This window comes from Anastrepha obliqua, chromosome 1 (genome assembly GCF_027943255.1).
Source record: "Anastrepha obliqua isolate idAnaObli1 chromosome 1, idAnaObli1_1.0, whole genome shotgun sequence".
Lineage (NCBI taxonomy): Eukaryota > Metazoa > Arthropoda > Insecta > Diptera > Tephritidae > Anastrepha > Anastrepha obliqua.
This window is the reverse complement of record NC_072892.1, coordinates 9353344-9424307: the sequence shown is the minus strand read 5'-3', so window position 1 is coordinate 9424307 and position 70964 is coordinate 9353344. Positions and strand designations below refer to the sequence as shown.

Genomic DNA, 70964 nt, shown 5'->3' with positions numbered 1-70964 from the left:
TTCCAGGCAACTGGTAGTCGATTCGAAAATTGCATGCAGCGTCGACACCAACAATATATGTTCCTAATCAACTTAGCTATGGTGACCTATCATTACAACTTTAACTTTTATAGCTGCTGCCATTCATTCCTTGATAGTCCCACAAGTCATTCAAATTATCACCCCACCCCAAATGAACGGACAATATTCAAATCGTTTCATTGATCTTCAGAATTGATCTTCCAAAAAAAAAAGCGAAAAGCAGAAATTACCAACTTAAACACAGTGTGAGGCCCATATGTCACACAATATAACTTTTAAGATAAACTCCCCCTATGCAAAAATTGCATACATTATAAGAGTTTGCTCTTATATAGACGAGTACCCTCCGCGTGAGTACTGTGTGAGCGATTGAATTGCCCCTTACATCATAAATATTCCCTTCAACGCAGTTTAGTATTGCATATCACCAGACAGACCAGCGCCCAACAAGGAAGATCACACGAGAAATGTAATATTGGAAAAAGGTTGCGATCGCTCGAGTCCCGAAACGTCGTCAGTCAATCAAACTCAGCATGACACGCGCTACTTTGGCTTGTGAGGAAGGAAAATGCGATTTCCAACCCTCTAATGGTGTGGTAAGCGCTTGTGAAGGAACGTGAAACCACTAACCAAAAGTGACGGCACGCAAGAACAGTGCAGCGTATGCGATTATGTTTGACGAATATTTATTCTCCAAGTTTGGTAGTTTCCATATTAATTACAAATAAAACAAATTGAGGGAAAGGGGTTATGCTAAATTTATATTAAATTAAATTAAAATGTATAAAACATATTACACCTATCTATGTATTAAAGTACGTTCACATATGCAGTGATTAGCAATAAATCCACAAAAACTAATCTACCCGTTCCCATATGGCAGATTAGCTGCAAAATTGACAATCAGCTGTCAAGACTGTTTTGAAAGGTTTTTCTTCATAGAAATTGGTTTGGTAGAATATTTTAGTGTTTTTAGTTTCTTTAGTTATTATTAAGACACATTTCTGGTCTAGAGAGGAGAAAATTGAAGGCTTTGAAAATTGAAGAAAAACCATCGGTATCAATTGAAAATCGTTTTTATTCATTAGATCAATTCTTTATTTACAAAAAAAAAAAATATTTTTTTCAATGACAATAATAAAAAAAAATTGTTCCCCTGACGTAACACATGCCACTGGCGTAACTGATTGGGCTGCTCAGGTACGTCTGAAAAAAAAATTCGGTCGATTATTCATCAGGAGATGTGTCGCTATGGTGGGTAGCAGATTTACAAAAAAAAAAAATTTCTAGATATTTTATCTGTTTATTGGAAAAACCAAAAAAAAAGGATTTTTTCACGTTTTCGCTCTTAAAAAAAATAGAAAAAATGATTATAAAACTATAATTCTGCTACCCGCGAAAGCCACAAGTCTACTCAATAACATATTAAAAATTCAAATCAATCGGTTTAGTACTTTTTGAGAAATTACCAACGCCAACTCGAAAAAAATAGTTTCGAGAAAAACACCGTTAACACGCTTATATAGGGTTACCTAATAAGAGGTGTTATTTTAATATTCAAAGAAAAATGCTATTCTTTAATATAAATGATTGGATGTTTATTTCATTATAAAGGAAGGAAGGAAGGTATGCCGCTAATAGTGCTACAGGGCAATATCCTTTTTATGAAATTTTCCATAACCGAATTGCAAAGTGGCTACCCTATGTCGTCGATAGCCTCACAAATTCCATCTTTGAAATCTTGAATCGACCCTGGGCTGTTGGAGTAGACCTCCTCTTTCACGTGGCCCCAAAGAAAAAAATCACAAGGTGTTAAATCACAAGATCTCGATGGCCATTGTGATCACCTCTTCGAGAGATAACACGGTGCAGAAACTTTTCCCGTAAAAGATCAATGGTTTCGTTGCTTGTGTGGCACGTACCGCCATCTTGGTGAAAATAAACGTTGTCCAGATCAATACCATCCAATTCCGGCCATAAGAAATCCTTAATCATCTGACGATAGCGTTAGATAACACTTGTTATTGGAAAACCCTTTACCTGGGCGTCGTACTCTAAACCGGTCCTGTTTTAAAGGACTATAACGTCTAAACTACAACGAATTTTAATATAAAAAATTTGCAAGTATATTTTTGAAAGTATAAATTATCATAACATGAAAAAAATCGATTTTTTCGAAATTCTAGACCAGAAAGGTGCCTTAAGGATACGTAGAAACTGCAAAGACCAGCCATAGTTAATTTAATTGCGCAATTTGCAGCTGGTAATAGGCAGTTGGAGGAAATCCGTAAACGACGTCTACTGAGGTTGCGAAAAATTATTTTATTTCTTTCTATATTTCTTTCATTCAACTCCTATTGGAGTATACGGCGTGTAAACTCGATATTACATTTTATAATAAGCAATAACAAGCTAAAGCGTCTATGGACACAGGCTGTTTTCTGTAATATAACTGCCTAATTAATAATATATAAGAAATATTTTGTTAGAATTGTGTCTACAAACCTTTTTTCTTTGGCGGCGTCCATTTTATTTAGTGTTTATTGTAGTTTGAAGTTTCTCTTTACTTTCGTAATATTATTATTATTATTATATATAAGAAAAGTAGAGGAGATCCACTACTTTGCATTTAAATGGAGCACTAGTGTAAACACCTTCGGCTAAACTTTCGTAATAATAATTACCGATAACACAGAAAACACAGGGTTGCGCAGCAAAAAATATATTAATAATCTGAAATTATTTTATAATCTTAAATTTATATTTATTTTCTATTATTTTATTATCTCGGATTTCGGGAGAGAACTTTCGTATGGGTAATCTCGCTTTTTAGTTATGAATTGGAAGTTAAGCTCGAAAAAGGAGATAATCTCGTTATATGTGAACCTATTGTTAGGGCTCTATAATTATAAAATATATAAACATAGCCAAATATGTAATGTGTGTATATTAAAAAGATAATTCGAATTAGGTGTGTTTCAGTGTATGTCCGTACGTTCGTCTGTTTATCGAGGAAAGCAATAACTCGAGTTAAGTTAAGGATGAGCTTAAGCATAGAAATGTTATTCAGACACAAGTCTGTAAGGCGATAAAATCAGTATAGCCCTCTTTAAATGCAAAATTGCAAAGGTTTAACTGATTTTTCCTCAAATAAAACCGTGGGTGAAAAGAGGTGAAAAGAGCAACGTCCATTAAACTTCGAAATGTTTAAATTTTGTAACAAAATGTCTCAGATTTTACCAATACAGAAAGGTAAATTCATATCGAATTCAGTTAATCTCTCTAAAAAGATGGTGCTATTTGAGCTTTTCAGCACCGTTTATGAAAAAAATATGCTAAAAGGTCTTTCAAAAGTGACGCCCAAAATTTCAGTAGTAAAAATAATTCCTGGACGGTACCTTTTTTATGCCATCTCTGACATTTGTCAAGTAGGCAGATGCAAAATTTTTCACGGCTGAACAACGCGCTAAATTTATTGAAACTTATAAAAATGGTCGATCTTTAACAGCACATCGTAAAATTCGTTATTTTTTTGGTGCAAATAAACGTACGGATGAGTCGGCAATTCAAAGGTTGGTGAAAAATTTCAAAAAATTGATTCTCTCGAGAATAGAAAACTGACTGCCAGACCAAAAACTGGACGTTCTGTTGAGAATATTGCTGCTGTGCTGCCGTAGCGCAAAGTGTTGCTGAACAACCTTCAACATCGATATCTCGACGTGCTCAGCAATAAGGCATTCACGAATCGACTGTTTGGCGGATTTTAACTGTAGACGTGCTCACGGTGGACATTCAAACGATGTAACTTTTTACATATAATTGTTATGAGCTTTTTTATTTAATAAAAATATTGAAACCTGATATATTAGAATCTAAATTTTTACATTTTTTGTTTTAAACAAACATCTAAACGCATCTCTTGAAGGACCCTTTAATGCTGGCTTTTATATCAAATATGTCAGTTTGGTTTATTAATTTTGTTTTTCACTGACTTTATAGTCTATAAAAACTTACTGTCAGCTAGAAATACGCTCTAAAATCAGAAGAAAGCTCTTGGCTCTAACTACTTGCATTAATTTTCTCAAAACAACAAAATTTATTTCCACCTCAACTCAACAAAACGAAATATGCAAACATAAAAAATAAACCGCTCACTTATTTCACAAACGATAACACTGTGCTTCTACAGTGACGTCAGTAAAGCACTAAAATTCCGAACTAGCACCAGAATTCTTAAAAAACATGAAGTACCAAAAAGTGGTGGTTGATTTGTATTTTTGTGCTACGTTTTTTAAATTATGAAAACTCGAAGCGAGCTCAACACGTGTCCCACAGCGGAACAACTGACGTGGGCAGTACTCATATGAGTATCTTTTTTTGCTAATGAGCTGGAAATAAATACAATGCTAGCTTAAAACACGAAGGGTCATACAATTTATGCGTCGGCTCATTATTGCAGACAGACAAACATAGATATGCAGACAGGACTTAAAACTTTCAAATTTTTACGTACATGGGAAAAAGTTGGATTGATCTAAAAGCACTTAAAGCTTAAATTGCCACTCTTTAATCAACATGCACACATACATACATGTATATACTATCATTGGGATAACAAATTGTTGGTTGACACGATTTTTGGGCAAGCAGAAGTTTGCGATGCAGTGAATATAAAATTTATTTATTTTGGCTGAATTTCCTTCTGCAGTAAAACTGTGTGTACGAGGTTCGTTTGAAAAGTTCAGCAAAGTCAAAGAGATGGTACTCTTGACGCGCATCGAGATTATGTTTGATTAGTAGCACCTCTTGGAACAACACCCACCAAGTTTCAACCAGATTGGTCTATTTCTTTGTGTTTGGCATTCGTTTGAAATGAGGAGGCGAGTGATTTTCCCTTTCCATCACGACAACGCACCAGCTCACGCCGCAGCAGTTGTGGTTGCAAAATTAATGGGAATTGCGTTCCAACTCATTTCACATCCTCGCAATTCTCCAGACTTGGCTCCCTGTAATGCCTCGAACTACAGATTGTTCCCCATTTTGAAAAAATAGGTGGTGGGAAAAAGCTGCTTGTTTTGATTCAAACGAGGAGGTGATTGCAGACACGAATGGCTATTTTTCAAACTTGGACAAATACTATTCGGAAGGAATCAACTAACTAGCACAGCGTTGGACGAAGTGTATAAGCCTAGTAGGAAACTATGTCGTTAACCCCATACGTTTAAGTAGTAGTTTTTATTTTTGCACGGACTTTTAAAACAACCCTCGCACATACAATAAATTGCATTAAATATAGGGTCATACAAGTATTATATTTACTATTATTCGTGGACTCAATATAATTTTATACCACAAACTACTATTATTTTAAAGGCCGAAGGCAATGCGATCGGTAATTCGATGCATTCCTTGCAAATTACTCAGATTTTTATTTAATTTTCCTAAAATGTTGTGGCCTGACCAAAAAAACGGTTCCTGATGTACTCGCTAGGGCGGCATCGGAAGCAAATTTTCATGATAAAGAACCATACTGTAGTATCAACTGGGTAGAAGCTATATACAGGGTAAATAAAGAGAATACTTAAAGAATTAGCAATTGGAAAGTCACACAAGAGCTCTCTCAAGCCCAAAAACGTATAAGACCTACCTGCAACAGAAAACTTCACGCGTAAAGTAGACATTAGGAAAATAGTTGTGTCACTTTTACTGAAATTACCATCTCTCAAAAATTCATATTGGGAATGAGACAGAGTGTAGACTCTGTCTGGAGGATGAAGCAACCGCAGAGCATATCTTGTGCAACTGAAATCAAGAATACTCCTGTGGCAGATATTCTGAAATTTATCCGCAAGGCGCATAAGAATTAGGCTTTCAACCAATTCTCAACCTGAGGCAAGGAACATCTATGTTAAATAGAACCTGAAGGAAAACATTTAAGGTACATAGTAGTGCCAGCCGCTAAGACTAGTATTAACTACTTAACTACTTCTAAAACATGTAGTAGTGCACAAAAGATCTTTTAGGTCGAAGTTTCGGCCATTATACACACTGCATATTCCAAATTATTCATTAAAAATTATTACGAGGGTTGCCTTTTATATTTCGGGATTTGGCAACCTTGGTGTTGCAATCAGGCAGCTGACAGGTGTATCGCAAAGTTTGACATTTTTTGGCTTTTACCTACTCAGAACGTTTTGAAATACCAGCGCTATTTGTGTTGTTTACAGTAACTTAAAAGATTCATCTCGGTCCAAAAATGGAATTAAATCGTGAACATTTTCATGCGATTATTTTTTACAACTTTCGACGTGGATTAACTCAGCAACATTGCATGGATGAACTTAATTAATTTTTTGGCGATGAAGCTCCATCAAGGACCAGTGTTTATCGATGGTATGGTGAATTCAATCGTGGTCGTAGTTCACTCCAAGACGAATTTCGTGAAGGTCGTCCAAAATCAGTTGTTGTTCCGAAAACCATTGATGCTGTGCGCGAACTGATATTGCAAGATCGTCATGTGACCTATCGTGAGATTGAGACAATCTTAGGCATTAGTGGGACCAGCATACATTCAATATTGCATAAACATTTGACTGTCATAAAAATTTGTTCGCGTTGGATCCCACACAATTTGTCAATCGCTCAAAAAAAGGCTCGTGTCGATTGGTCGAAGGAAATGCTGAAAAAATACGATCACGGGGCTTCGAAACACCTCTATGACATCGTGAGAGGTGATGAATCATGGATTTACGCGTATGAGCCCGAAAGTAAACAGCAGTCGACTGTATGGGTGTTTCAAGATGAGCCAAATCTAACAAAAGTTGTTCGCACACGAAGCACTTCCAAGCAAATGGTCGCCTGTATCGCCACTAGAACAACGCAGAACAGTAAATTCTGAGTGGTACACAATAATTTGTTTGCCAGTTGTCTTCCAAGAAATTAGGAAAACCAATCGCCAAAGACGGATCACTCTTCACCAGGACAATGCGAGCTCTCACACATCGGCTCAAACAACTGCATTTTTGAGCACCCAAAACATCGAATTAATGGGTCATCCGCCGTATAGTCCTGACTTTATTCCCGTACGTAAAAAACAAACTGAGAGGTCAACGTTTTTCGACACCTGAAGAAGCGGTTGCGGCATTCAGAATGCATGTTTTGGAGGTACCTCATTCAGAGTGGCAAAAGTGCTTCGACAATTGGTTCAAACGCATGCAAAAGTGTATAGATCTTCATGGAGAATATTTTGAAAAACAATAAAGTGATTTTCGATGATTAAAATTTGTTTTTGTTCTCTAATCCCGACATATAAAAGTCACCCTTCGTAATGCTCCTTCTGGTTACCCATCCCTGGATGCAATAGCTTAGAACTAAACACTCATCTAAACAAAACATTTTTCTCAAACTTTTTATGACAGGTTTGATAACTACTTTCCAATAATTGTAAAAAATTTAGAATTTTAAATACAAATTTATTGCTAAATAATATACCCTGACTTTTGAAAAAATGATTTTTTGTAAAGCAAGTTTTTGTTTCAATTCATTTCTTGGTAAATCAGCTGAGTTGTCTTTTTTCTTTCGCCGTGTCCATGTGGCTGTCAGCTCAGAATGAAACAAGGTGAATCCATTATTTGTTTTCTATGCAGTTTCTCAATACTCTGCCATGACAATCAAGTTAGTTTAGATTTTACTCTGTTTTTGAATGCTAGTTCCAACCGATTTTTTTCTTTGTATTTAATTGGCTCAGCAAAAATATGAACTCCTATTAAAAAAACCAGAACTTTGTTGATTTCTTGAAGAAATTTCCTGCTCTTGCATACCCTCTTTTATTAGGTTAGGTTAGGTTGAACTGATTAACTTGCAGTCACGCATAGACTGGTGCGTTTGGCCCAGTTTAACAGAGCGTGCCAGTCGTTTCTCTCTCGTGCTCTCTTCACCTAATCCACCTACTTGGCTAGCCAAATAGCCCTTGACGTATATTAGTGTTGCAAACAGCTGACCACGAAAATCAAGCCAAGGATTTTTAACTCCAACGTAAAATCAGTACTCCTATGTATATGGCTATGAAAACTGATAAGTGGGCATTGCAGCAACAAACATGTTTCAGACCTTCATAAATCGCTGCCTTAGGGGCCATCCTGCGCATATGGTGGCCCGATAACTGGGTGTCAAATGATGAGCTCCTCACCAAATGATGAGCTCCTTCCACCTCAATTTAGATTCACGGTTTTGAATGGAGATGGATTGGTCATGCTATGTGAAAACCTGTGACTAACATCAGCAGAATATCCTTAGACTGGAATCCAAAAGGCTCACGCAGTAGAGGTCGACCCAAAGGAGCTTGTACGATGAATTTACGAGAACTGACGACTCGTTGACGTGGCAGCAAATAAATCTTAAAGCCAAGAATCAATCCCAATGAAATTTATATTATTTGCTTCGGCATTTTGTACCCCGAGCCGGCGCGCTAGCAAATAAAAATAATAATGTGAATAATACACTAATAAAAAAAAAAAAATAAAAATAAAATAATAAGTGAAACTTATAAACCCGGTCCGCGATATTTAAGGAGTTAGGGGTAGTCAGAGGCCCATAATTTTTTTTTTTTTGGTAGTCAATTGCTTTATTTTACAAAAATAAAACGATAGCATTACGTCTTCATCACGTTTCGACTTGATTTTAGCAAAATTTCAAAAAAAAAAATTAATAATTGTAAAAGTTATCGCTGCTTGTGTGGATCCCGTTTCTCCAGAAGTCCCTTGCGGTGATCATCACAAGTCTTTGGAGATTCATCTAAAATCAATCGGACAAGAGGAATTTGTTTTATTAATAGATAATCTTGTGCCTGATCGAAGCTTTTTTTAGTTTTTTCAAAATTAACAATATGGCGACCCCAATAAATATTTTTCAGATTTTCGAGAAAAACACCGACAACTAAAAAAAATTCTTCTATCAGGCTCGAGTTTTTTATGTTTTTCAAAAGCAGTACAAATTTTATTGAAATCTATCAAGCGGTTTTAAAGTTACAGTGATCACCAGTTCAAAAAACATAGTTTTGAGAAAAACGTATTTAAAGTTTTGCTATCGATTTGTGTAGAGTTAAAGGAATTATTTAATTACTTACACTGTGTCATCTATTCTCGGGCCATATAATAGTGCTTCAGCCGACAAAGCAGCTTACAAAATATCCATTTGCTGTTGCCTACGTAGCATTCTACCTTCTCGAGTGTTACCGTTAGCGCGCTTATCTGCCACTTTCATACGTGCAGCATCCAGCTACTTGCTCTCGAATGCTCCGGAGTGCCCGAGCGCTCTTTGCTAATTGTTGAATAACTCGAAAAGTATTTGTCGCATTCACTTCAAATTTTCACACACTTTTAAGATGCCAAACTAGGCTGGCTGGAAAGAGCACGTTAAAATAAAACACGTGGAATTAAACCTCAAAATGCAAAAATTAAACTGGCTTATTGGAAGGAGGTCCCCTCTTTCCATACAAAACAAACTTTTAATTTATAAACAAGTATTTAAACCTGTGTGGACTTATGGTATACAGCTATGGGGCTGTGCCAAACAAACTCTTATCGAAAAAAACAACGATTTCAAAACAAGTTTCTAAAGAACGCAGTAAACGCACCATGGTATGTGAGGAACACTGATTTACATCGTGACGTCAAGATGTCATTAGTATCAGAAGTTGTCAAACATTACGCTGTAGCTCATGCCGAAAGGCTCGAAAAACATACCTACTAACCCGGAGGCTCGGCGACTTGCCAATTCAGATGACCAATGCCGGAGACTTTAACTTTTTCTTGTTCCACAAATTTTGATGACTGACAAATATATGTAAATTTCTGTCAGCTGTCTTCCAGTTATATACGTATTTCCTGTAAATACTGTCGAATTTAATAAAACAATATTACTTGATAGTTGTGAACTAGGTGTAATAGAATGAAATGTATTTAAATATGTATAACGTTTTAATAAAAAAAAACACATTTTTAAGATATTATACTTTAAGAAAATGCAAAACAAAAAACTAAAGATCCAATTTTTTGAAAATTCTGACTACCCCTAACTCCTTAAAACCTTTTCCTTTTCCCATAGTAAAACTTCTCCAGTAGCAAAGAACTAGTTTCTAACTAGAAACTACAATTTAAAAAAATATATATATACATATATGCAGGTGATACTGGCTTTTTATCGCTCATACAAACTTTATTTTTTAAGATTTGTTTTTTACAGACTTCTGAACGAAAGGCTGCAAAATCCACATGAAACCTGTTTATGTGGCCACCCTGAGCCTAATTGAAGTTTTTCTGAAAATCAGTATAAACAACAACAAATTTTTGCTTTCCGATGACAAAAAAAGTAACTATGACATCCTTTAGCAGAAAAACGTCATTCTAATTTAGCAGCAAAAGTTATTTTTGAGCACATCAAATATCAATTATTTCCACTAAACTTCAACATTTTATTCAAAACCACTGTTTTTCAGACAGTAATCTACCATACCAAGTTTACTCCATGAAAACCTTTTAATTTTTAGTGATTTTCTCACAATTTGATTAGGGGTTAAAAAAATGTAAGGAATGAAATTTAGCAAAAAGTTTTAATTTTCAAACATTTCCAACGATTTTTACTGCTACTATCGCCTTTCTACTGCTCCCACACTGCCAGTATGTTTCACACCCTACATTGAACCCTTAATCAAATTAATTCATTTGTTTCGAATGATTTTAGAACCAAAGCTAAAAGGTCGTTCGATTCATTACATCCTTTTGCACATCCCTAAATTGTTCTCACAGCCATATAAAGCCACTATCCTACATCGGGCAGCCAGTCATTCTAACCGCCTTCACTTAAAAAGTTGTTCACAATTTGAAAATTGGAGGCGCGCAAGCGCTCACGCAATCTATCTGCTGTCAAAGTGAAAAGACCGTATGTGGGATTGACACCCCTAAATAGCACACCGCATACTCATGCATCGTACATTTCGAAGTGCTTACTTGCTTTTGCGCATCTCTGTGTTTCTAAGCATTCCTACACTAATGCGCTGCTTGCAGCGGGTCGGGGGTTAGACAAAACGATACCAGACACAAGCAGTTCGCATGCCAAATCGTCGTAAGCATGCAGGAAGTTTTGAATGGTGAGAAAACAAATACAACGAGCGCATTATACACAAAATCTATGGAAAAATATATGCAAAAGCATCAACAACAGCAACAACCCTGTAGGAAATCCATGCAAGTATTGAATCACGTATTTTAATATCTACATATACATATATATATTGCGCATGCTAATTTGACAGAACTAATAAATTATAGGACTATTATTTTATGGCAAAATTTTTACAAGTCTGCAATGACTACATACATAGCTCTAAAATAAGCAATCCAAGTTTTATACATAGCAAATCTTAAGATACTTCTGGCACAGAACATGTGAGCTTTGATAGCAGTTTACTGAAATTTTAAAGTTTATACAATTTTTAAACAAAAAAAATCAAGAAAAGTTCGGCCAAGATTTTTTGCCGAGGCCGAGCCGAAACCGAACAAAACATTTCCGGCCGAACATGGCCGAATCTCGATCGCTTCAATTTCGTTTCTTCGATCGTTCTTTAGTAACAAGTGACTCGTTAGCTCAGAACTGTTCGCACTTTTCATTTTAATTTTTTTTTGGTAAGGAGCTTGATAACGAACTATCAAAAACATTGTCAAAGGTGCCGTCACACCAGTGGTATGTGGGGTATGCTCCCACTATAACATTCCTCCTCCTCCGCTGATTTCAATCTATCGATAGTCGAAAACTCTAATCCCAACAACTGCCCCCATTTTTGTAATGACTTATTCGCTCAAGTTCTGTAATTCACTTCCGAGTGAATTTCATTTAATTTTTCTAGCAACTGCAGTACTTGGCAACGCTGGCACGGAGGTGTTTTAAAGAAGCGCACAAAACTCTACGTAGAAGCGCTAAAATTATCGAGTTATAATTTTCATCAAATTAGTGCAAAATAATTGGATTAACCGCAGTTCACAGATATTTTTAAATTATAAAATTAAAATGTGTATAGGTATTTATTGGACATGTCCAAAGTATGGCAGAAGGAGTAGGCTGTGATTGCGGAACGAAAGATCACTCAGAGAAATCGATTTTTGCATTAATTTGCCAAGCAGAAAAGTATTCATTTTATTTATTTATTTATTATACAGCAATTATATTATATCCAGGGAAGAGTGGACCGGGAGCTTCACTTGAGGGCAGGGCCTCGTGAACTTGTTCGCGGATGAATCCGAAGTTGGAAGGAAAGGTTGGCGGAGGAGTTCTTTGCGAGGAGGTCCCCATCAGACTCAAATTCAAGTTACCGGACCACTGCAGTGTGTTCCAGGCAGAGGTAGCCGCAATCAAGGAGGCAGCAGATTGGCTGCTCATATGCATACTAACAGTCAAGAAAGTAAATATTTTCTCTGACAGCCAAGCGGCAACAAGGGCCCTCGGGTCATTGACGGTACATTCTAAACTGATCAAGACATGCTTGACCTCACTTCCGTCTGCGCCCGAATTCTTTGACATAAGCCTCATCTGTGTTCCTGATCACAGCAACATTGCGGGAAACTGTGAGGCGGATGAGCTGGCCAGACAAGAGGCATATGAGGTGATTTCCCCGCGAAGGAAGAGAATTGGGATCCTTTGACTACCTGCAGTCTGCTCCTGGAAAGATGGGCATCGCGCCAACTCAACGAGCGTTGGGCAAGCACACAAACTTGTAAGGTCGCGAAATTCTTCTGACCACGTGTGGACCGGACGCGCTCGGGCGAGCTTCTGAGGTTGACAAAATATCAGCTCTCGAATCTCGTGGGGTTTCTCACAGGTCACTATGTGCGAGGAATGCATGCTGTGAGACTTGGAATCACCGCGAGTCCTTTTTGCGCTGGATATATGGAGGATGAGGTGGAATCATCTCAGCACCTTCTCCAGGGCAGAGCAGGGCAGCTAGCTCTGGCGGTAGTATATGTAGATATTGAAAATCTGATGAATTTAATCAGCCGCACAATGCGGCTGACACAAACGCAGTATAGTCATCGTTCGTAATGCACATGCATGTTTCAAATCAGAAATGGGAGAATACATCCAAAGAGAATAAATATTAGAATGTAAACATTGAGTAGCTGATTTTGCTGAAGAGAACTTTTCACCTCATATGGTGAATTGAACAAGTTTTTCGCATAAAATTTTTGGCTGCGCATACTTACGTCTCCTGTCAATAAAAAAATAAGGATGATAGCTTACCAGGTTTGGCCAATCCTCTATGGTGAAAAACGAAATTTTGTGAGTAGCTTCGGCTGACACATCATTGGAGATTCTGCCCGTTCATTTCACACGCATTCACATACTCGTCCAATCAGTCGAAGCATGAGTGAAGATTGCGTTGATTTTTTTTGCGTATATAACCAACACATTCTCAGTTTTTTCGTAAGCAAACCCCATGACGGAAGCAAATCAGCTGATTCCTTCACATTCCCTGAAAGCCAGTTAACGGTCTGATATTGGCTACACCTTCTGAAACAAAATGATGTCAATTGAACTATAGCAATAAAGTAAGACACCCAAAGTTATTTGAAAATATTCGCTCGTTTATTTTGAGGTGCCTGCAAATTATTTGAGGCACGCGTTTTTTGTAATCACTTCAAAATTAAGTCTAAACGTTTTACAAGCACATCCATAATACTCACATATGTACAAGGTGGCGCGAATTTAATTCTTTTTTCTGTTTTTGAATAATTTTTTTGTGTACTGCAGCTGTCTAGTTCAAAACTGTCAAATATGATTTAAGCACGATGCCACTTGCAAAAGTTATAAATCTTCCGATGGGGTGATTGATTTTGTGCCACCTTGCATGTATTGATGTATGTATGTACAAAGAAATCATTACCTTAATGTGAGAGAATCGCATTGTATAACCTAAGGGAAATTATGTCAGCTGCATGACGATAACGTATATTTTATTACAAGAACCTCTTATAGTTTTGGTATACTTTTTTAATTTATAATTAAATATGTCGAATATTAGCATGTGGGCATGTATGTATATAAACATACACTTTTTATTCAAGTTGAATCCATTTTTCCAATAAGAACTTGTAGCTTTCATTTAACTTTACTTACTGTGCCGTAATTCATCTCCAAATTTTTCCCCACAGGGAAACTATAGCGAAATATGCACATTGTTATTTACCTAGTATGCCCATCCATACACAGATAGCTTCATGGTACGTACATTCATAACGATCCGCCTAAAATAAAAAGTCGCACGGATCAACATTCTACGGATGAAATACCAAGCCCAAGTGCTCGTATAGAAGCAACAATGTGTGGCACTGCCCTCTTTACACTCGCTTGTGAAGATCGGACGTTGTACTGTTCTTGCATAAGCACCCGAAGCGGCGTACAAAAATGGGATGCTGCTATTCGCCTACCCTCAAATAACTGTTCATTGTGGTCGTACAGCAAGCGGCGGCCATTGCGATGCGCTGATTGGTTGAGCTAAGGCCTAAGTCAATTGACGGCTAAATTGAGTATAAAAAGGCAATCATCGTTTTGTGGGCACAATTAAGGGCACAGACTTCGTTAGCAATAGACACGCGTTGTGTAAAGGCGGCTGATAACGGTGAAATCAACTATCAGCAATCAGTTTTGCGCGTTCACGACTAGTAAACTTTGTGTGTGCCAAGTTGAAACTATTCAGAATCGTTGAAAAGTGTTCAAACTTAACTGCAGCTGGCAGATGAATACTCATGTATTTTAAATGGACTTAATTCCTTTAATTAAAGCGCTTTGGTGACAAGAATTAAAACTCAACCGAAAGCAAAATATTATATATGCATATCTAAATTGGAAAAGTGTGCGGAAAATTGTGCAAATAAGGCAAAGCGATACCGACACTCGGTGAGACGGCTCAGCAACACCAACCAATGAACAACCGATTGCGACCGTTTCGCGGTAAATGCAATTAATTAATTTACAACAATTTAATTTTGTGGCCTGCAGAAGCTTCATCGTAGTCAGCGTAGCGCCACAATCATCAATTCAACACAATTGCATTAATTGATTTTGATTTAATTTTCACGCGCACATAGATTAGGCGCAATGGATTAAGTAGACACCAAGCGAAATCTGTTACACACATACATGCACACATGCATACAATTGCTGTTTGAGTAGTAAAAGTGCGAGTGAGGACACCTGAGATAGTGATTTATTGTAAGTGTTGCAGCTAATTGCTATATTTAGCTATAATATCCCACGAATCACAGAGTGTACCTTACAACATATCAACACATACGTATGTATGTATAATAAAGTAAACGGCGCGAATACGAAATTTGACGTGAACTCCACTAAATCAACAAGTTTAGCCAGCTAATAGATCAAAAGAAATTCGTTTACCACTAAGAAACCATACCCAGGCAACTGTTCGATATTGACATCACTGATGTTAGACACAAACTTTTGCGCAAGCAGTGAAGTACTGAATGATTTTCAAGTAAACATGGAGCACGCCACCTTTGACGACCAAATATTCAACGATTTCTCAGGTCCACTTAGTCCTTTGGGGGCCAAGCCATTAGCACCTTCTGCCACCGGAGTTGGCACGTCCGGACCACACGGTCTACATCCCGTCATGCTGGGCCTACCGCCAAACTCTGTACTACAACACAACGGTAGTGGCGAAATGTGTAGCCAGCGCTTGCCCGACTGTAATACGCTGCTGCCAGGCGGGTCGCCAAAATTAGATCCCTACAAAACGCCTGATTATGGTCAGAAACTAGAATATGGTTCAGTAAATAAAATGGGTTGCTACTCCCCGACTCAAAAGTATGAATACATCACTGCCGTGCCACCCAATGTCAATAATCAGCACAAGCTGGATCATCATGCCGCACATCCACAGCAATACTCGGTCACACCACCACCACCGCCACCAACGAACGGTGGTGTCGCCAGTCCCAATGGCTTGATTCATCACAAACAGTTGCACAATCATCACCAAGCCCCTATGCTGGCTGACTACCATTCCCACATGTCGGCAAACAATGGCAAACTTGACTACTCTCCAAACCCCGCTGCAGCAGCTGCTAAATTGGAGTATGAGCAGCACATGCAACAGTTGTATGGTTCCAGTCCACATCATACGCCACACGGGCATGACGGCAGCGGCGGTGCGGTGGTGCTGAATGGAAATGAGTCTGCGCAGCAAGCAAATGGCCTAATCTCTGGCAACATGGCGCATAACGGCGCGGGCGATGCTGTTCTAATCAACACCAACAATGGAGCAACAAGTGTAGTGGGCGTCACAATGGCAGGCGCGACAGTAGCACAAGCTGGTAGTACAGGAAGTAATGCCCAATCGGGTAACAATAACAAACATAAGAAAACGGACGAGTTGTGTCAAATGGGGTCCATAAATGGCAACGGTGGCGATATGAACTCAAATGGTGGCGGCGGCAATGGAGCCAATGCTAACAGCGGCAGTGGTGGTGGTGCGAATGGTCCGCAATCATCGACGCCACCAGCAAAGAACAAGAACGACAAGAAAAAGGGCGATCCCAACGGCATTAAGAAGAAGAAAACGCGGTAAGAGACGAAATTAATATTATCAACTTTTTATTTTGTGCGAATTGTTGACAGCAGGAAATCCAAGCTTTTATCTGACGTTTTTATATTGAACCCACTCACGCAGTAGGAGATGTGTAATAAGTTGCCGCGTTTAATGCCTAATTATGTGCCTACAAACATATGCGGATACATAAAAGCACAGCGGGAAGTGCTTGGCGTTTATTATTAATTCATTTTTGCTCGATTTTTTCGTATGCAATTTATTGATACACAATGTGGGAAAATGATTTTCAAGGGTTTAACCAATCAATAATTATAGATATGTATATGGGTACTTCCATTTCTCACAGAAATAGTTGACAGATGAGCAGTATGATCGTTATGTTTTATTAGGCCCTCTGCACATTATACAAATCTTAGTAAATAATAATATCCTGATCCTCTTTACACCAGATTTTAGCCAGTTATATGTTTAGTTGCTTTTCAGTACTTGCAATGTCCTATGCGCAAAATTTAAATTCAAAAAAAATTATTATAAAAAGGATTATTAGATTTACTTGACAATTATCATACTTAAAAGTTTTCTTTTGAGGCACCAGCGACTGCAACTTACAAATAATAAAATGTTACCGAGAACAAGACAAAAAAATTACCGTTATTCGAGCTCTATATTTTTTCTTTCCTCATATTTGTTGTTGTAACATTAGATGTTGTAATATAAATTTTAAAGTGTAGTTGCAATGTTACAAATCTCCTAATTTAATCAAGAGCCAAAACAAAATATAACTTATTGGGCTTACAAAAACAAAGAGTGGACGTTTTCAAATTATAATAAGCTGTAAATATATATAAAATAGGTGAGGTTAGGTTGGCCCGGCTGGCTGAAAGCCATCACACAGACCTATTGGTCCTCAGTGTTACCAGATGGAGCTAGACCTTGTATAAAATATAGACAACATATAAAATTGACGCTTACACCCTTTTCGTGTTTTGGGAGTTCGGCCGAGCTCCTCCTACTATTTGTGGAAATATTTTCACATATTATTACGTGAAGAAAAAAATTCTGAGTATTTTCCATTGCATCGGGTTTTTTTAGGGGTTGAGAACTTGAAGTGGTAATACAAAAGATAATCTTGATTTTTTTTTTCATTATAATCTAGTAGATAAATTCATTATATTTATTTTGTATATGTTCGCCGCGGCTACGAGTTGCATGGTCCATTCCATCAGTCGAATTTGTTGGCCACTTTGGGTTGGGCAAACAGGGTTAGGCATAGTGCACCAAATAATGAATGCAAAAATCGGATAGTTAAAAAACTGAAAAACTGAGGACTTAGTGATAATAAAATCCTTATTTTAACAACCATGAAAAAATTAATGATAGTGCAATTTAGTGGTAGTGAAAAATGGCCCACCCTGATGGTAAGTTGCGCCTCTTTATGGAAACAACAATTCAGCGCTCGATAGCCCTCGCCATTCACCGTAACAGCAGCTCGTTCCTCATTTCGAAAGAAATAAAGACCGATGATGCCGCCAGTGGTCTATGAATTTCGCGAACATATTTATTTTTTTTTTTTTTAAGTAAAGAAATTGGAAAAGTTGTTCTGGCGTTAAACGATTCATGATGACTTGCGAAGCCTTAAGCCTCAATCATGTTTTACACTTGTAAAATAAACAGCTGCAGTATACAAAAAGACAAGCAAATGTCAAAATAAAGGTTGTCATCACTCAAAATATTTTTTTTTTTTTTTTTTTTGATTTAGTAAAAAAGTAATTCAAAGCAAAATTAGGTTATTAATTTTGCGTCACTTCGTATAATTTAAAGTTGACATTACGCTTAAAAAAATACAAAATTAAGACGGAAAATTAATAGAAGTTATTAATAAGTTGTTCATGTAAAAATTATACAGTAACTTGCCTGTAACTTAATTTCATAGAATTCGCTCGCAAAGAGAAAAATATCCAAAAAAATATGAACGCAAAACCAGAAACAATTTGCTAGTTTTACGCTAAAAATGGGAAATAGCGATCTTAACCTCACATGACTTTATTTTGTCCACAACAATTTGTTCCATTTCATCACCGCTGTCAGATGAAGAACATTCCATTAGCAATAGTATTGCTGTGGCAATGACGGCTTTCTTCATATTTCCCTTGCTTCCGTCTCTACAAGCATGTATTTTCTCACTTGCCATTTTTACAAGTAAAAATTTAGTAAAAACTTTCAACTTTCCCTCTAAATGAAATGCCATTTTGCTCTCTCACTTTCCCCTACTTTGCAGGTTTACCGTTTACTGTTTACATGCTAAGCTTTTGAAATCGGAAAACGGTTTGCTTCAAAGATAGTTTGAGATAAATATATTATACTTTATAATGTGAATGCCGGGATTTTTACCGTAACTTTAATGGTTACATTTCTGTCATTTAATTCCAACATTTAACCTCAATGTGATTAACAAATTTCGTTTGGGTACTTCATACCCATATTTTGTGTGCATATATGTGCGAATTTAGGTGAGCTTTAGTAAGGGACTAAGATAATAAATTCCCAGCTGAAAGCCTCCGTTGCTAGCGCTGCGTTATCTTTTTGTTTATTTAGCAATTCTATTGTTATTTAAGCTCTTAAAAAATAAAAAATCAAAATAAAAAATAAATTCTCATATTTTAACGTAGTTTTTTTCAAAAATTAATGTTCGTTTATAAATCTTTATTTTTAGAACCACTTTTACGGCCTATCAGCTGGAAGAACTGGAGCGTGCATTCGAACGTGCTCCCTATCCGGATGTATTCGCACGTGAAGAACTCGCCATTAAACTCAATCTTAGCGAATCGCGCGTACAAGTGTGGTTTCAGAACCGTCGTGCCAAGTGGCGCAAGCACGAGCCTCCACGCAAAACTGGCTATATTAAGACAAACACACCGCCCAACTCCTCAATGAATACCTCACTTGGACCACCGTTCGCTACCTTCCCACAAACGACCACTGTTACGCCGCCCGGCAGCATGGACAGTTGGACAAGCTATCAACCGCCCTACGAACTTAGTCCCCAATTTAGCTTGCTGTCGCCGGCCGCCAGCCCATATGGCACATACTCAAGCCAATACGGCACTTACGTGCACGAAAGCCAACTGTTCCCAATGCGTCACTTCGAGTATGGCAGCCCGCCGCGATTGGAAATGGGCGGCCCTGGTACGGATGATGGCAGTGCGACGCACAAAATGCACTCAGCCGACGGCGGTTATGGCCCATCTACAATTGATGATGCCAATGCGTCGGCGCATATGGGCGATCACAATGTCGTGGTAATGCATCATCAGGTCACAAATAATGGTAAATATCTAACCAGTGAAGAGGCGAAATATGTGAGTGTGGGTGGTGTGCCGCACACATTAAGTCCTTTGGATCCACATCACTCCAATGGGGGCTGCCATGTAGCTGACGCCCAGCCACACCCGCACGATGGCAATACAGTGATGAAACAACACTACGGTACTATTGTAGCAGGAGCAGTCGGCTCGCAAGGAGTGGAGGATCCGAGCAATGATGGCACCACGTCTAGCCTACAAACTGTGATCAAAAATGAGGAGAATGGCAGTGGACCAGGACAAGGCGCCAGTGTGACTCATAGTTATGTATTGCCGCCTTTTTTGCACTAAAGGAAATGCTCTCACATCGGAAACAGCGACACGACCACCAGCAATTCCAGACGCAGTGGCCCCTATCGACAGCTGGATTATTTAGTCACGACATTTTACGACGCAGACGTATTCAACGCAATACGGCTGGTGCCATCGTCTCGAAGACCTGTTTTCAGCGGCCATTGTGATGCGAATTAAGGCAAATTACATTCGAACGAGTTGAAACGGCTGCTGCTAAGGTGACCAGAAGATTGGAGTGAAGAGCATTTCATAATAGATATTTCAAATTCAATACATTCGGTTCCTTTTTATTTTTAAGAATATGTGCGAAGTTTGTAACTGTGTAGGAGATATGTACATATAATAAATGAATAGTTGAAAAATATATTATACATAAAATAGATGTTATTATAAGTTACTGGAAACGGAAAAATCGAATAGCAACAGAATCCAGAGTCTTGCCATGATGTATGTATTAGTGTGTAGTTGTTAGATTAAAACAAATTGTCAAAACAATTTAATTTTGTATAGAATAAAAATCCTGTATTTTACAATTAGCTTTTTCAAAATAAAATATTTATATTTATTACTTTTTGTACTAAATGTATATTTTTAAATTGTATGAAAACTTCGATTGCATTCCATATGTGCCTTTTTAGTGAATTCAGAAATAAGTTTTAGTGCTATTAGACGAATACCAATTATCAATGTAGGAAATGCTTTACGATTTAAGAGCTAAAACGCATTCCGAATGTGCCTTTTGTATTTATGTATGCATATATATATGTATAAATAATATATTGAAAACTGTAAATCCGACCTATTTTAAGCAGTAGGAAGATTTTTAAGCTCTAAGTTTTTATTAGATAAAATTCACTTTGGTGTAAACATATGTTTTTTATTGTAAAACGTGAATTGTTGTGAAATTGACAATATCTTTATTTGTATAAGAAATACGATTTTCGAGCAAGTTTCAGTTCTATGTACATTTCGTATTACATTTGCTTTGATACTAATTTAATTAGATATAATTTTTTCTTCTATTAAATAATTTATATTCAATTAATAATTAAGGAATTTTAGATTTGGTAATACTTTTAAATAACGAAAATAAAATAATTTCCAGTAAATACTTTAATTTGCATTCATTTGTACCAAACTTTACTTTGTAATTTTATGTTTAATAATGAACAAATAGGTAAAATTTATTTAGGATATCTTTTGACTATTAGAAAAATAAAAAACACAAAATTAAAATATTAAAATATGAAACGAATATTGCTTAATTTAAAGTATTTCTCCATTTAATGGCAACAATAATCTGTAATAAGGAGTTTCGCTTCTTTATAGCGTGCGAAAATGTGACATTTCTCTTTTTTTAATCTTGTCGTATCGTACAGTCCCAGAAATCACCAGTTTATGCAATATCTCATACTCACCAACAAGAAAAACGCGGAATATTTAGTGAAATTCTTATCGCAATAAAACGAATTTAAAGGTAGCAAGGCAAGCCAACTCATTCGGCTGCGCAGACCTTACTTCTGCTACAATATATAAACAAAATGAATTTCAACTAATCATACATCCACGCTATCTTAATTGACCCCTATTCATCTACGTATGCATTCTTAAATAATCACACTTTCATTGCACTGACTGCGTTCATTATTGCTGCAACTCAAACCGGCACACCGCACAGCCTCCCAATCTGTACCGACGAAAAATTCATGTGCTTGGATTTGTTCAAAGTCCGCGCGTTCTTCTGGCACCTGTTGTAACAGTTTTTCCAGCAAATCCCTTGCACACTCCGATATTTCCAGATTTTCCGGGTATTGCACAAAACCATACAAATCTATGCATCCAGGATGAGCAGATTTAAAAGGCTAAAATATAGATCAGCTTAACTTTATTGCTTGTTTGCCCATATAATACATGTTATTGACTTACCAGACCCAAAAGCAACTGGTAGAGCACAATCCCGTAACTCCACCAATCCGATTTGAATGTGAGCGGGCGCTCAGGAGCTACATAGTGACCAGCTAACGCTGTTGGACTATATGCTTTGTGAATGTAATTGTCGGCATCACTCAAGCCTTCGTTTTGGTAAAAATATGTGAGCAATAACTGACCTTTGGCACCAATTAGCAAATTTTCCATGTGAAGATCACTAAAAATGGAATAGAATTAGAGCTTATTATTAAATTAATATGAGAACGCTACAGAATTATTTGGATGATAGACTTTTTTGCGAACCTGTTTTAACATATACATATATAATAAGAGGTGTTATTTTGGTAAAAGATCAATGATTTCGTTGCTTGTGTGGCACGTAGCGCCGTCTTGTTGAAAATAAACGTTGTCCAGATCAATACCATCCAATTCCGGCCATAAAAAATCGTTAACCATCTCTCGATAGCGCAATCCATTCACCGTAACTGTTACTCCAGCTTCATTTTCGAAAAAATAAGGTCCAATGACTCCGCCGGACCATAAACCGCACCAAACAGTCACACGTTGAAGATAGAGAGATTTTTCAACAATAACTCTTGGATTTTCTGAGCCCCACATCCGACAATTTTGCTTGGTGACGAAGCCACCGAGGTGGGAATGGGCCTCATCACCCAAGATGATTTTTCGATGGAATTCCGGATCATTTTCATGCATTTCAACGACCCAATCAGCAAAGACACGACTTTGTTGATGATCGGCCGGCTTGAGTTCTTGTGTTAACTGGACTTTATAAGCTGGAATACCCAAGTCTTTAAGCAAAATACGGTGTAATGACGTTTGTGGAATGCCTAATTCCAGCCTTATTCCAAAGAACGAAGAAGAATGGACAAACCTGGGTTTTCTTCAACACTTTCGGCTACAACAGCAATATTTTCGGCTCTCTTGAGCAAATTTTCACCATTTTGTTTAAGCATGTATCGTTCCATTTTTATTAATGGCGTAGTTTCTACTTGTCAAATATCAAAAAATGACAGCTTCAAAAGTGACATCTACCGAAATAGCGGGCTATTCAAAATATCACCTGTTATTGGAAACCCCTTTATACCATTGTATCTAATCGTAGAAAGTATTGTTGTGCCCCAGGGTAATACGACTCAGAAGTACTGGCACATCTAACTCAAATTCTAAATTTAAAAACCACTTCTGTAGGATAAGTGAAATAGTATAATATTTGAAGTAAGACTGGGAATATCTAAATCAATCCGCCTTCCAAACAAAGCAAGCGTATTCCAGGCAGAACTGCTAGCAATCAGGGAAGCCTCCAAAGCCCATCTCCGACATTATGCATGTTGGAACTAAGATAGCTATGTATCTTCAGTTATAGTCAAGCTGCTCTAAAGGCGGTAAACTCAAACAATAGAGGAACTCGAAACTCGGTCAGTCATTGGATCTCTATGACTCTAGTGTGGATTCCAAGCCACAGTTATATGTAGAGTAACGAGAAGGCAGCTCATCCATCTTGGTTAGGATCCTTCTTAAGCGAAACCAGTAGAAGTTCGGTTCAGCTGGACTAAAGCGGATCTAAAGTCTCACTATTACTGCATTGCAAGTAGACAGGGTTACAGAGTAGTAGGATTACTCTAATCCACAAGCGAGCTTGGAAAGCTGAGATAGGCTGCAGATGGACAAAACTGATGTTACCTGTCATGTCCGACCGACTGTCGCAGTTCCTCCTGTCACTAAGCAGAGGGGACTGTAGGCGGCTGGTTGGACTGATGACGGGTCAATTTCTATGGGCGAAGCACATGGAAAAGGTAGGCATCTCAAACAGTGCACTCTGCCCAGCAGGTGGAGATGAGGATGAGACAGCGGACCACTTTCTGTGCGTCTGCCCAGCCTCCGCTCGAATCAGGATTGAGGTCTTTGGCACTGATGTGTTAAGAAGCGACCACCTTGGTTCCTTGGCACCACGACATCTACTCAGATTTCTTCGGAGGTCGAGTAGATTTAAAGAAAATTAAAAAGAGAATCCGAATGCAGTAGAATGGACTTAATTGTGTCTGAGTGCTGTACTTGCTAGTCTGTTCCGACCAAAAAAAAGTAGGCAATGGAAGCAACTACCAACCTGTGCCATATCCAGGGAAACATGGCGTATCAAAGATCAAACAACTGGTAGGCTACGAACAACCCAACATCTCAAAGCTAACCGCGGTTCTCGGGGATACTGGAAAATAAGGAAGCACGAGGCCAGGTTAAGCATACCGCACAACAATATATGCAGTTTTAGAGAGGTCGGAGGGAACGGAACCCCTGTTCAGTATCTTTTTTTGCGGCAGGCTAATCACCTACCCCGTGAAAAATCAAAACAGATTAACGAAACCAACGCAAGACTGAGTCTTGTCGCGGCCCTATGCCCCCGAGAGGAGTGAACAAGGAAAAACAAAAATCTTTGCAATTCCGCGAGTTTATCAAGGCAAGATTACGAGCTTATGCCAAACATTGACGAGCTAGGAACTTAGAGCATACAGCCACTAAAAGAATAACAACAAGTCAGGGAGGTTTATGGTATCTAAATAAGGAATCAAAAACTCTTTTGAATTTATATTAATAATAGTAGTTGGATATGAAACAACTCTCAAATACAATTCAACCTAAAAGTTTGGTCGATTACTCAAAAAGCACCACAAACACTTGATTAAATAGTTCCCTGAGCCACATACCATTTTTCGTAGTATTAACACTTCCCTTATATGCTCATAACTTACAGGTATTTCAATGCACTAACTTACCTTAATATGACACCTTTGCCGTGTAAACTGTGTATAGAAACAGCCAGTTCCCGAGCCCATTGTTTCAAACTTGCCTCGGGTATTTTAGTGAATTTAATATTATTTTTCTTAGGCGAAGATGAGATCGTTTGCGATGTAGAATTTTTGATTTGAGCCTCAACTCTTTCATTCGCAGACTTTGGGTCATCTTCCAATTGCTTGCTCTGCTGCAAAGTTTTGGACACAGACTTTAGTAGCTGTTGAGATGAGCGCACTAATTCACTGAACTCTACCGATTCTGTAGGCGCCAATTCGGTGGAGTCGACCGGTAGAATACTGTTTTCTTCTACATATCCGAAACGTTGAGCACTAATACCACTGGAGATATCCGGTTCAACTTGATCTCCATTGGTCACAACTGATGTTTCCCCATCCATTTCATCCGGGAACAATGCTGAGAAATAATTTGTTGCTCTCGACGCTATCGTGGGCGTATATGACTGAACATAATCAAATAGCCTTCCTCCCTCAGCATGTTTTAACAGCAAAAAGATTTTTTGCTCCGATTGGAAGAATACCAACAGATCGACCATAAACGGTACATGTTGTGGTAAAAAAACTGTTTGCGTGGGCATGTTACTGGATGGTTTCTCAATGCCCTTCATCACATACATTGTGCGCGGTTCTGGTTCTGTAACGCAATAAACCTGCATTACGCTATCTCCAAGCACTTTTAGAACTTTGTATTTGGCCAAATGGTTCCAGGGACGTTCGAGGTATACGGAAGGTTTACCATCGATTGCACAGTCGGTTATATCAATGGATAACTGGAAGTTCTTTTTACCACCAAAACCTCCTTCGCTGGTACTTTCGTTCATGAATTTATCGTAGATGTCGTCCGCGCGTGCAAGGTACTTTGAAATTTTTGCTTTGGCTATAAATTTGCGTTCGTCATTAGAATCATCTGCAAAAAAAACAGAAATTGTTGAATTTTTTTAACATCATTCATTGCTGGAAGAACATCATATCACTATGCACCATAATACAAAAAATAAAAATATAAAAGTTTATCTATACCTAGAAACAATATCACGATATCCTCTAATAAGATACTGTTTATAAATGTCAATGTTCTTTTTACCTTTGGACCCAATTAACAGCAGTTCAACGCCTCGTTTATAACGCACATGTGCCTCTTGATAGTCTAAATTTGCTTCTGCTTGTACAGCCCGGCTGAATTCCAATGCAGCTTCATAAATATAATCACTATCGTCACTTTCTATTGAAGCCATCGGTGTCAAGAATCGCGTGTAGTCTTTGCATGTCTTTTGATCAGCCGCCAAGTCTTTTGGCAGAATCGGCTCTCGAACGTTTTCAACAATTGATGGTTCTGCCTCAATGAGATCGTCACTTGTATTCTCTGTTTTTACATCAACAGTTGTCAGCTTTTCCAAATGTGCCATCTTATTTTGTGTAGGGTCAATCAAAGTGATGTTTACGTCAACGTCATGAGGATCATAATGCAAATCCAGCTTATCACATATATCTGCTAACACTCCACCATTTGAGTCTTTCGCCGTATGCAAACGACGCAAGGGGGATGCATTAGGCGTAATAATTGAGGTGTTTAAGCCTCGAGTTGCACAACCTCCTACGCCAGTTTGCTGTGCCTCACTAAAGAACTGTGTGAATGCATGGCATTTATAGAGAGCTGGGTGTTGCGCTGCAAAATCAAGGAGTTGCAGAATGTATTCCTTGCGACGGCGTATGATGTCGGCATCAAAACGTTTAAAAAAGCTACAATCTGTAGGTTCAGGCAGTTGCCCCGGCAATTTGAGACCTCGATGACGACGAGAAAGTTCGCGATGTAAGCGTTTTATATCATGAAATCGCTTCCAAATGGTGAGACATGTTAAAGCTTGTGGTAACGACCTTGGAAAAACCTATAGAAAAATTTATTAGATTCCGTGCGTTTATTTATTATAAGCATATTTACAATTGAGGTAATTTTGTAAATGGTATAACCGCCTTTATGAGTTTGTGTATCCGTGACAGTGAAGCTATGAATCCAACCACCGAGATTAGGAGCCATTTTGAGCGGTACGCCGTGAATTTCTATTTATACACTAATTATTTGTATTTTACCAACTTGAAACTATACATTTGCACATAGTTTTCTAGGAATTTAAGCCATAAATAATATTTAAGCAATCCTTGATAAAAATACAATAGTGACCGTGCTACCATACCAGTTGTTTTTCACGAAAACCGGGTAAGTCAAGATAAAGCGGGCATCCGCATCAGCTATAAACCACTTCATACAATATAATACAAAGCCAGTTTCGATGTTTGCTTATTTGAAATCGTATTGCGCTATCTGTTTGAGTTTTAAAGAGCTTCTTTATAAATGTTTTCAGCTAAATTGGGAGGTTTTCAAAATTTTAAAACCTTTCTAAATAGGTCGAAACATACTCATCGAAAGTTATATAGCAAATTGTCTCACTTATCGTGTTAATAGCTATGCTAAAACGAGTTGTGATACGAACAGTGAATTATTAATGCAAACTAGCTGTGTTCCCGAAATTATCATAAACTATCAGCTTTTGGCGTTAGCTTACGAAAAACCCTAACAAAGTGGGCAAATTTATGAAACAAAGCCATCGTTCATTTTAGAGATAAGCTGATAATTTCTACAGAAAAATCAAATTTTAATTTCGCACATCAAAAAAATTTAGCTTAGTGTTGGAAAAAGTAAGTACAAGGAACTTAGATATGGAAGGAGTAAGAAAATCTACTTTGGATTCACATAAGGTGTAGCTTTTATAAATTTTTGAATCTTATATGTGACTTAATCCTGCGCCAGACCTCTGTCTAAGTACTATTTTCTTTATCTCTCGGCGATACGCGTGTCAGAATGTGATGAAATGCTAACCTTACAATTTCTTTTTAAAATCCATAATCGACAGTTTTTACCATACGGTAACTGTATTTTTTACTCCTAACTTTCCATATTCCACGTCTCCATACCTTCTATAGATTATGTCAAAAAAGATATGCTAAAGCAGAAATGTCAGGTGGAGAACGGGAACTTCATTGTTAAAACATATGTGTTTTATAGTCTTGGCAGACGGCGGCGTGTGACAGACGTTTGTTAAGAGGATTAGTGAACAGCTGCTTTTTTGAAATTATGGCCTGTTTTTGGAGAAGTCTAAATAGTTATTGCTCTTATACTTAATAAATAAATAAATATTAAAATTTCTGTATACACATTTTAGTTTTCATGCCTACTTTTATTAATGTTTCGAAAAATAATTGTTGACTATATTTGATACATTCCTTGTCAATTGGCATACAATTTCCTTCCCTGTTCCATATTTTGTCGATTAATGCTTACTCAACATTTCGACACGTAATTGTCCGTTTTATAATAATTGCTAAATTTGATTGAATGTGATGGCAATATTTTAAGAGTGGGTATCGTCATTTTGAAAATGTCGTCAAGTAAGCTGATACTTTGTGCTCAAACTCTTGATTATTTAAAAGCATTATTGGATTTATACGATGAAGAGGGAAAAACGGACAAGAAGCTTGTGGATGAATCCTTTTTGCAAAGAAGGGAAATGCACAGTCTGCAAAACTAAAATTATCAAAGATGCTGCTAATGTGAACGTCACACAAATTACTAAGTGACTGTCAAACATGCAAAATGGCAGCCCATTGCTTCACAGATGTTGGCAATATATGACTTTAAATATTTCAAGACATCAATTTCCAATTTTATTTAATTTATTAAATTCCATTTCGAAAAGTTGCGCCTACAAAAGTTTCCCTCTATGAACGCGATCTTAAACATTACCAATTTGTAGAAGCAAACCGTCGATATTTTCTATGCACCGACGTTTTCGTAAAATCCCTAGTTTCGAACCAAACAAGATGAATAGAATACAGAAGGTGACGTCTTTCGAATACCGTTACTTTATTTTTAGCAATTTTGATAAGACTCGGCCTTCTATACACGGTGAGTAGACCAGCTGATTCGTTTCTTTCGCCGTGTACATTAGGACGTCAGCACAAAATAAAGCACCGAAAAGCTTCTGGGTCCAACTACATGTCGGGTGTTCAACGCAGTTCGTCCCCTTCTTATTTTTTCTACTTTCCTTTGTCGTGGCATTCTAATGCATCAAACGTTGTTGGTGGTCGCTGCATGATGTGCCGCATGTTTGGAGGCATTTACATATTTTTAGGAGGCTATTTTTCTTCTTCAAACTATTACTTTCCGTTTGAGTTTTTGTGAAAAAAGGACGGGAAATATGTGAAATGTTATTTATTTGTGAATACAAAATTTAAAAGACCTAACACAAGCTTTGCAATTTATGGAAAAACTTGGACTGATAATATATAGATTTCATGTATGAGTGAATAAATTTATGGCTTTAACAACATCTCCTACAACATTCTTGTGTTTGACAGTTTCCATTGTATTTTATCATTCCTGAATCTGTCGTATTGCTTTTATTACTTCACGTGTATAAATAATTTCACCACTTATTCCACTCGTTGGTGTGTGAAGAGAAGCTGATTAACAACTCCTCTGAAGGACCGTGTATAGCTTAAAAAAAACGAAGAAGTCACTGAAATTAACTAAACACCTGACCTAATAGCTAAATGAAAACTTAACTTTCGGTTTCTTTGTTGAAAAGGTTAGTATGTAAATATTATTTTAGCATAAAAATGTTTTAATAAGATTTGAAAAAGTGATAAGTTTTCGTTAATCGTCCTGTATGTGACATCTGATTAATATGTGCATTTTGTCTCTAAGATGATGATAAGCTGATTTCTGATCATCGTCAGAAATTCATCGAAGCAAATCGTTTGTATTTTAGTGAGGTTTGTCGTGTTTTCTAAAATTGTGAATGATTGGTTTTTCTAATACACACACCATACAAAATGGCGCAAAATGGCGTTTCGTTCATTCTTCGTGAAGTCGACATATTGGTTCATGTTTTCGGAAAATACTAAACGACGAGTACGTAATTTTTTCGTTTTCTATGCATTTTCGTAGGATTCATTTTCATAGTTGCAGCGGTGTATAAGTGGCAAAAGCAGATTAAAATAAATTTGCCACAAAAATAAATGTTGTAAACATTTAGCGTTCGAATTTTGACGTTTTGTAACGCGAAGCCGTTAAGATTTATCAAATACCATAAATCAACAAAGCAGACAAGGATAGAAGTGCAAAAAGTAAAAGAGAAAATTGTTAAGTTATTGGTTAAATTTGTTTTATTAATAGCATTAGTTGTGTGCTTATGTGAAATTGGTGCTCCTGCCGCGTTTTCATTGCAAGGACTGCTGCTACGGCCAAAGTAGCACCTACATTGGTGTCTTCATTGCAGTACAGTTTCTCGTGCATTGAATGCTGTAAAGCCAATGTAGAAATATGCGTGACACGCTGTTGGGGTGCGGAGCGTCTGAACGAATTTTTGTTGTGCTTTTGATAGAACTTTACTTGCGCCTACCATTTCGAAAGCTAACCCAGTTTTTATATACGTCTTTACTCAATCAATTTGAGATTTTTTTAGAAAATAAATTTCAAATAAGAGAAAAGTTATAGGGTGGAGTAGAGATATACGTTTTGTAACAAAGTTTTCTTAATTTTACAGTTGTCAACACTTTTCTCTCTATCTGGAAATCTTCGCCGTCAAAATGGGTGAAATCAAATCTGTTAAAGTGGATAATTGGGGAGTATTCTTCCTTCAGAAACTGCAAAATTTCTTTAATAAGACGGACTACTGCGATCTCACATTGCAATTTCGAGATAACTCCCAACTAAAGGTTCATCGCCTAGTGCTGAGCGCTTGCACTGATTACTTCAACGTTTTGGAGCAGACATGTGAAATGGTAGATGATGCACTTATCATGCCCTATGAACTGCAGGCGGATGTTGTAGTACCAATAGTAAACTTCATGTATACCGGCACATTGGAATTCGAACTAAAAATGTATGGAAAGCTGTTACGCACGGCAAAGGATATGAATATGACGGTTCTCCTAAAGTTGTTAGAAGCACATCGTCGTACAATGGAAGGAGTAAATCGCATGCAACGGGTGAGTAAAAAAAATGTTTCTCTGGTAATATAAAGATATATAAAAAAATGTTATCCATAGCCTCCTAGTCCAAAACCATTGCGTCGCCGGGCTCCCACATCTGCTAGTATGCCTCAACAGCCAGCCCCCAATCAACAACGACGCGTATTAACGACGTCACCTAACAGTGTATCTGGAGTGCAGCGTCGAATCACTCAAACAATTAGTACTAATGCGTCTACGCAACAAACTCCGTATCGTCAACAGATAGGTTCAACTTCATTAATAAAAACAAACAGTAGTAGCAGTACTTCTACTGCCATGCAAGGGCGGGCACATTACGGCAATCAAATTGCTTATGAAACTCATCAAACTACTATTAAAACAGAGCCAGAGGAACCAACAACCACATCGCCATTTGAACAGTTGCGCAAGGGTTACAATAATAACAAGCGGCCGGCCAGTACTACTTTGATTTCACCGCCCACAAAGAAACTTAATATTGAAGATGTTAAAGAGTTTGCCGAGCAACAGCGTATGCGGAAACAAATTGCTGCAGAATATGGTGATGATCAAGGCGAGTACGAGAGTGGTATGATGGAGGACGACATACACAATGATGATGACGACGATGAGTTGGCAACCACATCCGCCACTGCATGCACTTCCTCAGCTATGCAACCGTCCACATCGCGCCAAACTCAATTACAGCATGGTGCCACTACAATCACAATTAATCAAAATGAGAAGCCGCCGACTATCGTCGTTAAAGACAGTTCCAATTCGAAAATGAACCATGCTAAAATAATTAAAGAAGTACTTCGTCAGTACCCACATTTGGTAAAGAGTAATAAGAATATAAAACTGAAGATAATGCCCAGCTCTGGTGACCAACCACAAAAGATCATTGTAAAGAAGGAACAATTGGAAAATATTTCCAATGAGCCGCAAGCCCAATTACCGTCTCAATCGCAGTCAGTTTTGCGCACACAAACCTCATCGCAAACATTGCTGAAACCATTGGAGAAACCTCAAGCCAATATACAGCAAACTCCATCGGCTCTGCCAGTGGTATCAAAGGTATCACCAGCTCAACAGAAACCACCAGTGACATCTGCTGCCCCCGCCTCGATCGGAGGGAGTACAGCAACACCAGCAGCAGCGCCAGCTCAAAAGCGCCGTATCGATAGTAAAACAATGCACGCGTTAATTGCATTAGGGGCAGAGAACACCACTGGCCCTTGGTTGTGTCTTCGTTGCGGTGTTAACGGTCGTCCCATAAGTATTCCATCATATCGTGGATTCCGTCGACATTTAATCAACACACATAAAGAGTACATTGACCCGGCTCTCTGCGAGCATTGTGGCTGGCGTTCAAGCAATAAGCGTGAGCTCCATTTCCATATGGAGGTAGAGCATAAAATGAAGACAACTTCGTACGCTTTTCCACAGTGTTTGTTGTGTTCCAATCCATTCCTGGACACAAATGCGCTAAACCAGCATATGGTTGAGGCCCATCCAGATGAGAATAAACAGCAATGTATTTATTGTAATAAGATTTTCGCACGTGAACTCCAACTCTATAACCATATGAAAACTTACCACAAGAAACAGGCACTTGAAGACGGCATTATTGATTATTCGGATGAAGAGTTTTCAGAATCGCAAGACGCCACCGAAATTGCCACGCCCGAGGTACAAGATGCTGCAACAAAGGAAAAGAAGGAATCAAAGATAAAAATAATTTCTGATATTAGTTTACCCAGTACTGGAGCGATATTAAAACTAGAGGGCAACAATGTTGCTACCGAAGTTACTACACAAATGGACATATCTGCCGGCCAGCAGGACTTTATGGAAACAAATGAAGGGACAATTATTACTTCTGAACCCAAATTCGTTAATGTTGATGGTAACGAGATGGTTTTAACCGAGGAACAACGTAAAGAGATCATGGCTCAATTGAATCAGGAACATGGAGCTGGTGGGGTTGTAATGGTATTAAACGAACCTGCCGAGTATACTGCAGAAACAACATCTATTGCTGCTAATCGAGGTGAAATAGAAAACGTAGAAAAACAACAGCTAGATCAAGAAATTGAGCATGAGGCTGAACACGAGTCTGAGGCTGAAGCCATGGAAGAAGAGTTTCCAAATGTAGCTGCAGCTGGTTCAACAGCAGATGAGGACTTCGATGATAGCCAGATTTACAATGAGTTACATCCTGCACAAAGTGGGCAAGGCGATGCAGAAGGGACTGCAGATATAAACACTACTGACGTTTCGGATCATAAAAAGAACACTTCGGGGGGAGGTGCTTTGGATGAAAGCAAGGAGTCCATGGAGAATTTGGAATGGGCTGAAAATTTGATCAGTGCACATGAGATGGCTGATCAAGAAATAGAAGCGGATAAAAAAGATAAAGTATGTATTACAAAATAATGCATTATTGTACTTAAATTATTTCCTTTTTTTCTTGTAGGAAAATAAGAATGACGATGTAATAAACCAAAAGTTGAAGGAATTGACTGGTGACTGGTCAGAGGATGAGAATGAGGAGGAGCAGCACGAGGCGACAGTTTCTCCAAGTGCTGAAGTAGAGGAACCAGAAGAATCCTCTAATACTATTAAGAACGCAGTAGAAGGAAGAGATGAAACGAGTGCGGATAAGAAGGAAACTGTTCGAGAGGAGGCGAAGATTGCTGAAGAACTTACACAGGAATCTATTGAACAAGAGAAAATCGAAGGGGAAACTGACAGCTTGGAAGTTGTAGGAGAAAATGTTATGCCACGAGATGATGATCCTGGTTACACAAGTACGAAGGTTGATGTTTCGAAGGTCGAAGAAGATGATGATCTAGACACACTCATGAAAAATTTACACAAGGATGATGCAGACATAACAGATGTAAAGAGTGAGGAAACTGAAGACGAAGTACAGAAAATGGAAACGGCAGATGTTGAAGTAGCTGTTAAAAATGAAAAGGACATCACTCCCTCTAAAGAGTCAACAACTAAAGGAGATGGCAACATTTCGAAACCTGAAATTAAGAAAGATGAGAAAAGTGGTGCAGCCGACAACATTGTCTCTCTTCAACGCGATGTATTGCTAGAAGAACTTATTGCCGACGCTGAAAGCGTGTCTAAAGATGAGTTCATTACGAAAGCGCAGCCAGCTGTTACTGAAATTACAAAATCATCTTCCGTTGAGGTGGAAGAACCTTCTACTGCATTTGCAACAAAGGTGGAGGAACCAACTGAAGCTGTTGAAGAAATGAAAGTGGACGACACTAAGGCCACAGAAGTAATTGCCACTGCAACTGCAGCTGATGGCGATGGAGATGCTGCAGCAGAAGCGGTAAAAGATGCCGCTATCATAAGTAAAACAAAGGCAAGTGATGTCGACATAGTAAAAACATCCGAACGCGTGAACAGTCTTATTAGTGAATGGGCTGAAGATGAGGAAGAAGACGAACACGATACTGCTACTCCAGCTGCTATCACGGAGGGGGATGAGGAACAACTTTGAGATCTAGATTTAATTACGATGTAAGTTTTTAACCTAAAACATAGGAATAATGAATTCTAGGAGTAAAAAAGAATATGTTAGCATGTTAAAAAATTGAACATAAAAGAAGCAACGCGCATAATTGTAGTTATATACATATTCACATTAAGATGTTACGTTATTTTATAACTAAATATGACTTCAGTTCTGTGCTAAAATGAATGATTTGATTGCATTTAAGCACGCTTACCCTTGTCTTTGTTTGCAGCTATGCAAATGTTAAATCTTTGAAAATTTGTAAAATTTGGCCATTCAATATTCTTTTATTTATCACTAAATACTAACTATTAAACATGTTCATTTGGGTAAAAATATATATACGTAATATATTATGTTTCAGTGTGTAAATACCAAATTAGCACCAAATAATCGAAGAATCGTGGTAATTTTTGGAAAATAACATCAACTAACATATTTGGTTATTGCTTCACACTTCACAAAAATTGAACAGATTTCGAAAAAAATATCAAAATTTTTTACTTTATAATCAGAATTTTTAGAAAATTCCTGGATATATAATACTATAGCCCATTCATTTTTCGTATAATAAAGTGTAATTATGGTAAAGTCGCTCAAAAATTACTTTGGCTTAAAAAAAAGTACATAAGGTGTTGTTCGGAAGTCAAAAATCAGTGAAAATTTATAGTTAAAAAGTTAACGGAAAACGAGTTAAAAATATTGTAAAAAGTTGAAGTGACTTAATTATTTGAGCACAAAAGTGTACTCGTATGAATTTTACTGATTTCATGTATTACAAACATAATACCATACATATTGAAATATGTATACATATTGTGGCAGCCGTAGTCCAATGGTTGATACGCGACTACCCAGGCTCGAGATACACTGTAGGAACCAAACTTCAAAAACATAGAAAAGGTTTTTGTTTTTTATAATAGTGGTCACCCCTCGGCAGGCAATGGCAATCGTCAGAGTGTATTTCTGCCATGAAAAAAAGAAGATGAAGGTGTTTCCAATGTTTGTGTAACAAACGGAATGTAAGCGCCAATTATACATATATACATTGCCATACCCTAAAGAAATATAGACAACTCAGATGCAAAGATGTATTATTTATTACAATCCACTCACTTGTAGCATAGAAGCAAAGTTTTGAGTACGACATTACTAATGACAAAAATGGATTAAAAGGATCGTTTAAAAAAGTTTAAAGCAGATAACCATCGAAGCTCGGTACGCGGAATATGCATTGGTTTAACTTATTACCAATTAATGTTATTATAGCTTTCTTTGCTGGAAGAAATGATTCGGCTTATTTCTGTGTTCGACCAAGCAAGGCATAAATGGTGAACTGCATAAGGCGATAATTGCAACTTCAAAATAAATATTATTAGAAAAGCTCACATAGCATATTATAAATTTTGTTTCTCTGAAAAAATATAACCATAATTCCGTTGTTATTTTAACAGTTTAGAGCACTTCGGTTCGTTCTAGTAGCGTAGGCCTTCCGTCTGTGGCACGAACCATCCATAATTCTGTAGCATGCTTAGGATACGATAACTTTTCTTTGATATAAATTAAATACTTTATTCTTAAATAACGATATAGGGAATTTACCCTTGGTTCGTACTAATTTCTTTAAACACTATGCGTAAAATATATATGTCAATACATATTTATGCTGTCTACAATAAACCGATTACTTATAAAATAAAAAAGCTATTGTTTAGTCAAGAGTTATTATATTGGAGATTAGCATCCGAAAGCAGAGCATGTTAAAAATTGCGGCAGTGTTGCTTTCCATGAGATAGAGTCAGGTTTTCTCTCATTGCTGCTACAACAATAGGTCTGTTCATGAAGCAAATAGTTTGAAACAATTGTTACTATTTATGTACCCAAAAAACTTGCAAAGTGGGGGAAAGTGAGAGTGCAAAATGATATTTCATTTTGAGGGGAAGTTGAAAGTTTTTACTGGATAAATTTTTTGCAAGTGAGAAAAACAGCTGATCGTAAAAGGTAAAAATTAGCATGAATTAAAATTTGGGAGTTGCGATTGCTAATGGAATGTTCTTCATCTAACAGCGATGATGAAATAGAACAAATTATTGTGGAGAAAATAGAATCATGCGATGCTAAGCTCATTATTTTGTATTTTATTTGATTTTTTTTTTTACTGTAATACGAAGTAACTCAACTGAATTTTTATTTTATTTTTTGGGGTTTTTCCCGCCAACAATTTAATCAGCTGTAAAATGCAAATTGTTACTGGTTTTGCGTTCATGTACTTTCTTTGATATTTTTCTCTTTGAGAGCGAATTCTCAGAAATTAATTTACTGGCAAGTTACTGGATAATTTTTACATGAACAAACCTAACACCAACGTTAAGCATTCTGTTAGTAAAAAGTTGACAATCTGATGTCAAGCACAATATAAAAGTTTTCACTGCAGAACAGAAATGAAAAAGTAAGTGTTTATTTAATAAATACTACTTTGAAGTTTATTATTGTTTATTTAATATTGTTAGTGCGAAATTAAATTCAAATAAAGCTAAGTTACTCGTTATTTTCATATTCTCAAACAATGCGTTCGACACGAAATAATTTTTCATAATTTTGCGACAGTTGATCAGCTGAGTATCAGCAGCAGGCCATCAAAAAAGTAATAGGAGCGCAATATTGTTGTAATAGTAATAATTGTTATTGTAGTGTTGAGTAGATCTCGATCAACTAGCTATCGGCATCTGTATTGAAATGAATGGTAAGTAATGTACATATTAATGTAGCTGATGCCTACCGTCCAAATAATAGTTAATGATGCACATTATGGCGAAACCACCAGAAACGGCTAGGAACTGTCCAAAACCTGCTGCTTTTCTCGAAGGATTTTGATGCCATCGCGCCTTTTCTCTAGGTATGACCTCACAAACGGTTACATAGAATAGCGTTCCACCAGCAAGTCCCTGTATAACCGGCAGCACCGAGCCAGACCAACTGTAGGGCACGTCTACTATGACCATGCCGACCGCAATGCCAAAAACAGCACCCAGTGCAAACACCAGTATGCCGATGAAATGTTTGCGAAGACTTGTTTGTGGATTTGAGCGAAACTCCAAACCCAAACAGAAGCCCATAACAAACTTATGACAGGCAACTGCTCCGAGCAAAAAAATTACCTGAAATTAATAGATTATTAAAATATTGCTAGTAGGGACATTTGGATCGTAAAAATTTGTTGTAGTCTAACATAATGCAGCAATGTACAATAAAATAAAGCTTTTGCTACTCTACAGTAGCATAGCATAGCAGCTATGACATATTTGTATATACATACATATAAGGTCAATTAAGAAAGTTCTTGATATTCGCTTTCCGATGCATATTCTAATTCCAAAGCTCCAAAGTCTATTTAAAAGGTTTGAAGAGAAGTCGACATAAATAAGTACATACACTATTAAAAAATATCTGGGGGTTGAAAGCTCTTATTTTATTCTCAACCGGGCTGGTGAAATTTAATGTATTTCCACTCTCACAACCATACAGAAAGTTTCTATACACTTGCGTTTTTTTTCGTTAAATTTTTTACTGGAAAGCTACGAGCGAATATTGGATATCTGGAAAAAGCTGTATAACAAGAGAAAAACGTTTTATGGAATAACAGAAAAGAATATACACCTTCAGCGGATTCCTCAACATAACGACGGTTAGCATCACTCAAAAATTTATGCGGAAGCTTAAACTACACATGTAAAAATTGATTCATTCAAAACCAGCCATGTATGCGTATGTTGTCCCTCTTTCTTATATAAAAAGCGTTTAACGTCTAGAGTAAAAAAAAAAATAAAATAAAAAAGCAATGTGCTATGTCTTTTCGTGACTTCCGATTGTATTTGCACAGCACTATCCGCTGTGACAACATTAAAATGATTGAGAACGTTTTTTTCTATCAAGAAGTGGCGTTGCTGCAAATTGCACTAACAAATTAATTTGAATTGGATCTAGTTTATCAGTGGATTACTGCAAATATTTACCATCATTTTATTTCATCTCGACGTGGTAAAAATAATCTTACGCATTAAGTAAATATGCTTAGCGGATATAGGCCATTATTTGTTGAAAAATAAAGTTAGTGATAAGCATAGATTGCAGAACATAACACATTAGGGGAGTTCTCTATATCTAGCAAGTTTGCATAATAGCATGAAATACCAAATTCGTATACAAAAATAAGATAATACTCCCACGCCGCTAACTTACAATAAAAGAAGAACAAGTAAAGGGTCGTATTTGTCTAACTCTTAGATTAAAAGTACTTCTACTCAAATATGAACGAGACGTTATCAATAAAACGGTCCGCGGATGACATGGCAAAAATAATTTTTTTGTTTTTTGGTAGGACTGTTATAAGCTTACATGGCAAATTTCAGCGTGATATGTCACATAGTTTGTTTTCTGTGCTACTGTAAACAAGTCAAGCTCGAGTCTGTTCTTCGAATTTAAAGATGGAAATTCAAGTTGAACAAAGAATTTGTTTGAAATTTTGTTATTCCCAAAAAAAAAATTCGGCTTCAGACGCCTTAAAAATGTTGCAGACAACCTATGGGGACTCTGCTCTATCGCGTGCACGTGTTTTCCAGTGGTACAAATCGTTCAAAGAGGGCCGTACATCAACCCAAAAAACCACGCCAAAGTCGCTCAAAAATTAAGGTTATGCTGACTGTTTTTTTCGATTACGAAGGTGTGGTGCATTCCGAGTTCCTTCCGCAAGGCCGATCGGTTAACGCTGAATATTATTTAGACGTTTTAAAGCGTTTGCGCGAGAACATTCGTCTTAAAAGGAAGGAATTATGGGACAACAAGTCATGGTTCTTGCATCACGATAATGCACCAGCTCAAACATCACGTCTTGTTCGCGATATTTGAACAAAAATAATGTTAATATCGTTCCGCAAGCACCGTATTCGCCTGATATGGCTCAATGTGACTTTTTCCTGTTTCCCAAGCTCAAGTTGCCGCTCCGTGGAAAACATTTTGAGACAATTGAAGTCATAAAAGAGAATTCGAAGAACACACTCGAGCTTGACTTGTTTACAGTAGCACAGAAAACAAACTATGTGAAATATCACGCTGAAATTTGCCATGTAAGCTTATAACAGTCCTACCAAAAAACAAAAAATTTATTTTTGCCATATGTCATCCGCGGACCGTTTTATTGATAACGTCTCGTTCATATTTGAGCAGAAGTTATATAAGCGTTTCGCTATTGCATTTTTTGCAGATATGGCACAGATTGCAAAACTTTTGAATTCGTGCAACTACCAAAGGTTTTGCGTTACATAGAGAATCTTCGTATTTTACTTTATACATACACATATGGTTCTTAAAATAGGTCCGCCGCGTTTATCTACCGATTTTCTTGTGCCGCTCGGACAAATTTAAAGTTATTACTGAAGTTTGGAGCAATGAATCCAAAATAAATTTACTTGGAAATGATGCTGGGCGACACAGAGCTATTAACAATCATGGTAGATAACCACTGTATCTTGAGTAAACTTCGATAATTTAAACAACATTTTTAATGAAATCAGTAAGTTATTTTTGTATCCTATCTATTTTAATGACCACATGAATATTTCCTTTTGTTCTTATTGTCATTGGTCTCATTTTTAAAAGATTTATATTTGATATATTAATCTATTCGTAGCCGAATGAATGGTGCGTGACTACCATTCGAAATTTGGGGTACTTAGGTTCGAATCTCCGTGAAACACCAAAATGAAGAAAAACGTGTTTTCTTATAGCGGTCGCTCCTCGGCAGGCCCCCCGAGAGTATTTCTGCCATGAAAAAGCTCCTCTTAAAAAATATCTGCCGTTCGGAGTAGGCTTAAAACTGTAGGTCCCTCCATTTGTGGAGCAACAATAAGACACACGCCACAAATCGGAGGAGCCCGGCCAAACACCCAAAAAAAGGGTGTAAGCGCCAATTAATCTATGAAATAAAACCTAAAATATAAAATTAACTTTGCGTTCATTTGACAATTAAGGCAACGTAATGTAAGGTAATGCAACTTGAAAATTCCAATCGAATGGACATATCTTGTTATAAGTGGCACACCTACGAAGTGTGGGTATTAAATACGAAACTGTTTTTCCGTCAATTTCTTGAGGTTTCAACGGTCTAGGAAAAAGATGATTCACACCGCGCAGAATTCTGCAATAACACTGGAATCTTGTAATGAGGTATACATTTCTGACACACAATTCTAACAAGTTGCTACGTCGGCTTCGCTATTCAATAGTCATATATGTACACCCTGCGACAAATTTTAGCACATCAGTATTTTTTAACGGTTTTAACTATTTTTTTTTATGTTTATTTTTTTGTATAAAAGTGTAGCTTATTATTAAGAAAACCAATTTTATACTATAATTGATTAATAATTTATTGTATTTTATTTTATATTATACAAACGAATTCGATGATTTTTATTTGCTAATTTGAGTTTGCTAAAAAATCCCGTTAACTTTTTATAATTTTTTTCTTTACTTTACTGATCATTTTCTCCATATTAAAAATGTGCATTAGTTATTCGAAACATAAAATAAGACTGGCCAACATGTATTATCATTTGTCGCGAGGTGTACTTATGTATGTTTAACTCTTAATTAGTCAGGCGTACCTTTGTTGCTGAGTTTTGTACACCAATAGCAAGACCCTCGATGGCTGAATGTAGAGACAATGCCACAAAAAGTCCAAAGGTCCCCGTCATAGACTGAGCACAGGGTTCTTCATGACTCGTATGACAAATTCGAGCGTTTGCATCTGCTATGGCTATTTGATCCGCACAGTGCGATGTGTTATTTTGAAAATGTTGGTGTGATGACTCATTGCGGGTATTGTACGTGTTGTTTTGTTGTTGTTCACCATTACTGTTATATTGAATTGTACAATTTTTAATACTCTTTTTCTTTATTTTAAACTTACTGGTTAGTATTGTAATGATCATGTGCATCAACCAAAAGGGGGGTGGTGTCATTGTTTACGGCGCCGTAACCTTGATTGTGGTTCCGAAGTGGTTCTGTGCTTCGAGAATGCCTATGTTGTATCGCTTCACCGAAAAAGTAATGTATGAATTCATCAATAAAGTATATTACGAAAAACCCTCCACAAATTGTAATTTCCGCAAAGTTTGAATCCATCTGCTTTCGTACCTCTGGCAATATATGTACTAGCGCAGTAGCTAACAATATGCCCGCACCGAAGCACAATAACATTGATGTTGTTAGAGGGAAGCGTCTACGACTCCGATCTGAAATTATAGCTGGCAGCATTCCAGACAAAAGGCTACCCAAACCTAAGACACCTATAGCTAAAATTTTTTCGCCATCACCACGGTCTGTACTGTTATTACTGTAACTCCATATTGAAACACCCGTAAGGTTATACATTTTTTTTTTTTTCTAAGTGCAAATTCCCCGCTTAATAATAGATGCTGACATTCGCGCACAACTGAGGCATTAACACTGATACTTAAAATATTCTCTGAACTTCCAAGATTTAATCTCTATCGTGTGCAAATTTATCACAATGTAGTCTGCTGTTCTTCTAATGTAGTGATTCTCGCGTTATTTTCTAATCAACTCAAAAGTAATGCAAATGTAAATAACGCCTTTAATCAAAATGTAAACACATCGTTCCAGAGATGTAATCATGGTGTGTAGTAAACAGGCGAGTCAGTTAGTTGCCAAAGTTGGCAATACATGCTATGAAATACTTTAAGTCATTTATTGCCAACATCTGTAAACTAATGAGCTGCCATTTTGCATGTTTGATAGTATTGGGTATTTTTTGTAACGCTCACTTTGGCTCTCTTTGATAAGTTTCCTTTTCCAGACAGTGCTGAAGTTCTCCTACGCGTATGGGAACGCGAATCATTACCGTAATCCGTACATAGTTCTTGAATCTAGAATTTGATCAGTGTTCGAGAAATTTCAGAATGGGAAACTTCCGGCCAATTACCCGCAAGTCCATCTTAGGAAGCGATTTAAGGCTTCCGGGAGACTTAGCATTCCGAAGAGGTGCAGCTTCAGGTGGAAGTATTGCTGGGTGACATCGATGAATTACACCATCATCTAAGGAAACATACCCAGCTAATGAGTAATCGATATAACAGTATAGTGAACTCCGAAGAATGTAGCGTAGGTAATTGGGCACTTCTTAATAATCCGCAAAGATTGATGCGCTTCCCTAAAATTGCAAGTATTCTGGGAAATTTCAAACAAGGTAATAATTTGTATCATATACTGCCATGCAATGGGGGAAAAGAATGATACCAAAATATGGACAGTGAAAGAAGAATGATACCAAAATACGATGTAGATAATACAAAGATTGGGACCCTCCACAAATAGCTCCTTTGTTCATATGAGTGACGTCAGTATAAGAATTGCACAAACCTGTATGTACAAAGTTACTTGTTTGTTGTTCAATATGTGAATATTTTATATTTCAACTAAAACAAAATAATAAAATTGAAGGAGCGCGTGTTAAAATGCTGTATTCTATCACTCTTTTCTTTCCACAAGGCGAATCTATAAAATGCTCCAGGGCAACAACAACATTAACATACATTTTCAATTAGAATGTAAACAAAAAACAAAGCAACTACAAAGGAGTAGGCCAATTTGACATTCAAAGCCCCAAATCGAAACTCTAGTGAACCAACATTGAATGAATTCGCTTTGGCTCTCCACTTAAATTCGCTTATTCTTCCTCTTCTGTTCATTTGCTTGTTTTCTGTGCTGACGTCACGGACCTTGGATGGCACAATCTTGTCTTCTGACATTCTTGCTTTTATATTGAATTTTTTATTTAAAAATATTTGTATTGATTTGTCAGTACTAATGCTAGACATATTCACTAGAGGTTTTTTGAAATAATTAATTATTGAACAACTTATTTAAATACATAAAATATTAAATTTAAATTAACGAATTGCATGCGCGTACATTTTTGCTTGCATATATGTACATACTTAAAATATTATAATTTTTTTTTTTAAATCAATAAAACTGTGCTTTGAACTTTTTGATACCTTTTTGTATTAATTTTGTTAGCTTTTTTTAAACGTGTATTAACTGTGCCTACAACTGATTTTCACGATGAACAGAATCTTTCTTAACTGATTTTTGAATTTCAATTTGCACTCGGCAGCGCCTTTCAGTGACGTCATTATTTGTTAGGCTTGCATATGCATAAATCTGCATTTCGTTTAAGTTACAGTGCAATATCATCTCTGGTGCCGTTTGGGTACAATTTACTTTTAATTTTTGTATACATATTAATATAAGCAATAATATTTAAAGAGGCTACAAAAAAGCAAACTAACAGAATTATTTAGATTTAAAAATATATGGATAGTACATTTTCTACACAAGCAATGGACTTTGGAGATGGAGTAACTGTAAAAATTGGTGATCCCGCTGATTACGAACATGGTGATAACGGTCCAAAGTTAAATGCCGTTGACCCGTCTAAGCTGGGACTTCAAAAGATTCTGGACTCTAATGCTGATGATGGAAACGTATCGTCCGTAAAATCTGTGACACCCAATACTACTACTACTGTACAGGTACAACTCTTACATCCTCGCAGCCGAGAGATCCTAGCAGAAATGCATAAAAGTATTCACAGCAATGGAAGTGGCAGTAATAGCAGTGGTGATACTATCGACTCCAACTACTCAATGCAGACCGTATATGAAAAGAAAGAAAATAAGTTACTTCCCGAACCATCGGAACCATCCAATGGTGCCCAAGATGTATTAAACACACCATCAACTGAGCCTTCGTTAACCATCTTGAAAAATGCGGCGGAACCACTTGAAACAAATACCCTAATAGAAAAGGAAATGCAGAAACAACAACAAACAAGTCAAGTAACACAATTACAGTATCGAGATTCTATTTCGTGTGGTATTGAAGATTCAACGGAACTGCTGTTAGTTGACTCTGCAGAGTACGATGAAAAATATTTTGGAAGCACGGACTCGGAAATAGAAGTGTTAGTGTCGGAAGAGATATCTGAGTGGTCAGCCGGTGGTGCAGTCATGGATGAAATGGGACAAACATCTGACGATCCCGTTCTAGCAACAATAACAGCAACAATGCCACAAATGAGTTTAGGGACAAAAAAAAGTAGTCCGGAACGTAGCAATACACCAGTTAGTTCAGTATTGGGTAAAGAAGAATCTACTGATCAAGAAATATCTGTAGAAAGCTTCAGTCGCAGCTCTGATAGCGGTAGTGAAGAGTTAGGCAAAGGACAGCTACTTAAAATAATAAGCGGACAAGCAACTCAAATTCAAAAGCTTGAAAATACGTTAGACCGCTACCGGAGTACACATCAAACGCTATATAAACATGTCGAGGAGTTACGACGGGCTTTGAAGTCCAATGAGATTGATGTTCCGACCACAACGGAAGCGGTCGGTGTCAACAAAAAAATATCTCTTGATAACCAGTAATAAATGTTCTATAGCTTGTATGCCTTGTATTGACCTTCTCATATTTAAAAAAGATGTCCATTATTTTAAATAGTACATACCTTACAAATGTTGCGCTTAATGTAGTAAATACGTGATATATTCTTTATTTTTTGTGAAAATGTTTTACTAAGAAAATATAAATTTAGGCATTTTGCCTGAGATATCGAAAGTTTCATTAGTTATTCCAGGGCCATCAGAAAATTTTTGGTCGTCCAAAGGTAATTAAGACTTGGTACCCAATACCAAACGTTACATAGGGGGTATTTACTGTCGAATTTGCAGAGAATATTTCTTTGACGCATAGGCACCGCTTCATCGATCACCGATCCGACTGTTTAAACTTTATGGACTCTGTGGGTTGCTACTAAGACCATAAATTAGACACAAAGCACAGAACATTTGGCGAATAGAGTAGTTATTTTACTAAAACATTTTAATGCGTTCCAATCGCGTCGTACTCCATTGTTAAATTTTAAAGCTAAGTATTCTCGCCAAATTTGACAATGCACGGATTCAAATCCCCTATGCATGGAGCCACATATTATAGCCTTTACCACTTCTATGTATCCTTTAAGGGCAAACAATCACTGGCATACTAATCCTACACGGTGTGCGTTACTACAAAGAGCACTTTTTTCATTGTTAAATAGCCTGGAATTATTTTTTGCAGCGCTTCTAATAAAAGTAGAAGCACCACACAATATGGATTGTCACTATCCCCAGGGCGTAATTAAAATGCTTATCATCAATAATTAAGAATATCGTCTTACTAGCCTGGGAATATACACCAATGGAATTTGCAGGTTCTACAGGGAGAAATATGCAATCGCAAAAACAGGTGCTGGTATCGCGCCCAACTCTGATGCACAAGCGGGACATACACTTGGGTAAACATATTTTACCAGAAGGGGTAGCAACACTCAATAAAATAAGGCAAATACTAAAATGAGGAAGCTAGAGGTTTAAATAAGGTAGATTAGGTAGTGCTGGCTGATCTTTTGGTCTTAGAGAAATACTCTGAATCCATGAAGAGGACACAATAGATTTATTGGGTCGCACTGCTAAATCTTAATTTGTGCATGTTATTTTCGAAATATTTTGCACTGAACTTTCGTCGACAAAATCTGAATTTGAACTAAAATAGACCATCAATAAGATTTATCGAAATATAATATGCTAATCCTAGTGCAAAAAAGCAGGTCTATTTCATTGGAAAAGTATTGTTTCACCCAGTCAACATACAAATGTTCTGAATATGAGCCGAATGGGAAAATTGGACTATCACCTGATCAGACATATAAGTTTCCTCCACATATAAGCGAGAATCGCTTCGAATTCGATACATCGTTCCAAAAGCTTAGAGTGATGCAAAAATCTGTTTCAGATTTTAAATATAGTGTTATATTCTGTTACACCCTACATCACCCACAATCATTTTTTTCCAGTAGTAATTCGAATGTATAGACCCGACGGTCATAGAGTTTTATTATAGCGTAAAAGTTAAAAGCCTTTACTTTTTGATTTTGTATTAACACTTTGTTTTAATATATTATTTTCGACATAGCATTTTCTGTTGTATTCACTCGTTGCTACTTAACTTTTATCTTAAGCCGATGAAGAAATCACATCTGTGTACAACTTGACTTTAGTGGCAATGCTCATATCAACGTATTTGTCGCCAATAGATACGATCAAGCCACCAATAATGCTAGGGTCTACACGAGATGTAATTTTTAATTGTTGGTTACCCTTCAGGAAAGACTGAAATATGAAAATAAAATGATCAAACGTTACCATTGGCATAAAATAATAGTGCTAAAATACAAAGTATTGAATTTCTAATTACCCTAAGTGCTGATTCCAACTGTTTGTTCTGTGACGAGTCCAAAGGCTTGGCAGTGACAACTTCACACACAACTTCTCCACGATGGGCAGCCATAATAGTTTTGTATGCACTTATAACAGTGTCAATGTTTTTCAAGCGCCCATTATCAGCCAAAAGTCCCAGGAGGTTGGCAGTTGCTGGTGCCATCTTTAACTTACCGGCCGTCTCCTTAAGTGTGTTCGCCATAAGCTTTTTGTTGATAATTGGATTGGTGACAGCCATACGAAGCGAAACGTTGCTTTTCAAAGCTGCTTGCAGGGCATTCAGATCCTTTTCCACCTGATCCAACTGCTTCAACTTTGAGGCAGCTGAGTATAGGGATGTGGCATAGCGACCTTCAAGACCGAATACTTGAATTGGTGGCTTCACAGATTTAGTTTGAGAACAGAAGGTTCGGGTCTAAAGAAAAAAATAAAAATTAGAATGGTTAAATTACATAACCAATATATCATTGAATTTTCACACCACGGCATGCGACACATTTTCCAACAAAAACCTTTTCACACGATTAAGAATTTATTTTGATTATACGAAATATGCAACTTGTAGTAATTTTTCCAGATTTAACTTACCAAAATTGCAAGTTTATTAGAAGCCGCCATCCTGGAAAATCTGAAGAAACCTTTCACAAACGTCGCCAAATGAAGTTTATTGAATGACACCGAGCGTTGCCAGCTGATCAATCAATAATCGAGAATGGTTTGGCAACTCTATAAACTATGACATGACTTATTAATAGCGGCCTCTACATTATACAACATGTCGGTTCAGACAACCGAGAATCGGAAGAAACAGCCGTTTTTCGTTGGACTTCATAGATTTAACGTTTTTAAATATTACATTAGTCAAGGCGAATTTATGAATTCGTGGGAATAACTTTTGTCTTAATCATAAGCTGTATGCTATAAACAAGAAAATCTGTCCCCAAGCCTTATATTAGCATTGCCACTTTTTCGCAATTTAAATATTCAGGTTATTATAGCGGGCCTTAAACAGTGGATTTAGGATGGTTAAACATGGATAAAAAAATTCGGAAAATTTGTTTCAGGTGAAAAAAGTTTATATGTGTATATAATTGTAGGTTAGGTTGACCTGGCTGGTTGAAAGCCATCACATAGACCTATTGGTCCTTTGGGGTAACAGATGGAGCTTTGACCCTTACGTTTGGCTTGTAATAAGCCTGTGCCTTTTGCGAGTCTAAGTAAGCTCTGAAGCTCTAAACCCGAGAAACATTGCAGGTAACAAAAGAAAACACTTTATATGCAAGCAAGACAAATTAAAAATGTCTTTTTCAAAATGTACTACTACAACAAATCAAAATAAAATTTACATGTATCGCGTTATATATGCAGATTTCTGCAATTTCTAGGTTTGAATGACAAAATTTCAGTCATAACGCAAACGAAAAACAAGATATTGCGTTATTCTAAGCGCCAAACCTGCCAGCAGTTCTACTGCTATCATTTCGTATGAATGCGCTTAAATCATATCTAAAATCTGTCACACTTCCCTCGATTACTGACTCACCGACCACAAATCACTAAAGATACAACTTCAAATCTGTTTACCCATATTCAAAATTATTTAAATTTTAAGGACTTTTATTCAGTTTACATGTCATACACACATTAATTTTAATTCGAACAAAATTATTTCAGATGTGAATATTCAAAATACAACTGAATATTTGGACTAAATATGTATTTACCATACTTTGTTTGAGAAATGCAGGCTTTCAACATAGTTTGCATTTTTTAAGTTCATATGCACATATAAACAGTAAACATCTCTAACCTCAGATGTGAAGTTATCGTCTTTTGATGAGCAGCAAAACGCAGCTGTTTCCACAAATGGAAAAGAATTTACAACTAATTTTTCGAGATTTCATTGAAAAATATTAAACCAATTTGAAAAGGTTAGTCTACTCGAAGTCCAATTAAAAAGAAATTGAATATATAAAAATTATTAGTCGATCGGACACTTTTAATTGTATTTCTTATAATTAAAGAAATCTATTTAGCTGTATTTTGTCGAAGACCTTTAAAGAAATTATTCCTTCAACGGTTTGTTTACTTTTCATCTGAAAAAGAGAAAAAAATATATATATATATGTAAGCATTTAATCTACCGGTCTGATATTTTGGGCTTACCTTCTTCGTCATCGTCTTCGCCTTCTGCATCATCATCGTCAAAAAGTTCCTCTGTGAAAAGAAAAGTGCATATCGATTATAAATGGACCTTACATACATACAATTAAGCTAAATTAGAATATACCATCATTGTCCTCATTATCGTCTTCATCATCTTCTGGTTCAACCTCAATATCAGGTACCAAATAATACTGAAGAGGATTTGGCCAGAGGTCATCTTTGATCAATTCAGCAATCTCATCATTAACTGGATCAGTATTGTCTGAGAACCAATCGAAAAATGTCTTATAGTCCGCAGGTCGTTTCCGTTTATTTTGCTGATAGGGCTTCGTCATGCATGATCTTATAAGATCTTTGCCGTCCTTCCACTGGATGGGTGTGCTCGTCGACGATGGACAATCACTGTTTTCCGCATCTGAGCAAAAATATTTACAAATATATTATTTTGTTTATACAATAATTAGCATTTGCATTGTATTACTCACTTCCAGAACCCAAGTGGAACTCTTTAGTAAGCACCTTATTTTCAAAATAGGGGTTTTCGTCGAAGTAGAAATGGATGCGGTATCCCGATTTTATATCTTCGAATTCTTCTACCTCTAACTTAGTAAGAGCATGGAGGCATTCTTCCTCTTCTTCATCCAAAATGGCAGACACTTGTGGATGGTTAATAAACTTCGGAAATAAAAGCATAAGGATATGAATTAGAAAAGCTTGTAATAAAGAGATATAATATAATAAATTTGGCGGTCAATTTTCGTATGAAGCTCGCTCGGCAGTGCACATACAAACAGCAAGGGGTAGCCTCTGTATTGTATTATATTTCATTGCAGAAATTATGTAGCCAAATTGGTTGGGACTTGCGAGTTGCCCAATACACAACTTGTAATTATATAAAAGAAAAACATCGCTGCCTGCAGGACACACGTTCCTGCGCAGAGATGATTTCCTTGATGTCAAATTTTATCAAGTACTAGAATACGAGGCGTAGCAGAATGAATTAAGATCGTATAAAAACACTGAAAAAGAAAGCAGAAGCGACTAAAAAATCGCAATAGTATAAGAGCGAAAATGTGTACACAAAGCGCCACGCCGTTTCGTGACTACCAACGACAAGGCACACACACACAGGCACATACACTATGCAGTGCCATATTGGTATGACTGCCTTGTGGTTGCCAACAAAAGGGGTATGTAGAAAAAAACGTGTAAAAGAACTGATTCAGAATACACATTTTTACGTTTTCAACACACATACCAAAAACAATTTTCACTTAATATTGGTAAATGCCTGAGAAAATAAAACTAGACATCTAATTGTAACATTAGTATAAATTATATAGTACATGCAATGCGCTCACTTTGACCACCGGCACTATGAAAATTAACGACCATAATCACTGAACAGATACTTACCGCTGTCACCCAGAAATTCGGGATTCTTTTCACCAACTCGCTGCGCTTCTCATAGCAGGGCTTCCTTAATTTATTATATTTCTGCTCTACCTTGAGTATTTCCTCGCTCGCCTTCTCATTAAGCGCATCGATCTCATTTTGGCAGGCATCAATTAGCTCCAAAGCTTCAGACTCCTCCTCGTTAGGCGCGTTTGCAGATGCCGCATTGCCGTCACCATCATTCGACAGTTTAATTTTTTTGCTCGGCAAGCTGGACATGTTGATAATTAGATGATTTTACCAATTTAAAAATGTTTGCAGCAATTTTTCTACACTTGCACTGTACGCACAATTGGTACAGTCGTTACGCCGTGGCCGTTTTTACTAACGAAGAAGCGCAATTTGTAAGTCTTTCTTTTTCTTTGGGCCCCCCCTTCTAGAACAGCGAATGAGAAAATGCCGCACAAAACTGTTGCAAAGCGACGATGAGAAATAAATGGCGAAGGCGATGAATGCCGGTAATTTTCTATGCAAACATTGGTAGCACTGTGCAATAAAACGGTGTTGCCATTACAGGTGTAACAGAGATGCATGTAGTGAGCACTAGTGCCGTGTAAGGAGTCTATGTTCAACTCCTACCCGATTTTATTTTATAATTTTTTCTGCTTAATAATTTTTGAAAATATTAAATTAAAATTACACTTTTACGTTATTTTACGGTTAAGGTTTAGTATTTTACTCAATGATTGCCAGCTCAAACAAATATTAAAATTTATGTGCAATAATTTATTAAAAAAAATGGTTTGAAAAATATTTTTTTTTTATTTTGGAAATAATCATGAATTCATTTATCATATCCTTAGCCTTAAATCAGTCAGTTAATAAATCTATTTTGAGTTCACATTCACTTGACATATTATACCATTGCTTTTCCTTTTATTGCTTTAGTTTAAACTAATTAATCGCAATTTAATAAACGAAATCACTCTTGTGCTTTTTATAGCGAATGCTAATTATATAGTGCTAGTTATCAAACTCTGAAATATACACGAAGAATAAGAGATAAAAGAGGACAAGACAAAATTCAATAAGCATTCATGATATTATAGCTTAGACAGACAGTGACGTTAATCGGGATTAACGACTTATTTCTAATAATTTAAATGTACGTTTACATATGCAGTAATTAACAATAAATCCTCAAAATTAAACTACCCGTTCACATATGGCAGATTACCTCCAAAATTGACAATCAATTGTCAATACTGTTTTGAATGGTTTTTCTTCATAGAAATTTGTTTGGTGGAATATCTTGGAGTTTTGGGTTTGTTTAATTATTATTAACGTTATGAAGAAAATACAAGGAGAACGAATAGCTAATTTAATTACGGAATCGGTTATTGGTAATAAACAGTTGGAGGAAATTCGTAAACGACGTTTACTGAGATTTCAAAAAATTATGGCAGCAATACCCTCATCATGTTGGTCTCCTTGTCGCGGGGATGAGGCTTAAGTGTTGGTTTGACACCCATATCATGGGGACCAACCCAACACGAACTAAGAGGGAAGCTCCATATGAGGATTGGCTAGTCATCCACCCGCTTCATGGCAAAATTGGTGGCCATCCAATCACCATATGAAGATCACCGTACCGACGCACCCGTTAATCCTTAACCCTCATCATCTCCTCTCCTCACCCCCCTCTAACCCAAGGTGTCATGCGACCCGTGCCTATTGGGTGGTTTGCAGTCAGGGGGTTTTCTGTCCGACTGTATTTCTACGGAGCTACCTCGATACCGGGTCACCTCGGGGTATAACCATGACCTTGCCGTGGTATGGGGCGCTGCCACGGTCGACCATCATGTTTCCCCTTCCTTTTTATAAGATCACCATGTCTGCCACGGTGGACGGTGATCGTAAGAAACAGATGGAGTCTTTCAATCAAAAAACCTCAATGGACAAGCAGTCCCTAAATGCAAAGGAAGCTATAGCTTCCACCCCCAAATCTGGATCAAACCAGATTTCTTTTAGTACGACGGAAGCTGGGATAACTAAACCTAGTGGAAGTGTCAGTACATCGAAGCCCTTCACGGCTAGCCCAATTCGTACGGCGGAAGCTGGTGCTGAGGACAAACCTGGCAACAGGAGAAGTGGCGGTACTCACAACAAAACTACGGCCAAGAAGTCAATTTCCTCTACCACCAATACCGGGACTAGCCCTGGTAAAGGTGGCAAGGCTGAGTCTGAAACGACTGATACCTCCGCAGTAGCAGAGCCTGCACGGCATGGCTACAAGGAGAGACGTGCTGCCTTCAGGCTACTGGAGCGCCTGAAAACGATTCCAGAGGGGGAGTGGTCTGTTAAACAGAAGCACTCATTTAGCTGGGCGACAAGGATAACGGAGGAGTCCCCTCGGGGTTCTGAACCGAACCCAAAACGTCAGTTGTCGGACGACCCACCCAGCAACCCCAGCACGTTGAAGAAGCCCCGAATCAACAAGACTTCTCCAGCTACGTACAGCGAAGCTGTCAAAGGCCAACAGCTATGGGTGGTTGATAAAAGCAACCCTGACGGCACTATTTCGCCTGACAATTGGAAGAAAGTGGAAGCCAGGCTCTCAAGCGTCTTCTTCCAAATTCTGAAGGAGAATCCTGGTCCAGCTCCTTTCTGTCGCGATAGTGGATGGCATCAGAGCCATGTGAAGCTAATTGCCTGTGCCGATCAGAGATCCACTGATCTTTATAAAATAGCCATCTCAAGGATTGGCGAAGTATGGCCCGGGTCTAAACTCGAAGTAATTTCAAGGGATGACATCCCAAGTTTACCAAGAGCTAGGGCCTGGTTACCAGCGGAGCCATCAGACCCTCAACGAATCCTTGAAATGCTTCGGGTATGCAATCCAGAGCTTCCTACATCGTCTTGGAAGGTCACAAAGCTGGACGATCCCAAGGGCGAGTACCGAAGCGCTACTTTCGTAGTCTGCAAGGACTCGGTGGACGCACTGGCGCGATCTGACGGTGTAGTAAGCTATGGGTTTTCGTCCATAACTCTGAGGGTCTACAATAAGGACAAGGCGCCTAACTTAAAGGACCCGGTTGGAGCTGAGATAGGCCCCACGGCGGAATCTGGCTCCGGTCCTAACACTGCTACAGCGCTACGGAAGGCATCTGCTGACGGCAGTATCTCTTCCTTGTTAGATAGAGTACTCGATACTACTCTCACTGATGAGGAAGAGCTACTGGGGTCAGATTCAGATGAGCCCAACAAAACGGTGGTGGAGAGGAAGCCCAGTAACCATGATGTTACGGGTCCTTCAAATTAATCTTCACCACTCAAAGGTTGCGTCCGCCAACCTCATAATCCACCTGGCCAAAGGTGGACATCATATTGTCCTGATTCAAGAACCATGGGTATCACATGGACTTGTGTGCGGACTAAGGACTCAAAAATATAAACTGATGTATGCTCGCAACAAAGGTAATCCTAGAGCGTGCGTACTAATAAGAAAAGGGATAAATGCTTTCATGCTCTCTAATTACAGCGACACCGATCAATTGACCATTAGCCTGGAGTCGGGAAATGAACGGATGTGGCTATCTTCCTGTTACCTCGCACATGACCACGAGGAGCTACCGAGATCAATATTCAAAGATCTGGTAGCGCAGGCGCAGAAGCTTGGCGCAAAGCTAATTATTGGTGCGGATGTAAATGCGTATCACGAGATATGGGGCAGCACTGATACTAACGCTAGAGGTGAGTGTCTCTTTGATTATCTGATAGGTACTAAACTACAGATTTGCAGTAAAGGTAATAAACCTACTTTTGTCATTAGTAATAGACAGGAAGTGTTAGACGCTACTTTTGCTTTTGACTCCGTTATTAACAGAATTAGGAACTGGAAAGTTTTGGAAGAACATTCCTTTTCTGATCATAGATATATCTCGTTTGAGGTTAGCAAAAATCTACCGAAACCTAAGCCTGGTAGAAATATCAGGAAAACTGACTGGGAAAGGTATATAGATTGTATCGGGGCTACCCTAGGAACATGTCCATCAGCGGTACCACAAAGCATAGAAGGACTAGAAAATTTGGTTGACAAGATTACCTAAGCAAGCTTCAAAAAACAATTACTGCAGCACTCACTGATCTTAGGGTAGAACCGGGCTTGGTAGGCTTCATTGGCAAAATGCTAAATAGCAGAATCATTGAAGCGGAACTAGGAGAATCGGTGCTCAGGAGATTGGTAAGTAGAGGTACACCGCAAGGTGGAGTCCTCTCAGCGTTTTTATGGAACGCAGTTGTAAATAAACTTCTGTTAATTAATGTTACATTAAGAGACCTAATACAAAATGCTCTAAATATACTTTCTAGGCGGGCAGGAAAGTGTGGTCTAGGAGTCAACCCAGACAAAACACAACTCATATTGTTCACTAGGAAACACAGAATCCCTCAGCTAAGTCCAATTACGCTCAAAGGGGAAGTTCTTGTGATTTCGGAAGAAACCAAGTACTTGGGACTAAACATAGACAGGAAACTGACTTGGAAGTCAAACACCTTAGAAAGGGTCAGGAAAGCGAACCTAGCTTTTTATGCCTGTAAGAGAGCTTTAGGGAAGACCTGGGGAATTAAACCTAAGGTTGCTCATTGGCTCTACACTGCTGTCGTCAGACCCATTCTTCTATATGGAAATGTTGTCTGGTGGTGTGCTACGCAGAAAAAAACCTATTCTAATATATTGAATAAGGTGCAGAGATCAGCGGAACTAGCAATATGCGGCGCCATGAAAACTACGCCATCCATGGCTTTGGACATCATGCTACATCTGCCACCCCTAGATCTCTTCTGCAAATACTCAGCGGCCTGCGCCGCTTTAAGGCTCAAAGCGAGCTCACAATGGAGAACTGTCACACATGGACATTCAACCATTTTAGACTCCTACACGGATATACCCAGTGACTGTGATTATCACCCTCCCATTCTTTGCTTCGAAAGGAATTTCCTAATGAAAATCCCTTCTAGACTGGAATGGCTTGAAGAAGATCCAACACCCAACACACCCGTTAAGATCTACACGGACGGATCCAAAATGGACACCGGTGTAGGATCAGGGTTATTTTGCGAAGAGCTTTCTATTAGTGAATCCTTTAAATTACCGGATCACTGTAGCGTTTTTCAAGCGGAAATAAACGCTATTCATGAAGCCTTAAAATGGTTAAAGATAAACAGAATATCTTCAACGGATATCTGCATTCTATCAGACAACCAAGCTGCCCTACGAGCCCTGGATGCATTCCAAACAACATCAAGGAGTGTCTTACGTTGTCGCCAATCTCTAAATGAGATGGCCAAACAATATCGTATAATATTATGCTGGGTCCCAGGCCACAGAGATATACCAGGGAATTGTATGGCAGACCAACTTGCAAGGGAAGGTACCTGTATGCCAGACATAAGTAATTTTATGAAGATACCTCTCGCAACTTGTAAGCTTCTCATTAAGGACGCACTAATCAATTCTGCAAATCAGAGATGGATTAGCGCTAACACCTGCGAAATTGCTAGGCAAACATGGCCAAGGCTAAATTTACGTCTGTCCAAGAGTATTATAAAACTGAGTAGACTTCAAATCAGGACCTTAGTAGGGGCCCTCACAGGACATTGTCTCATAGGAAATCATGCAAGGAGATTAGGCGTATACACGCATGATTTCTGTCGTAGCTGCAGAAATGAGGAGAAATTGGAAACAATTCAACACCTTTTTTGCACATGCCCGGCTCTAGCCAGAAGCAGAAACCGATTTTTAAAATCCTACTTCTTAACGAATATAGATAATCTATACACTTTAGGTATCAACAACCTTTTACGCTTTGTCAAAAGCACAGGATGGTTCAATATGGAAAGGGAAATGTAGCCCAGCCCCCGCGGCTCACAACGGACCCATTCCGTGGTCTAAGTGGCATCGTTGTCTCTATGTGCGATGCGGCTGCCAAACCTACCTACCTACCATGGCAGCTATACACATACGAAATCCGATATAACATATTATATAAGTAATAAGAGGACACACGTTTATGGACCCACGTTTTTTTCTGTTATATGAATGCATAGTTAATAATACCTAACAAAAATTTTATTAAAACTATGTCTACAAACCTGTTTTCGTTGCCGGCATCCATTTTATTGTATGTTAAAAAAGTATGGCAATAATCTCGGATTATTTTATAATCTCACGCGAGAGAAATTTTGTATGGGTAATCGCGCTTTTTAATTACGGATTGGGAGTTAAGCACAAAAATATCTACTTTTCTGTCTACTTATATGTGAACGTATTATAATTCACTTTGGCAACTCTCCTTCTTCTTCTTTGCCTTTTATTTATTATTATTATTATTTAACCTGAAAAATTGGTGATAGAAAAAAAAATTATCTTGGTTTAATTTATAATTCACACAATTTATATAAAAGTCGACGGCTCATCCGAAAATTATTTTTAAAGGTAGTTTGTTTTCCAAAAGGATTGATTTCGATTCTAAAATATTTGTAATACGATATTTTATAAAAATAGTTATAAGTTTATATAAACTTTTCAAACGACTAGTTCTCTTCCAGGTTAAACTTTCAGAGGTGAATGATAAATCCACAGTTCTCCAGGAGGTGGAAGAATAAAAGGCCGTCTCCTCCACTGCCAGTTTACTGGAGGATGAGCTGCGGTTAAGCTGCCAACCAAAGAAAAAACTGGCAGCTGATGACGCAAAAAAAAAAAAAATAACGGAAACATACTAAATAAGTCCCTCAGCTGGTAATAGCAAACTCGCGAGTGTATTTCTGCCATAAAAATCTCCTATAAAACCATTTGCCGTTTGGAGTCGCCTTAAAACTGTCGGTCCCTCTATATGTGGAATTACTTCAAGGTGCACACCACAAATTGGAGGAGCTCCTCGACTAAACATCTAACAGAAGTTGTACGAGCCAATTATTTATTTAGTTATTAGTATATTTATATAAATTAAGAACCCATTAATATTTGCAATGCCGTTTTTTATTATACATAGTAAGCCTTCCATTAAATATATAACAAAATTAAATATTTCAGTGCGTTTTCTCGAGTTTATCAGTATCAAGTTTGATTTCATGTTTCAGCCCTTGAATGATCTCTGGTGCTAATGTTCATCCTTTACGGCACTTCACAAAAACTGTTGGCATTGCTGTTTCCGCTAATTATTAGATTTTAGAATTTCCCAATTTTCTTCAAGCGAAAAGCGATTTCCTAAATGTAACGTAACGTAGGTAGGTAGGTATAGTGGTTGTCAATTGACACACCTACGCCTGCTGTTGGCCCATTGTTATACCACCAGGGGTGGCTTTCTGTAATTCGATAGTCGACACTCGTTTGCTCGACACTTTAATTCGATATCGAATGCGCGACGATCCCATTTTGGTTCCCGTATTTCGATATTTCTACTATCGTTTTCATATTTTCGGAAGTGTTTGGAAAGTGGTTTATAGTTGTCAAAAAGTGCATGAAAGCAATAAAAATTAAAAGTAAATATGTACAATTGGCGCTATTTTTTAATATTGGAAGATTTTAATGAAGAAAACTCTTCAATAAATATAAGGAGAATACGCGATACGTCGAATCCAATGGAATTGCCCGATTTATAGTAAGATTAATACAAATTTCATTAAGTAAATATCAAAGTATTTCTTTTGCACAGCTTCCAAACAAAATACCGACTGACCAAGGAGGTTTTTATGTACGTTCTTTGTGAAATAAACCTTAGAGAAGGACTTAGGAGTACATATATACCTCCAAATTTTGAGGCTAGCTGCAACGCTGGAGATATTAGCAGGTGGCGGTTACCAGTGGCAAACTGGCGGCGCACACACAGCAGCAATGGGGCATAGTACTCTGTCGAAGATATTTCGCAGCACATTATCGTCGATGGAAGAAACTCTATGCAACCAATGGATATCTTTCGAAAAAAAACTTCCAGCCGTGTAAAGAGTGGTTCCATAAAAAATATAACTTTCCGGGAAGTAAATAGTGCAATATTAACGAAATTTAAATTTTTTACTATTTTTATTCATTGCAGTTGTTGGTGCCGTAGATGGTACTCATTTAATGCTGTTGAGGCCTATTGAGAACGAACATATATACTTCAACAGGAAAGGAAAGCATAGTATAAACGCGATGATTGTAAATATATACTAATAATAATATATACACTAGCACTTAATCCTTATTTCTTGGAGTTATCGTACTCTACTTTTTTATTGCAGATATGTGACCATAAATTAAGAATAAAATTTCTTAAGTATAACAAAAAATTGTACTTCATTTCTCAGGTATAAGTCTTTCTTTTTATAAAAGGTAAAAAAACTAAGCTTAAAGTGATCACATATGTACATAAAGTAACTCATTATTAATACATTTTTCGTTTTAGCAATGCGATTTCACATTTCAGTTTTTCCAAGTCTAGCTCTAAGACTTGAATCTTCATTTTTTTATATAGCACTTCAATTGCAATTTGTGTCTCCTTTAGTTGAAGTTTCCTCTTTGCGATTTCATTGCTCTCTTCGAAAAGCCTCAACACTTCACTTTGAAATTTTTCTTGCTTTTCAATCTCTTTTTCAATTATTTTGATTTTGGGGTCTGAATATCTTTTCGCTTTAGCAGGTTGTACCTCGTGGATTTCCCCTTCCTCGCGTATATTAATTTTTGGAGGCTCAGACTTACTTGATGTTTTGCGTTCGTCGTCACTAGAAGAATTATCGGCGCTCGAGATTCGGGCCAAATATTCACAAACGATAGTATCGTCTGACTGAGGAGCCGCAGTAGAACAGCAGGGTCCGTCTGTATGGCAACCAAATGAAGTTGTGCCTGGTACTCCCAATATATGCTCGCTCATTTTGGCTGCGGCAACTATCCTTCCTCCATATGGTTCAATGAAACCGCATCATATGGACCACCACCCGTTTTCGTCATGCTTTTCATGTCATACCTAGGGGCATTACAAGAATTTATTACCACAAACGAAAAGTAATGGTAAGTGTTAATACAAACTTTCTGCCATGCTTTTGTTGGCTTCATGGGAGGTCCGTTACTGTTTAACAATTCCGTTAGCTTATCCCATAACTCTTTCTTATTCGAACGGCCATTAGCTGCACTCTGTAAGCTATTTTTAGCTAATGAATCGTGCTTCTCCATATATTCCACCATTATCTTTAGTTGAGCAGCGTTTGTTTGTTGAGACCTATGCAAACCACTATATAAAACTTAAAATTAAAAAACAAATTTAAATTTTTAACTTACATTTTGAAGAAATAAACAGCTGAGAAAATGAAAACGAGAGCAAAAGTGGTGTCGAGCTGTATCTATCGAACGTTCGATGTAACGCTACGACATTTTTTGTTAGAGAAAGCAAACCCGATACTTCGACTATCGTTTTTGCTCGATATCGAATTGCAGAAAGCCACCCCAGGGTGGTCCTCTCTCCTCACTCTACATTGTCCTCATTGAACCAACCTGTGGCTTTAATATACATATTTAAGAAGGCTTGTTATTTCTAAATTGGCTACTTCTGCCAAGTTATTCAAGCAACTTTTTCTAAAATATTGAACCTTCCTCTATCCACAGCCATGCACCCGCATAGAAAGGGTTCTGTAGTCTCTTATTTTTCAATGTCGTTACAGCTTCTGCAATAGTCGTTATAGGGTGCTCCCAATCTACTGGCATGCCGGCCAATCAGACAATGCCCTGTTAGAATCCCAAGAAGATTTCTTATGTCCTTCCTGTTCCCATGTTCCATTTTGGCCACGTCATTCTACTTGTTGCACAGGTCAGGGACTGAGTCCATAGCCCGTTGGCAGCTCTGATAGTGTGTTTGTCTATAAGCATCTTACAAGTTGTTAAAGGTATAGGTATGTTCGCTTTGTCCGGAGGGATCGGTAATATGGTACCCGATCTCGCTAGTTCATCTGCTTTGCAGTTGCCTGCTATGTCGCTGTGACCCGTAGCGTAACGAAATCTTAATCTAAATTTCTAACTCATCATGGATATTACCTGTGACATTAGAATTCTTACATCTTCTTCTTGCCTTACAAATGGTCGCATTTAAGAAGTGAAGAAAGTGGAAAAATTAAACACCTGTTGGTAAAAATAGTAGCAATGGTTTTTTTACTTAAATTATAAATAAAGCCGACTAGAGGTGATGCTCGACGTTTACCATGCATGCATTGCTCAAAGCATCTTTCCTAAGCTGTGGAAAATACTGAAACTGATGCTGATCAGTAAGGGTAAGGGTGACCCAGCGCAACCGTCAGCTTGGCGTCCGCTTTGCATGCTGGGCAGCGCCGGGAAATTGCTTGAGAAGCTCATACGCCGCAGACTTGCAGAGACTTTCGAGAGTGAAGGAGGATTGTCAGCAAGGCAATACGGTTCCCGACGCGAAAAATCAACACTTGGTGCAATAGAGGAGGTGGTAAGCAGCGCTCAACGCAGATGCCACTACCCGAACCGCATCACTGTCCTGGCAACGCTTGATGTAAAAAACGCCTTTAAAAGCCTACGAAGGATAGACATGATAAAGGCACTACGAGAAGGGTTTCGAATACCTGCATACCTGCTAAGGATTCTCCATAGCTACCTGAGTGAGCGTGAATTGCTGTACGACACACCAGATTGTCAGAAAACAAAAGCGGTAACGTCTGGCGCAGCCCAAGGATCTATTTTTCGATTTTTGGAATCCGAGCTACGACGAGATATTGAGCATAGAAATACCAGAAGATACATATCTAGTGGGATACGCGGACGATATAGCGGCGGTCATACCAGCACGGGACACTGAGCGAAGCAGCAAAGTTCACAGGTATGCTAAGTAGATTAATGGCAAACATCGGTGCGCCAATACAGATCAAAGGAAAGCTAATTATGGCGGCCTCAAACCAAATTCTCCTGTACGACAGCGAAGTATGGAGAATTGTGCTAAACTGCAAAGGCAAAATGCACTGAAGGCTGTGAAACGAACAACGGCGCTTAGAGTTGCCTCAACCTACCGCACTGTCTCAGGTGCAGTCATTTTCGTGATCAGTGGGCAGATAGGCGTCGACCTCATGGTCCGCGAACGAATGGATGAGTAGGACTCCAAGAAGAAACGCGTCATCACTAGCTTCTCAGAACGGAGATGCCGAACCATGCTGCGGTGCTAAAGCCGATGGGACACTGAACCGAGTGGCAGATGGACGGTGCAACTTATTCCATTAATTGACAAAGGGGTCCAAAGGAACTTCGGGGAAGTGAACTACTTCTTAATTTAGTTCCTCTCGGGCCATGGATACTTCCGGAGATTCCAAGTACATATACTGCGAATCGTTCGCGGAAAGAAATGCTCTGAGGGAGCAGATTGGCGACATCGCGCCGAGCAACATAATCAGCGAAATGCTTGAACGCGAGGACAGCTGGAAAACGGTAAAGAAATACATCGAGAACGTACTACGAAAAAAAAGATTGATCTCGACTCAGTGCAACAAAGCGAAGCCGCACAGATAGGGGCACAAGAACATGAACCTATGGTATGAAAGCTGGCTACAAATATGGTGGACCCAGACGTGGGTCCTTTATGGATGCCGTTCTGGGTCCTCCCGAAGTAATATAGAAAGCAGTTCCGGGAAGGGTGTCTCCGCAGAAGGAGAGGAGGGATCGTTTTAGTGGCCACACCACACGACGCAGTAAACGACGGTCGCTGTAAGTGCGAAGACATTTTGAACCCTACCTTACCCACCAAAACAAATAAATAAATAAATATATGATACGAACGGAAATTGCCAAGTGTGACATTAAAACAACAAAAAAACCTCAGAATTATATTTTGTGAATTAATTTTTAAATTCAAAACTGATAGCGAAGTTTCGCCAATATGTCGCTATTGAGTTACCTTAGCATTATGATCCTGATGGATTTTTTGATTGAAGAAGCGGAATCATCATAATTTTAGTTGACCAAAACACAATTACATACTCACGCCTTACTTTATAAGAACTATGCTTTGCCACGAAAGTTTGGAGTCACAATTATTCTTACATTCCCTACCCCTTGCCAAACTAACTATACTTATCTAAATTAATTATTAAAGCCTTTCCAATATTTTTTTGGCGGCCGCCGTAGCCGAATGGGTTGGTGCGTGATTACCATTCGGAATTCACAGAGAGATCGTTGGTTCGAATCTCTGTGAAAGCAAAATTAATAAAAACATTTTTCTAATAGCGGTCGCCCCTCGGCAGGCAATGGCAAACCTCCGAGTGTATTTCTGCCATGAAAAAGCTCCTCATAAAAATATCTGCCGTTCGGAGTCGGCTTAAAACTGTAGGTCCCTCCATTTGTGGAACAACATCAACACGCACACCACAAATAGGAGGAGGAGCTTGGTCAAGCACCTAACAGAAGTGTACGCGCCAATTATTTATTTTTTTTTTTTTTTAGTTAATCACAGCCCGCAACACCACACGTTTTGTTACTCATGGTATCGTGTAAACTGATGAGGCGGAGTGGTTTCACCTAAGTGATACTACAGGGTCCGGCACTTGAGGTGTGCCCAATTAAAAAGGCCATAAATTTAGTTTGAAAAATTACTTTTATTCAATTCAAAGTAAAAAAAGTGTGAAAATATTACGAAATTAAGAATCAATTTACTTTTGCTCGATATGACCACCTTTTGCCTTGACTATGGCCTTGAGACGGTGCAGCAACGAGTCGCAAGCTGCCCGAATGTGACTGGCAGGTATTTTGGCCCACTCGAAGACTACACATTGATTAACTACACATTGCTAAATGCACCATTCTTGATAAATTATGTAAGTATATTACTTCTGTGACCTATATTTGAAGAGCATCGACTTGGGGGGGGTCAACAAGTCCACTTTCCGGGCGCATTGCCTCAATGCCTTTAAGATGTCCTGACTTAAGCGGTATGTCAGGATGTATTTCAAGTTATATTTGTCCTGGACATACCGATACAAACCCTTGAACGTGCTGTTGCTCCTAAGCAACACCATTTCAAAAATTAAATGTTTTTCTACAACTTACTTTTTCTCCACTTTTACTCAACATTTTCAGAGCTTACAACCCAGTGTTTTGCTAAGGGAACCGATTTGTCAAGAGGAAACGAAAAAGCTACTTACTCAGCAAACCTGTTATTATTGAATCGAGCAATATAAGTACATTTAAATTATGTATTTATATATGTATATACCATATTCTATGTATATATAACATTAACTTCTCCCTTTGAATAAGCGACTTCCCACATGACACCCACCTCAGTACAGTATGGCTTTTATTGCATGAATAATTCAACATTTAAAAAAATTATTGAGCGTATTATTTATTTATTTATTCGTGGTTTACATAATGTTTATATTATTACATTTTTCTTTTCACAATATCTGGAATTTTGACTACTCCATTATGGCGGCAAAACTCGCGTGACGTCACAACAAAAAGCGACTTTTTTCTCACAGCGTTGAAAAAGTAAACTTTAGCTATTCCATCCATGGTTATTTACTGCAACTGCCGGCATCGTGAATGTCAACGATAGCAGCAAGGATAGCATAGCGCCACCACTTCGCCTCTGACTCAGCCATCATTTGGGACTGCCGTTGACGCACAGTTACGCGTTTAACAAGCCGGCATTAGTGTAGATATAAAAGTGTTTGTTTGCCTGTGTATATGACATAATGAATGACACTTGGTGACATTTTCGCTGAGCTGTTGTTGCAAAATTGCAAAAATAACAAAACACAATTCACACACTAGTTGGCTAACTAGTTGACTGAGTGGAAAGCCGTCAAAACGACGTGCAATGCAACCAACACCAACCGTACATTCTCGTTGTTGGAGATAAAACTATGCGAAGCGAGGGAAGAGCTGCAGTTGACGTGTGCACTCATTTCTCTTTCTGGAAACGCGCGATAGGCACGAAAAAACATTCTGAAACCAGTTGTTGTTACTATCAACGCCACCGGCATTTGCATGCTGTATGTGGAACAACGCTTGCGAAAGAACTGGCTGCAATTATGGTTGTGGTATATGCCGCAAACAATTCGTAAGTACATATGAGTATATGCATGTATGTAGGTATGTACATGCATAAGTTATGGAGATGCATACATTTTTATTCGAAAGAGAAAATCACCTAGAAGAAGTTTGCTCTTGCGGTTGTTATTGCTGCCGTGTCGTCATCTGCTCGTCCATCAAGCGATTTGCATGCAACAGCCGTATTTTACACTTTCACGAACTGAGTTATAAATTGTGGTATTTCACGCGTGTGGCATGCCAGGCACGCCATTATCACAATGCTCTACTCAGGCATTTATATACATACATGTATGTATGTATAAGTATATGTGTATGGAAGCACGCATATACATACGTACATGCAGTTGTGTGCGACAAACAATAAAGTCACAACTGGTATTTGGCATTGCATACCTGCCGGCGTGAATTCACTTAACGCATTGATATTTAATAAAGAGGAGGTCGGCTGTTCTCCGAATGAAGGCAGGTAAAAACAAATATGCGATGAAAGAGCTCTGTAGAAATTAGGTTTTCAACCCAAGTGTCTGTTGTGCGTTCTGCGTTACAGACCTGCCCGCCCTTCAAAATACCTGAAAACTGGTCGAATGTATGTCTTATAGATTTTTACTTTATTTTCGGTCTTCATGTGCTTGTTTCTCCATGCAGCAATTCTTAGGCAGCTAGATAGCGATGCTGCTTTGTTTGCCGCTTACTTTACTTCTATTCTTAGATTGCTAGGGATTCTTGAATCGACATATGTAGGTAAATTCCAGAATCTGCTGTATCGGCTTATTGCTAACTGCTAATTTGCATTTTATGGGTTCTTTGGATACAATTCTCCGAACTACGAACAGATCTTTCTATCCGCAAAGTAGAGTTTGAGGGTCGTGTTAGAGCAATCTTTCCAAATAGGCAGGATTGGATTGAGGGGAAAATCTGCACCGAAGCTCACATCTCTGTCTTCACTGACGGTTCCAAGATGGAATCGGGAGTCGGAGCAGGGGTTTTCTCTAAATCAGCCAATTTTTCTATCTCCTTTAGACTGCTGAATACTGCTAGTGTTTTTCAGACGAAAGTCTTTGCGATCCTGCAGGCATGCAAAAGGCTTATGGAACGCGGGGGCGAGCGAGATATTAACATTTTCTCCCATAGTCAATCCGCGCCCAAGGCTCTGATTACGCCATGGTGCAGAACGAAATTAGTAAACACTTCTGTAAGAAGATCAAATCTCTTGGGTGTGCAGGTAACATTTCTCTGATCTGGGTTCCAGGACATAAGAACATAGAGAGAAATCGCTCATAAGCTTGCCAGGAAGGGGTCTGAATTGGTCTCAGAGACCTCCTACCCGGCCATCGGCATCCCCCTGACAGTTGTTAAAGGGGAACTGTACAAATTATTTCCCAGGAAAGCGCAGAAAAAAGATGTAGCTCCATTTCTTCATGTGCTATTTCAAAAACCCTTTGGCTACAGTACAATATACGGAGGACTCAGAAAGTCCTTTGGACTCCTCGCCATTGAATTTCCAAATTCGTAGTTGTGTTTATCGGTCACTGGACGATCGGCTCACACGCGGAAGAGCTAGGGTTAACCCCCATTGCAGAAGCTGTGGAGTCCTTTCACAGAAGGAGACTCTTGAGCACTTTCTCTGTAAATGTCCGTGTTTGGCAGCTAGACGATTCAAGTCGCTGAGTGCTCCTTTCTTCGACAGCCTGGAGCAGTGCGCTAACCTAAATCCCATCAATCTTCTCCATTATATCAACAGCTCTGGCTGGCTGTACATATCTTTCTACTGGAGGTCTCATAATGATATCAAAACGGCGCTTTAGTGCTACTTGAGGAGTACCAGACTGGCATTTCAGCCATTTCACCTACCTACCTACCTCGCAGGTTGTTATTCGGTATCCAGGTGCAGCAATTTTGACTTGATCTATTATTTCGTCCATTATAATGGGGGATTCCGACTGTCACCTTGCCTAAATCCAAATGTTATCGGTACTAGACATTATAGCTTTGAGTGTTTTGATAAGCATTTTGAGCAGCCATCTTTTTAGAAAAAGTAATGTGAAAACATATTTTTATCTTCAACACATCCTATCCAAATAGGACAGTGGAGTGGATCTACGATTGATAAAACCATGTTGATCTAGATTAATACAGGGTCCGGCACTCGAAGTGTAACCAATTTGGAAAATCACTTTTATTCAATTCAAAGTAAAAAATGTGTGAAATGAAGCAAAATTAAGAATCAATTTACTTTTGCTCGATATGACCACCTTTTGCCTTGACTATGGCCTTGAGGCAGTGCAGTAACGAATCGCAAGCTGCCCGAATGTGATTTGCAGGCATTTTGGCCCACTCGCAGACAATGGCTTTTTTCAGCGCCTCGAGATTGGTGGATCTTTTAGTTCGAACCTTGCTCTCCAAAATGGCCCAAAGACAATAATCCATCGGATTCACGTCTGGTGAATTTGAGAGCCATTGTGTCGACGTTATGAAGTTCGGAACGTTATTTTTTAGCCATTCTTAGTTCACTCGTGCTTTGTGAGATGGTGCCGAGTGTTGAAACGTCCATGGTCTGCCACCAAAATGTTTGTCTGTTCACGGCTTCAAAGCCAACTACAGAATAGTTTTCCCATAATATTTCGCATTTACCTTTCGCCAAGCTCGATGAAAACGATTGGAGAGTGCGCATCTGCGGTTACAGCGGCTGAAACCATTACTTCGTATGTGAACGGTCGGGCAAATAAATCCTATGGTTTGGGGAGTTTACGAATTGCCCAATTTGAAAATTTTTCTCATCGGAAAGCACAATGTTCGGAAATTGACCGCTTTCGGTCAAGCGGAGCAACTCCTTCCCTCTCTGTCTTGTTGCTGGTGCTTTGGTGAGAAATCATGCGCCTTTTGGATCTTGTAAGGTTTGACTTTGAGATCATACTTCAGTATGCGGCGGATACTACGGTCAGATATTTTCAGTTCCTTCGCCATTTGATTGGCACTTCGTCGGGGACTTCGCTCAAGTCGCTTCTTCACTTTTTGAACCATTTCACGTGACGTTGCCGTCTTTTGATGACCATCTCCATGACGCACTGATTTTTAGATATTTAAATACAATATTAATTTATTTTATTTTCAAAGAACAGCTAAAAGCCAACTTCACGTAAAAATACTGTGGACAGCACAGCCGATGTTGGACAGATATGGGTTTTCTTTCGCCTACGCAGAAAGAAATTTCACAAAAAAATTCTACAGTTTTATCGCCTCTTCGCCTACAAGATGTTGACATTGAAAGCACTTTCAGTCAAGTTTGTCATAATGTGAGCAATTCAATGATTGCCTCAATAGCTACTCCACTTGACAAGTGTCAACACCCCGTTGAATATTTGCATTTATTAGCGTATTCCTTCGAATTGTAAGCAACTCGAAGTCAAACGCCAAGCTGGATTGCCGCAGGCACTTGTACGACATTGTTCGGTACAACTACTTCGGTGCCCGGGGGGAATACCCCTGGTCAGTCGATTTAATGCTTTCAAGCATCTGTGCGTAGATGGGCGGAACGTGTGTTGCATAATTCAAGGTATTTATTGTTAAAAAGGTATTTATTGTTAAAAAGGACGAGCACAGAGTGGGATGATGCATGTTGCATATATTTGAGTCTTTAAAATCACACAAATTCCTCGCTGTTCAATTAAGGGAGGAACATCCGAAATTTTTTGGGTTAATAGTTTTAATTGAATTTAACTGAATTGGTTTATCTTTTAATATTTGGTTATAAGCAGGCATTAATTCGTTGGTAGAATATTTATTCATACAATTTTTGGTTTATGCTGAATATGACATAACACATGAGCTGAAGAGTCCGGGGTCTAACGAATAATACTCTTTTTTTTGATTCAAAATTAGCTTTTTTCATCAACGTAATTTCCATTAAGAACAACGGAATCATTCCAACGCCGCTCTAACATTTTTTTTTTTATTTAAACTTAAAAGATTTACAATTTTTCTTTTGGGTTTCAATAATATTTAGAATTATATACATTGATTTAAAAAATTAACTCGTTATTTAATTATATATTATTGAACAATGAAGTTGTTTAAACCTAGTCTTGACTTCTCGTCGCTTTTGTCCAATGTGTAACTTCCAGTTAATTTTATTGCCTATAATCATACCCAAGTATTTTGCCCTTGTGTCGTGGTGGATTTGTTTATTCTTTATGAATATTGGATTGTATTGTTTTTTTCTCTTGTTAGTGTATGTGACGTGGGCGGTTTTATATTGGTTTACTTTAATTCCCCATTCCTTGAACCATTGAATGGTGTTGTTAAGTAATTCCTGAAGTTTATAAGCAGCCGTCCTTGGGTCTTTGTCTGATGCTAGCAAGACAGTGTCGTCTGCAAATGTTGCTATTAAAGAGTTCTTCGTTGCCGGTGTAGGGATATCAGAAGGTAAAGAAGCTGCCCAAGGACACTACCCTGCGGTGCACCTGCTTCCATTGTTAGTATGTATATCAGAATACTTACATATCTTCGAATTTTACATAAAATTGTCTTCCAGTTATATAGCTTTTCATTAACTTGTAGTAGTAGTCTTTTGGTAAATAAGTTAACAGTTTTCGTGGAAGTCCTGCATGTCATACTGTGTCAAAAGCTTTGACTACGTCCCACGGTCGTTTTTTATCGATGTCTTCAAGAATTTTGCTTGTAACTCTGTGAACTTGCTGGACGGTGGAATGTTTCTGCCTGAATCCGAATTGGTGGCAAGGTATTATTTTATCTTTTTGTATGATGGGCTGGATTCTGTCAAAAAGTAATTAACTTTTAAAATTTTTTTGATAATACTGGCAGTAGACTTATAGGTCTGTGTGATCTGCGTAGGATCTTTGCATGGTTCTGGTATTGCAATAATTTGAGCAATTTTGCATACTTTTGGGAAATATTTCAAGGTTTGATTGAACAAGTTCCTTATATAGATAAGCCCCTTCTCTGGGAGTTCTCTTAAAAAATTTATCCCAGCGAGTTTTTTTGTTATATATGTTTGTATTCGATGATTCCTTCGTATATGAGCTCTGATATATCATTATTATTGGGCAATGGTCAGATGGCAATTCGATTAACGACTTAATTGGCATATCTTCACGGTTAACATTTTTGGTTATAAAAAAGTAGATCAGATCAGGACTTGTTTTTGGGTAGTTGGCCAGTATTTCAATACAACTTTTGGATAACGATTTATACATATTTTGCCTCAAAATATTTTTTTTATCAACAGTGAGCAAACACGGCACCCACCTTGAACAGAGCTTTCCCATAGTCAAATGCTCTAATATAAAGCCAACTCGTTATTTTGATATCTCTGCGATGACAGCTAATGTACGCAACTTCATTTTTCGATCATTCAAAACGATTTTATGGATTTTTTTGTAATGTTTTCTGGTGTTACCGCCTCATTTGGACGTCGTGCATCATCTCTCTACGGTGTCTCTGCGACCATGTTCGAGATCAGCAAATCGCCAGAGCAATGGCTGGGAAATGATGAAAATTTGATGATTTTTTATAAATTTTGTACATAGTTTGAAACTTGTATGAATATGGTGTTTTTTAAAGAATGAACTATATTTTTATTAAAAATAATTCAAATTAAAAAATAAATAAATAGTCCAAACGGTATTTTTTTCGCGGGCTGTTGATGCATAAATTGTTCAGAGGCATTTAAGGAGTCCGGGTGGTCTAGAGCTCGAAAATGTAGGGTATTTTCAGGATTTTTTTTGCAATAAAAAAAATCAAAATACGATATTTAAATTGTTTAGACTTTTTATTTAACTTCTCTTACCTACATACAAAAATAAAAAAAAAAAATTGTTTTTAATTTTAATAATTTTAAAAATGGCGCTGAACTTGACCCTCCCGAAAAATTGTACCTGGACGGTGTTGTACATTTTGGAAATTCTATTTATCTGAAACACAAAAACAAAAAAAAAAATTAATCAGTATGAGCAATGTCCCGCAATGTCCCGTACTAAAAAAAAAAATTTACAAAGTGGCGCGGTTTTGAATTAGTCACACTAAAACTTGAGTTTTTTCCAGTTTCTAATCAAAAAAATTCGAAATAATTGAAATAATAATATGATTCTAGTACGGGCGATAGCCATTGATGTTGTGAACAATATATTAAAATTTCAGAGGAGTCGGTTGAATAGTTGTTTCGTTATAAATGAGTTTAAAATTTGAGGCACAGGAGCGCGAGGGCCGCTCTCTACCTAGTTAATGGGCTGTAGAAGCTGTAATATTGGGAATTTCCGCATGAACATTTCACA

The 70964-nt window shown here is 37.9% G+C and overlaps 6 protein-coding genes across 10 annotated transcripts; 2 read left to right on the top strand and 4 right to left on the bottom strand.

Moving 5' to 3' along the window:
- The first annotated feature begins 14644 nt into the window (after positions 1–14644).
- On the top strand, positions 14645–20678 carry LOC129246972 (homeobox protein Hox-B3). 2 transcript variants are annotated; one of them, XM_054885767.1, is made up of 3 exons: positions 14645–15021; positions 15159–16656; positions 19356–20678. In XM_054885767.1, exons 2-3 carry the CDS (start codon positions 15515–15517, stop codon positions 20293–20295), a joined length of 2082 nt encoding a protein of 693 aa, XP_054741742.1. In that variant the 5' UTR covers positions 14645–15021; positions 15159–15514; the 3' UTR covers positions 20296–20678. The 2 variants fall into 2 exon arrangements, with proteins under 2 accessions (XP_054741742.1, XP_054741733.1); XM_054885758.1 differs by having other exon boundaries at positions 14645–16656.
- A 476-nt stretch (positions 20679–21154) lies between these two features.
- Positions 21155–27459, bottom strand: LOC129246963 (ribosomal protein S6 kinase delta-1). Of its 2 annotated transcripts, XM_054885743.1 has the most exons (6): positions 26992–27459; positions 26137–26938; positions 25289–25959; positions 25017–25222; positions 22225–22444; positions 21155–22160 (listed from the first exon to the last, which is right to left on the bottom strand). In XM_054885743.1, exons 1-6 carry the CDS (start codon positions 27085–27087, stop codon positions 21906–21908), a joined length of 2250 nt encoding a protein of 749 aa, XP_054741718.1. In that variant the 5' UTR covers positions 27088–27459; the 3' UTR covers positions 21155–21905. The 2 variants fall into 2 exon arrangements, with proteins under 2 accessions (XP_054741718.1, XP_054741709.1); XM_054885734.1 differs by having other exon boundaries at positions 25017–25959; positions 26992–27458.
- Positions 27460–30002: 2543 nt separating this feature from the next.
- Positions 30003–35764, top strand: LOC129239435 (centrosome-associated zinc finger protein CP190). Of its 3 annotated transcripts, none has more exons than XM_054874929.1 (4): positions 30003–30021; positions 30656–31100; positions 31161–33503; positions 33562–35764. In XM_054874929.1, the coding sequence occupies exons 2-4, from the start codon at positions 30699–30701 to the stop codon at positions 34606–34608; spliced, it is 3792 nt and encodes a 1263-aa protein (XP_054730904.1). In that variant the 5' UTR covers positions 30003–30021; positions 30656–30698; the 3' UTR covers positions 34609–35764. The 3 variants fall into 3 exon arrangements, with proteins under 3 accessions (XP_054730904.1, XP_054730899.1, XP_054730889.1); XM_054874924.1 differs by lacking the exon at positions 30003–30021 and adding an exon at positions 30040–30236; XM_054874914.1 differs by lacking the exon at positions 30003–30021 and adding an exon at positions 30277–30452.
- Positions 35765–37079: 1315 nt separating this feature from the next.
- On the bottom strand, positions 37080–42304 carry LOC129239447 (zinc transporter ZIP1). The gene is made up of 4 exons (XM_054874942.1): positions 41591–42304; positions 41286–41535; positions 37403–37781; positions 37080–37349 (listed from the first exon to the last, which is right to left on the bottom strand). The coding sequence occupies exons 1-4, from the start codon at positions 42052–42054 to the stop codon at positions 37336–37338; spliced, it is 1107 nt and encodes a 368-aa protein (XP_054730917.1). The 5' UTR covers positions 42055–42304; the 3' UTR covers positions 37080–37335.
- A 4299-nt stretch (positions 42305–46603) lies between these two features.
- On the bottom strand, positions 46604–47728 carry LOC129235693 (ATP synthase subunit O, mitochondrial). Its single transcript, XM_054869682.1, has 3 exons — positions 47610–47728; positions 46999–47436; positions 46604–46913 (listed from the first exon to the last, which is right to left on the bottom strand). Exons 1-3 carry the CDS (start codon positions 47637–47639, stop codon positions 46758–46760), a joined length of 624 nt encoding a protein of 207 aa, XP_054725657.1. The 5' UTR covers positions 47640–47728; the 3' UTR covers positions 46604–46757.
- Positions 47729–48596: 868 nt separating this feature from the next.
- LOC129253267 (protein SET) lies at positions 48597–51083 on the bottom strand. Its single transcript, XM_054891569.1, has 5 exons — positions 50604–51083; positions 49673–49862; positions 49312–49602; positions 49188–49238; positions 48597–49117 (listed from the first exon to the last, which is right to left on the bottom strand). Exons 1-5 carry the CDS (start codon positions 50859–50861, stop codon positions 49107–49109), a joined length of 801 nt encoding a protein of 266 aa, XP_054747544.1. The 5' UTR covers positions 50862–51083; the 3' UTR covers positions 48597–49106.
- Positions 51084–70964: the final 19881 nt, after the last annotated feature.

Excerpts from the sequence above, each read along its gene's own strand:
- LOC129246963 (XM_054885734.1), bottom strand. The coding sequence starts at position 27,087 with ATGGCTCCTAATCTCGGTGGTTGGATTCATAGCTTCACTGTCACGGAT. Across the intron at positions 26,939-26,991 it reads TTTACAAAATTACCTCAATT|GTTTTTCCAAGGTCGTTACC; the intron begins GTAAATATGCTT and ends ATTTTTCTATAG. Across the intron at positions 22,161-22,224 it reads ACCAGTTGCTTTTGGGTCTG|CCTTTTAAATCTGCTCATCC; the intron begins GTAAGTCAATAA and ends TCTATATTTTAG.
- LOC129246972 (XM_054885767.1), top strand. The coding sequence starts at position 15,515 with ATGTTAGACACAAACTTTTGCGCAAGCAGTGAAGTACTGAATGATTTT. Across the intron at positions 16,657-19,355 it reads ATTAAGAAGAAGAAAACGCG|AACCACTTTTACGGCCTATC; the intron begins GTAAGAGACGAA and ends CTTTATTTTTAG.
- LOC129235693 (XM_054869682.1), bottom strand. The coding sequence starts at position 47,639 with ATGGCGGCTTCTAATAAACTTGCAATTTTG. Across the intron at positions 47,437-47,609 it reads CTAATAAACTTGCAATTTTG|ACCCGAACCTTCTGTTCTCA; the intron begins GTAAGTTAAATC and ends TTTTTTCTTTAG. Across the intron at positions 46,914-46,998 it reads AGTTGGAATCAGCACTTAGG|TCTTTCCTGAAGGGTAACCA; the intron begins GTAATTAGAAAT and ends TTCATATTTCAG.
- LOC129253267 (XM_054891569.1), bottom strand. The coding sequence starts at position 50,861 with ATGTCCAGCTTGCCGAGCAAAAAAATTAAACTGTCGAATGATGGTGAC. Across the intron at positions 49,863-50,603 it reads CGAATTTCTGGGTGACAGCG|TTTATTAACCATCCACAAGT; the intron begins GTAAGTATCTGT and ends TTATTTCCGAAG. Across the intron at positions 49,239-49,311 it reads CGATAATGAGGACAATGATG|AGGAACTTTTTGACGATGAT; the intron begins GTATATTCTAAT and ends TTCTTTTCACAG.
- LOC129239435 (XM_054874914.1), top strand. The coding sequence starts at position 30,433 with ATGCGTGACACGCTGTTGGG. Across the intron at positions 30,453-30,655 it reads ATGCGTGACACGCTGTTGGG|TTGTCAACACTTTTCTCTCT; the intron begins GTGCGGAGCGTC and ends TTAATTTTACAG. Across the intron at positions 31,101-31,160 it reads GAGTAAATCGCATGCAACGG|CCTCCTAGTCCAAAACCATT; the intron begins GTGAGTAAAAAA and ends TGTTATCCATAG.
- LOC129239447 (XM_054874942.1), bottom strand. The coding sequence starts at position 42,054 with ATGTATAACCTTACGGGTGTTTCAATATGGAGTTACAGTAATAACAGT. Across the intron at positions 41,536-41,590 it reads GATCATTACAATACTAACCA|TAATGGTGAACAACAACAAA; the intron begins GTAAGTTTAAAA and ends TCAATATAACAG. Across the intron at positions 37,782-41,285 it reads TACAAAACTCAGCAACAAAG|GTAATTTTTTTGCTCGGAGC; the intron begins GTACGCCTGACT and ends TATTAATTTCAG.